This window comes from Curcuma longa, chromosome 9, assembly GCF_044706935.1.
Source record: "Curcuma longa cultivar G26 ecotype Majalengka, Jawa Barat chromosome 9, ITB_CL_G26_1.1, whole genome shotgun sequence".
Lineage (NCBI taxonomy): Eukaryota > Viridiplantae > Streptophyta > Magnoliopsida > Zingiberales > Zingiberaceae > Curcuma > Curcuma longa.
Window position 1 is genome coordinate 8,740,992 of NC_133869.1, and position 68,291 is coordinate 8,809,282.

Consider the following 68,291-nt stretch of genomic DNA (forward strand, 5'->3'; position numbering starts at 1 on the left):
TAAATGTTTGTAGTTGAACTTTCTCGACACTCCTATAATAAGGAGAGGATAGGTTAGAAGTTGGCAGAAAGAGTTAAAAGTCAAAAGAAGGACGAAAACAATAGTGGAGGAAAGCAGCAGAGATTCAAGCCAAGGACAAGAACTTTTGAGTTTAATATATATTTCAGTTGTAGTTGCTTTTCTTTCAGCTATAGTTTCCCTAAAGAAAGAGTTCATAAGACGAACACAAATCTTATAAGAAGCAGTGCACAGGGTACTATACTCAATGAGAGTATAGGAAGAGAAAGTCATGGGTTTTCAAGATAATTTTAAAATGTTGATTGCGGATCTAAGCGATCGAAATTTCAAGTGCTTGGATTGGTTTCAGATAATTGGATGTCAGTAAAACAGGGCCGATGAAGTAGTGAGGTGGTAAAGTCCCAGTAATCAGGACAACTCAGCTTCCAGATATCCAAAGTGGTTCCAAGTGCTTCGATCTGGATAAAGCATTACGGAGTCAAGGTTCATTCGGAACTTCCATGTCAATATAGAGGCGTTCAGAAAGGAATGCAGACGCTCGAAAAAGGATGTAGATGTCCAGAAGTGCTGAGTCAACAACATCGATGGTGGATCAACGGACAACGTGAAGGGACATGAAAAAGCTTCCAGATGCCCGAATAGCTAAATAAAAGAATCTTAAAAAAAATCCCTTAAAATATTATTCTATAATTAAACAATGACCATCTAAACTTCAATTAAAAAATGATAAATCCTAGTTAATCTCATTGACTATCTCTGGGGTGATCAGTATGACTCCACAGAAATTTCCCACCAGCCACTAGGGTAAATCGAGAAGTGTACGCAGCGGTCAACCCAGACGCCTGACATCCTTTGATTGAGCTCCTCATTTGGAGGAAAATTTCTGTAAATACGTCGTAACTGGGAATCGAACCAAAGATGCATGGATCACAACCTGAATATCCTACCGCGACACCTCGCAATAAAAAAAAATGATAAATCCCAGTCAATCTCATGGACTTAATCTCTGGAGGTGGCCGAGTCCGGTCCCACGAAAATTTTTCACCGACCATCAGGGTAAATCGGACGACACCTCGCAATCAAAAAAATGATAATCCCAGTAGCCACATCTCTGGGGTGGCCGACCCGGTCCCACGGAAGTTTTCCACCGACCACCAAGGTAAATCGGGAAGCGCAAACGGCGGCCAATCCAGATGCCCAGCATCCTTTGATTGCGTTCCTCATTTGGAGGAAAATTCCTACAAATACGCCGTAGCTGGGATCAAATCGCGGGTCCCGGAGTTACAATCCGGATGCCCACCGTTGCACTATTGCCCCGGGGACCCATCTCGCAATCAAGAACCTAGTTATCACGCCGCATGCTTCGATCGATTAAAATTTTTTTTACTGATCTCCGGAATTTATCGATTAAAAAAATTAAATACTTATTAAAATTAATAATAATAATAATAATAAATCTTCTGGGAATAATTCAAAATGTCAGAAGGCAGTAGAAGTAATTTAATTAAATACGGGGGGCGAGGCAACGGCTTAAGCTTTCAAGTCTGGGCCTGGGACTACGTAGCACGCGTCCCGATGTCAATGCCTTTGCCTTTATCCTCTCCCTCCCTCCAATTAAAACCCAGGAGGAAGATGAGGAGGAAAGCTAAAGCTGGATACCAGCACCAGCTGTGGCAGCAGCTGCTCTCCAAACCCCAAGCACAAAAAGCAGCCACCTTCTTCCTCTAGTCGCAGTCTCTAGCATTGTGAACAACAGGGAAATGAGGGAGGAGAGATCGCCTCATCGTTCAGCTCGCGCTCGCGCCGCTCTCTTTCTGTTTTTCCTCTCTTGTTTCTGTTGCTGTATCGTCGATTCAGGGACTTTGGATGGGGACCTGAGCGCGCTGCTGGAGTTCAAGCTCGCCTGCGACGCCGCCGGAAGCCTCGGGAGTTGGAACCGCTCCGACCCCTCGCCCTGCGCGTCGTGGCGGGGCGTCGCCTGCGCCGGTGGCCGTGTCACGCGCCTTGTGCTCGAGGGCCTGGGCTTCGCTTGCTACGGCGGGCTTCCGGCGGTAGCTCGGCTCGACCAGCTCCGCGTTCTCAGTCTCAAGTCGAACCGCCTCGCCGGCGCCATCCCTGATCTGTCCTCTCTGTCGGCTCTCAAGCTTGTGTTCCTTTCTCACAACCAGCTCTCCGGCCAGATCCCGCCGTCGGTTGGTTCGCTCGGTCGACTTTACCGTCTCGACCTCAGCTCCAACAACCTCACTGGCCCAGTGCCGGCGGCGCTCAACCGGCTTAGCCGACTGCTCACGCTACGGCTCGACGGGAACCTGCTTTCTGGTCCCATCTCCGGCCTCGTGCTTCCTAGCCTCCAAGACCTCAACGTATCCTCGAACATGCTTTCCGGCGCCATTCCGCCGTCGTTTGCAGCATTCCCCTCCTCGGCTTTCACAGGAAACCCTGCCCTCTGCGGCGGGCCTCTTCCTACCTGCCGTGACGTGGTGAGCGACCCTAGCCGCCCCTCAGCGGGAGCCGCGCCTCCTGTTCCTCCTGCGGCCGCCGTCGTGGCGTCATCCCCTTCTGCAAAGCCCGAGGTTTCATCACCTCACGGCGCCGCTGCAGGCGGCGAACGCGGCGGGATGAACAGAGTGGTAGTGGTGGCCATCGTCGTCGGCGACTTTGCGGTGCTCATCCTTGTCTCCGGCCTGCTGTTCTGCTACTTCTGGCGCAAGTTCGCCGGGAAGAACCCGTCCCGCCTACACGAAGGAGAAAAGATAGTCTACTCCTCCAGTCCCTACGCCGTTCAAGGAGCCGCCGTGGCGGGCGCCGCCGGGAGCGGATTCGAGAGGGGCAAGATGGTCTTCTTCGAAGGAACGAAGCGGTTCGAGCTGGAGGACCTCCTCCGAGCGTCGGCGGAGATGTTGGGGAAGGGTGGCTGTGGGACAGTGTACCGAGCAATGCTCGACGACGGTACTGTCGTCGCCGTCAAGCGCCTCCGCGAAGTCCCACTCGGCGGAAAGCGGGATTTTGAGAGCCATATGGAGGCCCTTGGTCGCCTGCGCCACCCCAACATCGTCCCCCTCAAAGCCTACTACTACGCCCGCGACGAGAAGCTGCTCGTCTACGACTACATGCCCAATGGCAGCCTCTTCTTTCTCCTCCACGGTCCGCCATTAATCGCACGTCGTCGTCTTCAAAATCCAGTTTTTTTCCTTCCACCAACAAATCTTTTGGATTCCTTTTCAACAGGAAACAGAGGCCCAGGGAGGACGGCGTTGGATTGGACGACAAGGATGCGCATCGCGGTTGCGTCGGCGCGGGGCTTAGCGTTCATCCACCAGGTAAGCCGCTCGCCGAAGCAGACGCACGGCAACATCAAGTCCACAAACATACTCCTTGATAAAGAGGGCAACGCGCGGCTCGCCGACTCCGGCCTAGCCCTCCTAGGCCCCGGCGGCACAGGCTCCGGGCGCGCCGGAGGCGGCTACCGTGCCCCGGAGGCGCCGTGCGACGGGCGACGACCATGGTCGTCGCAGCGGGCGGACGTGTACGCCTTCGGGGTGGTTCTGCTGGAACTGCTGACGGGAAAGCCAGTGCTGGACGGAGCGGCGACGGCCGACCTGCCGCGCTGGGTACAGTCGGTGGTGCGGGAGGAATGGACCGCGGAGGTGTTCGACCTGGAGCTGATGCGCTACAAAGGGATCGAGGAAGAGATGGTGGCGTTGCTCCAGATCGCCATGAGCTGCACGGCCATCGCACCTGACCAGCGGCCTAAGATTGCCAACGTGGTCAAGATGATCGAGGACATATGCAGCGGCGGCGGAAACGGCGGCGGAAACGGCGGCGGAGCCGCTGACCTCTCGCCCTCACACGACTCGTTCGACTCGGTCTCCGACTCGCCTTCGGGTTCCGACGCCGCATAGCATCGTAAGCCGTCGGATTGCTCGGGTACCTACCTGTCGTCGTCGTCGTCATGCATATGCATGCAGTGTGTTGAGTAAAGATGAGGAGGTTTAGGGTTAAGCAGCAGCAGAAGCGACATGACTGATCATATTTTATCTGTAATGAGACAACATTGGATGCCATTTTGATGCATTGCTTTCTGCATCTCTTCTCCTGTTCGGTGGGCGGTGGTCTCCATCCGCCATGGGAAAGCTGAAAAGAAAAAGGTAGAAGGAGACAGAGATGCATTGGGAAGCGGGCGAGGTTTGTCCGCATGCGACACCCAGCAGTGTGTATCAATGCAGAATTTCAGTTATAGGAAAAGTTAAAGCGTTTTTATCAAATGTGTTACAGTCGGAACAGAACTGATATTCTGCGCCATCCTATGCACAACACAGCCAACTCCTGTCGCTTTCAGCCGTCCTCGCCGTGTTATTTGATCACCGCCAGCTCATCGGATCGGACCTGATCGATGCGCCATTTGCCGCACGCATCGGCTGACATCAGATTCCGATCGAATTGTGGCCGGAATCTTAACGCAATTGGGTTGGAATGCGACCGGCAGTGGCACGCACCGTTTCCGACCAAATCACGGTCGGATTCCGGCCAAATCAAGGCCAGAGACCGATCGGGAAGGATCGGTGTGCGATGGTGGTCCTTTCTCGGCCGATCTCCCATCACGATTTGGCCAGAATCCGATTGTGATTTGATTGGAATCCAATCGCGATTTGGTTGAAAACGGCACGTGCCATTGCCGACCGCGTTCTGGTCAAATTGCACCGGATTCCAACCACAATCTGATCGAAAATCTGCCGCCGACTGACGAGTGGCGCGTCGATCGGGCCCGATCCGACGGTCGACAGTGGCCGGGCGGCGAGGCGAGGGCGGCCGGAAGTGGCAGGGGTCGGGGAGGCAGAACACTGTGCATTCCCACATTTAGACGGTCAGATCTGGCTCGTGATCGCGTGATGAACAGGGAATCGCGAGTCGCGCACGGCACACACGAGGGAGTCACGGAATATCAAAATCGACAGTAAGAAAGTACTTAAGAAAATAAATAAGAGAATTATAATTTAAAAAATTAAAATAAGTGAATTTTGAACATCCGAATTATAATAAAAAAGATATATTTTATTTCTAAATTTAGAAAATGATATGTTTGCTTTTGTGAATTTTTTTAAATGATCCTTCATGTTACTTACTTTCCCTAGATTGAATGCTTTGATTGACTTTATGTTCTATTATTTTATCCTCTATCAATTGATCACTATTTTATGAATGACTACCATCTTTAATTTGACTTGCTTTGATGTGCATGGGTGCTAAATTTACTTAACGTGCGGAACATTCAAGGATTAATTAGCTATTAAGATCTAGATATATTGTAAATAAAAATAATAATTTTTAATTTGCTAATGGTTGACTTACTTAATTAGCTTCCACTATATGTCAATAGATCTTTTGTATATTCTATGTCATTTAACTATTGCAACTTTAGTGTTTTAAAATGAGTTGCACAAATCTCTAAAAATATTTTTAAGTGCAAGTTTGAGTCTTCTGAGGGTGCTCATCTATATTGGTTCTGTTGGACCATATGTATCAATGCGAGCTTCAACTTTGGCATCTATTGTAGATCGTGTGATGCTCGACCTCAATCCTCTAGCGCTCGGAGCGATGTAGTCCTTCAACGGCTTATTATCGATCATGGTTGAAATTGCTTGTGCTTGTTCCATCTCTAGTTGCCTTTGTAGGACTCGTCTTTTATAGAAAATCCTATCAATCTTAGAATCAAAAGGAAAAAAATTCTCCTGATTTGTTTGACATGAGCATACAATGAAAGTTATCCTCCTGAAAAAGAAAATATCAGAAAAGACAGAAAAGGAGAAAAGGAGAAACAAAAAAAATAACAATTAAGAAAAGAATAAAAAGTAAGAGAAGAAAGAAATCAACTTAATCAAATTATGATTGAACCAATATTAATCTTGACATGATCCCGATAACGACATTAAAAATTTGATGTACAAAAATCTCAAGTGTTGTAATCAAGTAATCAAAAAATCGATCCCAAATGGACTGTAAAATTGAGTACTAGTTAGAATGACAAAACAAGTTATCCAAACAATCAAAAATTATGAGAGTTGAAAAAGAAAGAAAATGAATCAAAAAAATACGAGGAGTCTTAGAGAGAAAATCGATGTTGAAAAGTGACTCTAGAATTTTGATTTGGTCCCGATGAGTATTGAAATCCTAAATACTACTTACTTTCTTACATTAATGTTTATAAGCATGTAGATGATCTATTCTAAGATACTAATATAGACTTTTGGAATTATACCGACATGTCTACCTAAACATGATGCCTACTTTCAAGACGATTTTACTAGAGCGACTACTTTCTCGAGACTCTTGTCATGATATCTCACGGTCCTATAGGTGTCATCCCCTACTTCATGATGTTAAATCAAGATTGACCTATTAAGCTCTGTAATAGCCGATAATGCTCTCGTGAAGTTTTGGATTACTTTCGTGAACAACTCCTCACGTCTCGATTTTTATGGGTCAGAAATTTGGCCTCACTTTTCGATCCTTCCCCACATCCCATGAGATATGAAGATACAAAGTTAGTGTCAAAATCATGTATACGCAATAAAGCCAGATCATAGATAAATACATCATATAACAATAAAGATAAATAAGTATAAAAGATGAATACTAACAATATATCAGGCTACTCCCTTATCCTAAAATCTAGAATATTACCCTATGGAGATGGAGTTACAATCGCAAGACATAAAAGAAGACATCCTACAACTCGAATCAAAGAGAAAAAGAGAAGAGAAAGCTTAGTTGTGTTGTCGGTGCTTCGAAAGAATCTCCAAGCTCTAAGGAGGACGGAAAGGTTGACGACTCATTAGAACGGCTCTCTTAAGATTTTCTATCATGGAGAAACACTTCCCCTCTCAATCATGAGGCTTCTAAGACTTTTTATAGCCCTCAATTATCATAGTTTGTATTAATGAGATTAGGAAAGAAGAGAAGGTTGCAAGATGTTATTTCACATGGCTCTAATTTCACTTTATCAATTTTTTTTAGGACAAAAGGTAGAGAATAGAAGCTTTGAGTGAACTAAACTAGAGTACTTTATATTATAGAGGTTAGAGAGAAGAGATAATGACCACACTAGAAGTAAGATTCTACTTCTCTACTTTGTGACTCTTGAATAATAAATAATTTTAATAAAAATTGACTAAATGGAGGACAAAAGGAAAAAAAATGTTACTTCATAATGAATTTACTCGACCTAAACTCAATTACAAAAATTACAGTAATCAACCCTACAACCATGGTTAATGACCACCAATTTCTGACATCATTTCTCAGGAAAAATACAGTGTTAAGTGTTATATAGTGCATACAATTGATAACTATGTAACATACTGCTGGATTAGAAGTTGAGTTTAAAACACTTGTAAAGAGGCATAGACAGAGATACTCATGTAGAATAGCAGTGAGGTTTACAATCTAGTTGAGCATGGCAGTTTATGGTCTTGATAAGGGTGAAAACATAATATTAAAGAAGAGAAGGAAGAACAATGTTAACATTGTTTATCTTGTATTGCTTGTGCAATTTTGAAGCAGTAGCTTATTGTATTTATGGGACCAAGGAGAAATTTATTGTTATTAAAGATAAGACTTCTATTTTAAATTGATTTTAATAAAAAATTATTCATCAGGTAAACATACTAATGTGTACAAAACAATTAAGTCCTCTCTAATAATATGCTTGTTTCTCTTGTTTAAAACCCATCAAACTTGACTTTACCATGCATGGTTTTGTTTATTTTTCTTTGTTATAATTTTACTGACTCCAGCTCTTCCCAGTCTATCATATGCCCTAAAAATGAGATTATTATCACCTTTTTTGGTAGTGTTCTTAGATATTAAGAAAAGATATCCAGTGAAACATGAAACTATTCTGTAATTAGAACCATAATTCTTTGTCACTAAGATATTCTTGGTCACACATAATAATAAAAGCATTATCATTCATGTATATTTACTGATGAAAATTACCATGATTGTTAACAAAATTAAGTACAAAATCCAAACTGAGAAAAGATGATGATAAATTTAGTTACCAAAACCTTAAAGTTTCAGTGACAATTTGTAATATGTTCCAAAAGACAAATGAACTATAACTGATTGTCTCAAATACAATAATTTGAATCGAGACTAAACCAATAGACTTGAATAAGTTGTGATCAGTTAATATTAACTAAAATGGCGCAATAGCATAATCTTGACTAATTTTTTTAGTAATACTTGAAAATTGTACTCTAAATTTCCAACTGAAAGCTGTCATCGCCATTTCATACTTTTTAGCATGTGGATTAACAGATAACCAAAGGGAATGGCACCTTATTTCCTGAAGCATGAAAGATTATTAAACGCACATGAAATTCTCACAAGCCAAACATGGATAATTATGCGCAACTCAAAGATGAAACTCTTGGAAGCGTGATAACATTCTTAGAAAATAGCTACCTGCAGTGATACAGCACCCATGACAAGAAGATAAATAATCAAGAAGGTTTACAGTTCGTCTCTGCAAAATTTACATAGCAGCTAATAAATTTAAATTTTCAAACATTGATGTGTTAGGGGAAAGTGAAGAATCAATGATACAAAACATTAATGGAGATCAAAACCAATACAATCATAAACAGATCAGTGGTAGAACAAGTAAATAAGCCATTAAAACAAAGCAATTTTATTGTTCAAGAGAAATAAACAGGGCAAAAGAAAAATAAAATGTTAGTAGTCTTACACAGGCTAGGTTGGCTGCTATTTATTAATTGAGATAAAAAGCAACTGATAGGACCAAGAACTAGCATCAATCAAATGAAAACATGAAGATAGACACATATTTCTCCCACAGATTCCGTGGATGCTATCTGTCAAACACAGTGGTTAGTGATATAGTATTGTAATAAACATCAACCATGGCGACATCTTTCTGCCAAGTGTTTGAAGGTATTTGGTCATTTTGTTTATATTTTAGCACTCATTTAAGCACCCATGAGCCCGTTACTAGTCCTGTGTACTTAGCAATATGCCAGCAAAGGAGCAACTCGAGAAGGCTCTTATTAGTAGAAGTTTTCTAAACTAAATTGAGCAAATAGTCTATGATTTCTATAATTGGGCATATTAAAAATCTAGTCAAGTCCGTAGGAAGAAGTTCATGTCAACAAATTCATAAATATGAAACTCACAGAAACTAATGGTAAATAACTGAAATAATTGAAAAGCACTATCACATTATCTTTGTAGTCAGATAAGAATAAAACCCACCATCAGACATTGTCCCAATGAAGAAAACCACCTTGGCCTATTGAATTGTTGAACTTGTACACAGAACCAGAAGCTACAAGGAAAAAAAAAAAAAAACAATCTTGTTAGAAGATCCATCTTTATCCAACTAAAGAAAATTAAGGTCTTTAAAGTAAAGACTAAGAAGAGGAACCAAGGGCCCCACTAACGAGGGAAATCCTAGAAATGCTTTAAGAAAATTTAAATGCATGTGTACCTTCATAACCTTGAATAACTGGATCTTCAGCAAGAAGGAGTGGTGTGTCAAGATCAATGAAACTGTAACATAGTAGGATTATGACCTTGAGAACATATAATAGAAGTGATGGCCAAATGATGGCTCTTTTTAATAAGTTAAAATAGGATAGTTGAATGAAAGTTTAGGCATGCCTGAAGCAACCAAGGCCAGCAGCGAGATGGCCAGCAAAACCCATGGCCAATCTTGTTTCAACCATTCCACCAATCATAAGAGCAATGCCTGCTTCTCTAGCAATATTGATTATCTCAAGTGCACCAATAACACCAAGCTTAGCAAGTTTGACATTGATTACATGTGCTAGATTTCCCTGTATAATTTTATTAGCATCATTGACACTCCTGCAACTTTCATCAGCAGCAACAGATACACCATATTTGTCCTTTGCAACATGGCTAACAAGACGGAGACCTTCCCAATCATCTCTATGAACAGGCTGCTCAAATAGAATGGGAATGACACCCATAGCTGAAAGAAAATAAAGATAGATCAACACAAGAGAAAAATAAAGATCAGAGCAAAGCATATTTTCTAGGCTCTAAATTTGACATTTTCGATTGCCATGTGACAAGTTAACAGGACATTATATATATATATAAAATCACCCAACAAATTCATAGATATGCACCATATTCTGCAGTAGAGACTTACCATGAAGCTTATCTAGAACTTCAATTGCTTGAGGAGCTTTATATCCTTCATTTGCATCCAAAATAAATGAACATTCAGGATGAACTGATCTTATTGCTGTTAGAACTTCAATGTCCGAATTCAAATCTTTCCCTACTTTTAGTTTCAATGTGCTGAACCCTTGCCTACAATACTTTGCAGCCAACTCAGCAGCTTCACTTGGAGATACGATTGGAATCTGAATATATATTAAAAAAAAATTTAGATATTTTAAAGAGAGTGACAGTGTAGTGACAACAATTTGCATTAGCAAGAGGGTTTAACTGTTATGTCTGTTGTAATAGAATTTGATGCTCCACCAAACAATCTCCAAAGAGGAATTCTGATACTGTTAGCAGCAGCATCAATCAATGCCATCTCAACTCCAGCTCTTACCTAAAATTCAGATGGAAAATTACAATAATTACTGTTTTAAAAAAACAATCAGATATGAAGTTTCAAAAGTAAAAGGCCAAACCCACAAGACACATCTACCAGGGTACATAGCACAATAAATATGGATGAAGAAAGAAAACCAAAATTCAGAAGGTGGTAAACAAAAGTTCATCATGCAACCCGTATGAATTGATAATTTACGAACTCCGTAAATAAACAATTAGCTGAAAGATGTGAAGTACCGTAGTCCACACCATTAGAAAACATGGCATAACAAGAGATATAATAAACTGCAGTATTCAAAATCTAATTAAGAAAGAATTAATGCATAGAAACTATAGCTCTTCGAAATATCAAAGAACAAAATGTCAAAAATGTTATCTAATTGAAGTGCTAGCAAATCCAATCTGTTTAAAGAAAATATTATCTTTCTAAGATGTAAAGAATTCAACAACCTTCTCCCAATATAAGAAAACCAACACAAGTTTCATAAGTGCACTTCAAAAGAAAGGATGGACGAAACTTAATTTGATCATAGGAGCCTCAAAGAATAGGAACAACAATGGAGAACTGAGGTTTTTCATTTCCACAACAATAAATAAAACATATATACCAATTCAGGACCCTTTTTATAAGCTTTAAAAGATATAAACAAAAGATTGAAATGATATAATGAACTAGTTCAACGAAACTCATTGGAGAGAGGAAAAAACATTCACATAGAAAATGATCATACAATGAACTTAAACCTTTTTGTGTGAAACTTAACTAGGAAAAATATACCAAATGAGTAAGTTCATTATAACAATCTAATTCCATAAGTGTTCATTCCAATTAAAAGAATCATTTAAAAAATAACCATTTCATTGAAAGGTTACAACCCTTTTCTATTAGAAAATATTTTATAAATAATTCCTTGTTGTTTGCTTGAGGGTTCAGTTTGACTATTTGTGCTATGCCATGTCATGCCCATCGCAACCCAATTTGTGCTGGAGCCAAAGTCTTGCCAACCATGCACATGTGTGTGGTTACCTTGATCTACTAAAGGAAAAAAACTTGGTTGTCGTCTAGCAAGTACTCCAATAGAAAAAAAAATTAGAAGCAACAAAATACAAAAGATAATGCTCCAACTAATAAAGAGAGGTATCAACGTCTTGTTGGAAAACTAATCAATCTATCACTTACCAGGTCTGATATTGCCTATAGTTTTAGCATAGTTAGTCAATTTATGTATGCCCCCACTGTGAGACATCAAATTGCAGTGGACCAAATTCTTCGGAATTTGCAAGGGACTCCAAGGAAAAGTATACTGCTCAAGAAAAATGATAATAGAACAGTTGAAGGATTTGCCGATGTTGATTGGGCCGATTCACTTGAAGATAGCAAGTCTACTACTGGATATTGCACTAAAGTTTGGGGAAATGTTGTTATATGGCGGAGCAAGAAACAAACAATTGTTTCAAGGAGTAGTGCAAAGGTAGAATATCAAACCATCGCACAAGGGATGTGTGAATTAATTTGGATTGAACGACTACTGTTTGACCTACATGTTCAATTTAAAGACAAAATGAAGTTGTATAGTGACAGTAAGCCAGCTATAGCAGTGGTTCGCAATCCTATTCAACATGTATCGACAGAAACTTTATAAAATCTAAGGTTGAACATGGGAAGATTCATCTTTACAATATGTCTTCAGAATTACAAGATGTTAACCTTCTTACTAAATCGTTGTAGAAGAAAATGTATCCAAGTTGGGAATGATTGATATTCATTCACCAACTTGAGGGCGAGTGTTGGAAAGAGATGATAAGGATCACTGAAATTAAGGAATAAAAATCATAATCCTTCAAATTAGTTAAGATGTAAATTAGTCCTAATTCTTTGGCTTAATTATAGGGATTTTTCCTAAGTTAGACACAGGATAAAGACCACAGAGTTGTATATATATTTGTATCATTTTTCAATGAAAGATACACAGATTTCTTCATAATATTTTTGATTTCATTAATTTCATGTAGGAACTCCAGAAACATACATGAACCTTAGAGAGTTCATTGGCTCTATGTGGCCAAATTGGCACGCTCAATGACTTAGAGTTCAAAAAAGATCAAACAAGGATGGTACAGGACATCTGAGGGATCATAGCGAGGAGCACTGAAGTGGTGTTGGAGCAGCTCTAGAGTGTTAACTAGGCCAACCAAGTTGGCAGCTCAATGGCTCGAGCTCTGTTGAGATCAAAGAAGGTTATATAAGGCAGACCAAGGGAACACAGGATGAGGAGCACCAAGACAGTGAAGACGACAATTGAGAGAAGAATATTTCTAAGGCAAAGATATGAAGAATGGAATGGAAAGGAGTCGTGGACTTGGATGCATCCGAAGGACATGGGGGCTAAAGGAAGATGACCTCGTGGCGAAGTCAAACTGCAACAATAAGACTCTAATGAGATGAGTTTTGAGTGACCTGTATGCATGGGGACGAGGGTAAAACTCAATATAAGTAGACTTTGCCTTAGATGTTCATAATCAAGGTTACCAATTGACTATTATTGGAGACCAATCGACTGGTCACTAAAAGCCCAATATCAAAGAGAGAGTTTAGGGTTTGACTAATATTGGAGAGAAAAACCCAATATCCCAAATAGTTTTGAGGTTTAGGGTTTAATAGTCAATCGAAATTTAACTGACTAGGGGATCGACTAAGGCAATCGACTTGGTCCATGGAGCCAGCGAACATAATGGTTCTATTCGTGGTTGAGTTGATTAAATAGAAAATTGATGGCATCAATCAACTAATGGCTTATTTGAAAGTAAAAAAGAGTCATTGTTGCGCAATAAAGGCCGGATCGTGAGACAATTGATGAAGGAGCAATCGACTGTTGGGGAACATATAATCTTGCAATAGGATTTTGAAAATTACAAAAGGAGGGCTTTGGGGTGGCTTTAATGTTGGTGAAATAGAGTTAGTTAAACCCTATTAGAAGCCTTGTAATCCCTGTGCTCTTCTCTTTTGTAATCCTTGTATTTCGTAATCCTTGTATTTCTTGAGCATTATAAGAGGTTTCTCCACCTCCAATAGTTGATTGAGAAGGAGAAAGTATAGTGGCTTTCTAGTAGTGATCGACTAATGGATCATAGACCATGGAGTAGGAGTTTGAGGGCTGTCAAACCACATTAAATAAACATGTTTATGATTATAGTAAATGTGATTGTTTATGCTATGTTTTTTACTGCATATGTTTTGCTTGTGACCTTGCTAGGAATAGCAAGAGTAGTCTAGAATCGCACTTGAAGATGTTCAATTGCTATTCATCCCCTTTAGCTCGGCCATCCGATCCCCAACAAATTGTACATATGGACAAACTATCCAAGTTATGCTAACCATCTACTATCTTAACAAACCTATCTCATTTGCCAATTTTTGTCTTTGAGTCACAAATAATTCTAGAAACAAGAACTACCCTCTTCTTAGGTGCTATAAGGACTTTTGATCTTTTATGACTCGTGATGCCATTATTGAAATATTGTTTGAAGTAAGACACTCTCCTTGCCTTCCAAGAAGCTAGGAATACAGAAAGGCAAAGAAAAATACCAAAGAAAAAGATCAAATAAAGACGCACAAGTTTTGTATCATCTAGGAAGATCGCCCACAAGTATATATGGCTGCACAGAGAGAGCCATCATGTCAACGCTGAACTCATACTACATTACCGCACGACCCCATGCGGCTTGGGAGAGCTTCATCCTCCTATGCTTCAGACCGTGAAGCGGTGATCAGACTAATTTTCCAACAATTTTAAATTAGGCGCTAGACAAGTAAAAAATAGGAATAGAAACGCTGAGAAAAACTGGTTCCTTAGAACATGTGATCCAACAAATAAAGAACGAATTCGTGGGAATGTGTCGATCCTGGGAACAGCTAAACGCGCTTTTGTACAGAGATTGTATAATTGGTGAAACAAGATGACGGTAAGTGGATCTGCATCATACTCTATCCAGATGATGTCAACTCCAATTTAGACTTCTCGCCTAAATGCGATTTTGACTAAGAAGCACAATATATTCATGTCTCAACGAATAAAAGAGAATTCGATCGTCAATTCCGACCAAAAATTAGCTTTGAACAGAACAGCCAGCGAAACAGATCGATCAAACAGCTAAAGAAGTTACTTTCCACACTCACCGAAGCGAAGTCGTGACCCGGAAGCAAGCAGCCGACCTCGGAGAGCACATCTCCGAGCGTCATTGGCAGGCTGTGAACGAGGGCGGAGCAAGTCGTGGCGGCAGCTGCTAGCGCATCGGACTGGTCCTTGGATGTGACCGAGGGTAGCACGGGGATCTCTCCCCATCCGACACTGCCATTGCGGAGCTCCACTCGGACGGCAACATTCGTAACGCGCTCGAGTCGGTAGGAGGCGATAGTGAAGGGGCGAGCGAGGGGGACGTCAAGGGCCCGACCCTCGGCGCTAGCGACATTGACAGTGAGGGTCTCCTTGAGGCTGTCAAAGCCGAACGACATGGGAGCGGCCGGCTGCTGCTTGGTCGGGGAAGGGCGGGTGGAGGTGGAGGTGTCGGCGCAGCAGAAGAAGAGGAGGTCCCGACGAGCTGGATGCCGACAGGGGAGGGACCTCCGGCTGCGCCAGAGCGGGCGAGTGGGGGGAAGAAGGTCGCAAGAGAGGGAGATCGGGGCGGAGGAGCGGAGAGCGGCAGAGCGGAGTGGATCCATGGCAACCACCCTTTCAGATCCCAAACTGTTGCTATTTCTTTCTTCAAAACGAAGGCATTACACTTGCAGAGAGAATTCTAAAAATAATATTACAATAATAAATTTAATATTTTTTAACACGTAAAATAATACACTTTTATTTTTGAAAAGAAAAAAAAACTTCCATATTCAAAGGGATAAGGAGCGGATCAATCTATCTAAAACACATCATATGACGGAACGGGACAAATCGGTCCACCAACGAGATAGGGAGCATTGAGGAGTGATGGTCAAGTTGGAGGCTTGATGGTCCAAAGAGATCGGAGAATGTTGCATGAGACGACTATCAAGAGACAACGAGATAGGGAGCATTGAGGAGTGATGAGGACAATAGGCAAAGAAGGCAAACTACATCAACAAAGCATGAAGGATGGCACATTATGAGCCAAGGGCTTGAGTGTATCCATGGGATAAGAAGCTTAACAGGAGATAACCTTAGAGAAAAGTCAAACTGACATGGTAAGACTCTAATGGTGAGTTGTAAGAGTTGAGTAACTTATACACATGAGATGAGGATAGAACTCAATTTAAGTAGACTCGATCATTAGAAATAGTTGTGAATTTAATCGACTAGCAGATCAATGATGAGTCAATTGATGAGGTAAATCAGTCTATTAGCAAACCCTAAACACTATTCAAGGTATGTGATTTAGGCTAACTTGTGATTTAGTTTAGCTGATTGATGTGGAATCTAGTTGACAGATAATTGAGTTAATTAGACAATCAACTCAGACCAAAGAGCTAGTGAATATAATATTTCTGTTGGAGAGAGTAGTCAATTGTGAAGTCAATGGATATTGGGTATAATAATTTTAAAATGATTTTGATTAAATTAAAATAATTTTAATCAAATTTAAATAATTGTAACTATTTTGATATAACAATAGTGTATGCATATTAATTTTAATTAAGTTGAAATAATTTTTATTTTATATTATAGCAACTACGACTACATGTGTTACATTGTGATAATGTGAGCAAACTTAATAATTTGAAATTTTGAAAAGTATAAAATAAAAATATAATGAGTCAAAACTTCATAATGTGGGCATCTTTGTAAGAGAGTGAAAATGGGTGGGCAAAATGAAAATTTACCCCTGGCATAATATAAACGCAGTATCCCTCACGGCACAGTCTCGATCAATCTGCTTGCCCCATCCGGTGATGGAAACGCCGGCGGTCACATCTGGAGGCGGAGGAGCAGGCTACGCAGACTCCGTCGACTCGTCACCTCGCTCCCGCGGCGGTGACTCATGGGACGACCCCCTTCTCTCGGCTGTGGCTGCCCCCGGTCGCCTCCGGCTGATGTGCAGCTACGGTGGCCGCATCTGCCCCCGCCCCACCGACAAATCCCTGTGCTACCTCGGCGGAGAGACCCGCATGGTCGTCGTAGATCGCCACTCGTCTCTCTCTGAACTCTCCGCCAAGCTCTCCAGGACCCTTCTTGGCGGCCGCCCCTTTACCCTCAAGTACCAGCTACCCAACGAAGACCTAGACTCCCTCATCTCCATCGCCACCGACGAAGACCTCGAGAATATGATAGAGGAGGAGTACGATCGCATTCTCTCCGCCGCATCCGTCAGTTCCGGCGGTGGCCCTACCCGCTCCTCCCGCCTACGCCTCTTCTTATTTCCGTCTATGCCGGATACATCGCCGACTTCCTCGATCGGTTCGTTGCTGGATGACTCCAAGTCGGAAACTTGGTTCGTGGATGCGCTCAATAGCGCCATGGGCGGGATGGGAATCGACGGGAACCCTCGGGGCCTGTCCTCCGACTCTGCCTCCGTTAACTGTCTCCTCGGGCTTGAGGACGATTCCTCCGCTCACTCACGCGGCGGCGGTACTGCCACCGCCCCCTCAGGGCCCGGTGTGGGCGCCCCTCAGTCGGAACGTTCCGAGGACTCATCGCGCAAGCTCGCTCGCCAAGGCCAGGACGTCCACTCGGTGCCGGACTCACCGATCCTCGACACGTCTTCCTCCTTTGGATCCGCCTCCTCCGCTCCGTCGCTCTCCAACCTCCCGCCTATCCGCGTCCGCCCTGACGACCGCCCCTCCGATCGGCGGATCGCTGGGCTCGATGAGCACCTCGCCCACATGAACCTGTCGTCCGCCGCCAAAGCCGGCAGGGACGGGCAAAGGATGGATGACCATTTCAAGGAGCCATCGGGCATGACTCAGCCCCAAGCCCCACCGCCGATCCCCCTCTCTGCTTCATCATCCAGCATCTACATCTCCCCCTCCGAAAACCCTAGCAAATCTTTCTCCTCCTCAGACGAGAAGTCCGATCATGGTGGCTTCCGGAAACCGGTGGTGCAGCCTCCAAATCCAGCCCAGATCGAAGCTTCCATGCCCGATTTAAGCTCTAGGTATTGATCTGTTTCTCAATTACAACTTAGAATGCAATTTTGTGAAGCTGTGTTCAAAAGAAGTTCTTTTCTCTTTCCTCAGAACGACATACTCAAATGCCATCTCTGATCCAAAACGAGAACTCCCAGTCCCATCGGATCCCAGCTATCTCATCTCGGGTGCTGCCACAGATGCTACCAGCTACCAATTGCAATTTCAAGAGCAACAGCTCCATTCTCTACTTCGTCAGCAGCAGCCGCCGCCGCCGCCGCAGCAGCAGCAACAACAACAATATATCCCTACAAATTCTTATTACATCCACGACCCTTCCACCGGTGGTGTAATCCCTGCCCCTCCTTACTTTCCTGTTGCAACCCAAACAATCCAGCAATCACCACAAGCTCACATTCCCATGTATTACTATCCCGTTCGGCCAAGTCCAGCATACAACTTAGGGGAATTGCAGCCCGCTCCAGGGAACCCCAATTCAGTACCTTCCATGGGCGCCGTGCCTGTTCAGCCTGATGTGCCTGCAACTTTGTATAGAACTGCAGTCCCCCCACCTTCTGCCACAGTGCCACCGCCGCCGTTGATCCACATCGGGGCCGACCAAGCCCACCCGTATGTAGCCGGAATGGGATATCATGTGGTGCAGCAGCACCATCTTTCCCAGTCCCCTGCAACAATAGCTAACTATGGATATCAGTTTGCTGGTACTGATAATACCCGTCCTCAAATGTACTACTCTCAGGCCACTCCATCAGTTACTTCTCCTGGCCAACCTGTGAATTCAGTGGCTCCGACCGATCCAAAGTTAACCAGAGCATCATGAACTGATCAAAAAGAAGAAGAAAAATGAAGAGATTTTGCTGGCTATGAGGTGAGTTATAGTAAACCCCTGTGCTTAGATAGTCTAGTTACTTCTATGTTCTATGTTCTGATGATGTTCCTACGCTATCTGAATAAGTGAAGGATTTAGAACAGGTCCTTGTTCTTGGGTCATCTATGTTTACAATAAACTGTATATCATCTTTGTTATTCTCATCTATCTATCAGGCATATATATAACTAGTTGAGTCCTTGTTTTATGATGATCTTGTTCATTGTTTGAGCTGTCGATTATCAGGCTGAGCACGTTGGGAAGATCCCGTTGTGCCATATTCTCCATTAGAAATGTGCTATGCCTACTCACAATCTACGTTAAAGGTGGGTCTCCTCGGGAAAAGAGGAGTCACCGCTGTCTCATGAAGGCTTTTGTTTGGCTTGTTTGAAACAAAACTAGGTGTCTGCTATCATCGTTTCCTTGAAGTTGAAGCTGACTTTGATTCATCCATGTGAAGCTCCATTAGCCAGGACTGTATATATATATATATATATACTCGAGAATGCGATCATGCGCGACACACTCGTGCATGACTCCCTGACCCATCGCCGCTGCCACCGCCCCCACTGCCCCATCCGACTACCGTTGGCCGCCAACTCGGCCTCGATCGATGCGCCGCTCGTCGACACTCTGTCCGGCGACAGATTCCGATCAAATAGTAGTCGAAATCTGACGAATTTGGTCGGAAACAGGGCACTGTCGACCGCGATCCTGTTTCCGACCAATTCGCGGCCATCGGACGATAGAGGACGGGCCGCTGTCGCACGACGGTCCTTCCTCAGTCAGTCTCCAACCGCAATTTGACCTTAATCCAGTCCAATATGATCAAATATGGTTATATTAGCCCTTGGTAGTTAATCAAGTATTTATGGGTTGATTCTTAATTATAATGTATTGTAGATTAATTTTTTTAATGGAAAGATAATCTAGAACGCTGACTGTGGAGCGACACGTCTTTTGTGCTTTCTGATTTACTTTGATGATCAATAAAAAAACTTTAATGGGATCGAATCGATCATCTACAGGATTAATCGATGAAGAGTTGATATCTAGATTATAAAAAAAATAGAAGAATAAATAAGATGTTCGAATTTGAATTCCAATAGGGACGAATATTTTGAAATCGACTTTTAAAATATATAAATATAGAGAAATACAATTCAAACACAATTCAAACATAAATAATTGTCTTTTAGGTTTCAACTCATGGGCCCCTGCTCTAGTCTACTAACGCATGGCCAGAATACCATTCTATTCGATTGGTACAGATGAATTGGAGCCATAAGTCAACTTATGGGCCCCATGATAAATAAATATCTCACACATAGTCCTACCTCACAAACATCTAAATAAAATAAATGTAATGCAAACCCTAAGTAGCTTATTATAACATCAATACAATCAATCTACACCGTAAAACAAATTCAATAGTATAAAATCACAATCCACTATAGTAAAAAGGTAAAATTCGTCGTTCTAGCAATCTTACATGATCGATCCTACAATGATCTGAATGTGGCTACTCTAAATCAATGAATACAATGATACCATCGATTTCAAAGAGCACTTATGTTATTTTAAAAATGTGATTTTTCTCCATCAGTACTCCGAGGGAGTCAAGTGTTGCATTTTTTTTTACCACTCTCATTGGGTCGTCTCAACAATGGTTTAACACCTTACGATCCGACTCCATTCAATCATTTAACTACTTGGCATTGTTGTTCATGTGCCACTTCTCTCAATTTTTCTCCATCAGTACTCCGAGGGAGTCAAATGTTGAGTCTTTTTTTACCATTCTCATTGGGCCTTCTCAACAATGGTTCAACACCTTACGATCCGACTCCATCCAATCATTCCACTACTTGGCATTATTGTTCATGTGCCACTTCTCTACAAGTGTTACCCTTGTATTTTTTTTTTTTGTTGAGTCTCTTCAATTTGAAATAAAAACAGTTACTTTAAAGTGTTATCCGCCTGCTCTTTTGAGTCTCTTCGATTTGAAATAAAAACAGTACATCCTTACTGCTAAGCTACTAACGAATTTTGATAGAATAAAAAAGAACTACAATAAAACTTTTATGCTATTCACTACAATACTTGGAAGGGACGATTATGCTATTCACCTCTTAAGATCGATACGGTAACGGATCAGGCTCGGAAGCCAATCTTTGCCAAAATTCGGCTCAATCTTAGGAGTCCATATCTCTGAGGACTCGGACTCGGATCGTGACGGGATTTGACTCAGTCCCCGATTAGATGGAAATTTCGAGGGGATCGAGGTCTGAAGGGATTCGGTTCGAGTTTGCTTATGAGGCACCCAAGGGTTGCAGCCACAGCTAGAGGATTGAGTCAAGCTAGCCATCGAGTCGATTGTCCCCAAAGCCGATGAAGTCTCTTCTCGGTCCAACCGTTACTCGACACACTGCAACTTGATTTGATTCTCGGGACTTGCTCCTTACGACCATAACAGTAGAGGACAAATTTGTTGAAGTTAACAAGAGTCAAATCTTGACGAAGTCGAATTAATCTTCTTTTCGTAGTTGTCAATTGTAATTTTTTGATTTACTCCTTCACAAATGACCATGTGATCGATTATATGAGATTACTAGGATGATAGATTCTATCTTTTATTGAAGGAGGATTTAATGAACTAAATTAAGTATTCAGTGAGACTTTATAAGGAGAGATATTTTAGATATTAAAATATGGAATGAGATGATATTTTGTTATTTTATAAAAAAAATGAGAATATAATGCTTCTTTGAATTTTTTCCTTAAAATTATTTGAAAGAGTAAAAAATTATATAAAATAAAAAATATAATAATAATTTTTAATTAAGCTGAGGCCAGTAGGGCAATAGCGAGGAGCGACTATGTATAAATATGACCGAAGCCCTGCGAAAGGGGCCGCGACCATCGAAGCTGGAACCAAAATGGCTAGCAGCGCCACCGAGAAGACGGCGGACGATCTCCGTAAGGAGATTCAAGAACTCCATCGACGACAGAGGGAGGTGCGTAGGAGCCCTTCTCTCCTCTCTCTCCTATCGATCCTTCTTGACGACACCCGTCACTTCGTTTTTCTCCTAAACCCTAACTCCTTTTCGCTGCCAGATCACGGAGCGGCTCCGAGATCCAAGAGGCATCCGCCGTGGTGGCCTGGCTCAAGGAAGCGCAGCAGGACCCCGCAACCGCGGTGTAGTTCGACCTGTATGATAACCTAACCATTCCACATCCATATATCTTGTTTCATTTTGGTCGACTTCTCCGTTTTGATATGTGTTGCATTGGTTTCAGGCGGTTGATGTGGAGGAGCAGCCACCGCCTAAGAGACGCCTGTCTTCTGCCATCGTGAAAGTAATCATTTTTCTGATCAATTTACATATGCTCTGTTCATTTTCAGTGTTTTTTTGCAAGACTTGAATTTTTTTTGGGTTTGCATGGAGTTGGAGGATGGAGAGATCAAAGAAGATGCAGGCGCAGCAGAGGGTGGCAACACAGAAGATCCTCTTACCAGGGGTGGTATTGCTGCCAACATGGATAGGAATGATCAGAAGATGTCTTATCCACAGAGCAATGTTGGTGGGTTTAGAAGGGATGGTGGTTCTAGGATGCGGAGGATGGTGGGCTTTTTCAACCTGAACTTTCATTATCTTATCTGTTTCTAATTGTGTTTGGTAAATATGCTAGGATATTGATATGGCACTACCTGAGCCAACACCAAGAGAGCCCAAATTAATTCAGGATGCTAGCTTGATAAAGAGGAATAAAAGAATGCTGGGTCAGCTATTAGGGACGCTGGAGGTAATTCTTTTAGTTAGATACACTTTAATTTATGGTTTCTTCATCCTTTACATTGTGCTTATTTATGAAAAATAAAACTATAAAAAAGAGAATGATGCCTTTATCAATGAGTTTTTTCAATTACAATTAAGTATCCAAATGGATGGGCGACCTTATGATTCACCTTATCTGTATGCTGCATAATATATGTTCTTTAAACTAATTTTCTTAAATAAAAAATGTATGCCAGCTCACATGTATATCACTTGAAGTAGCAGTTAGTGAGTTGACCAAGTGGTTGAACTCGAGTTCAATACTTCGTTGTTACATAGGAACACTAAAAGGTTATAACAAAGTGAGGAAGTGTGCAAGCTCACATGTATATTGCATGAAGTAGGAGTTAGTGAGTTGACAAAGTGGTTTAACTTGAGTTCAATACTTCATTGTTACAAAGGAACACTAAAAGGTAATAACAAAATGAGGAAGCATGAATACAAGTTAATGAAGCCAACAAAGCTCCTAAAGGAGTGCAGAAAATGTTGAAAGATCTTGACATTTTGTGCAATATGCTGTGTTTTGTAAGAAAGCAAGGAGAAACAAGTTCTTTGGTAGTCCTGTTTTTGTGGAGGTTTGCTGTGGAAGATTGCTTGGGATGGAGCTAACATGTTCCATGCTAGGCTTGCAATGCAGTAAAAATCTAGTTGATTTAGGGGTGGGAAGAATGAACAGAAGAGAGCCTGGAAGTAGGTGATATTTAGGGAGGTTTTTCAAGGTCACAATGCAGTACCGACAAAACAAGAGATGTAGGTGCATACCGGACATGAAAATAATGTAGAAGCATTGCATAGAATCCAAGTTACCATAGTCTAGCTCATGTGCATCATTTTAGTTTGAATGTCTGCCAAGAGAATATCTTAACCTTCAGCGTTGAAGTGGATTAGGTCTCTGTGGATGGGATCACCACCACCACCATCGACGAGGGTTCGATAAGTGGTTGTCACTGAAGCAGTTGTTATCTGAATGTGATGAATTCTGTGATTGAAGAACGTAGGTTGCTAGTTTTTGGAGTAAGAGGAAACATTATCTCATGACTGGATTGTAGAAATGCAGACCTCTTCCTGGGATAGAGAAAAATTTTCAGCAGAGAAAAACATTCAAGTTGCAGCTGGCAGAAAAGTTCAGGAAACAAAATTCCTTTAAGCAGCAGCCAGCAGTTCTGCTAAGTGGTTGTTTGCTTGACGAGTGCTATATTGACAGAAGTCTATGACTGTCTAGACCTTCTTCCTTGTGTATTGCATCAGGCTAGATTATGCAGCCCCATGCCTCTCAAAAAGAGGTTGGCATGTATGTCAGTAGTTGGAATGTGGTTTCTGACATACCAACTTTTCTAACATAAGGAGTGTAATTATCTATCCCTACCCAAATTAGCTATGCATTCACTGATCAAGATGCATGAAAAAAAAACTTAAATGATGCATATATCTATAAGCTTGATTAACTATACAACATAAATAGTGCTGTTACTATCAAATTTGATTATCATTGTTCATTCCTAATCTGATGACACTGCTTTTTTTGCTTCATACATTAAATTGCACAAAATCATATATTAAACTTTGTATATTCTCAATGCAGAAATTTCGTGAAGAGGATGAGAAATTATCATCAACAGAAGCATATATGCGTAGATCAGACTTATTGAAAAGGGTTTGTAACCTTAGCTTCAACCTTTGCTTATTCAATCTGTTTTTCTTTTGTGATCTGTGTTGATAAGGTTTGTGTGCACAGTTCTATACATTATAGAAGGAATCTTTTAAATGGAAAAATCAGTATACTTTGGCTACTAAAGAAGTAATATCCATTGCTAATGAGAACCTTGAAGATTCATGGTAGCTATAGGTCTTGTTGTTAGAAACAAATTTTCATCATCATCAGTATAGAAAGCTTTACTTGCCATGTCAACATGTTATAACCAAGCCTCTTAATGAAAGCAATTGAAGGTGTACCGAATGTTAATCTATAGTCATTTTTCTATTTTAATATAATTGATAAAATATTACTGCATTTACTCTACATGTGATGAGCATGGTTTTATAAAGCCACCCTCTTTAGCCACATAAGAGGTTGTGTAGGATGATCTTGAAAGGGACCACTTAGTGACCACATATGACTATCACCCTATTTCCTAGCTTATAATTTGTAGATAAGCCTTGTAAGTTATAAATACTTTAATACTTAAAAATATACTTTTTTAATATTTTAATACTAATCACATGCCTTCACTAATGCCCATATGCACTATGCATTGAGTTCACTACATAGTGTCTACATATGCATTTTAAAATCTTAGTGATAAGTATTCCTGAGAGTCAATATTTGAAGTACTCTGGTTGTCGTCCTGTTGGTTTGGATTATTTATCTAATTTAGATGCTATTTTGCATTTTATGTTAAAATTTTAACTATTAATTATCATTAAGAAAATTTAATATAGTACTTCTCAAGTGTTTGCCTTTTCTTTTTTGTGAAATTAGTATTTATCCTTCCAATTTTGTTTAACCTTGGATTCACTTGACCTATTTGACTTTCCTATGCTTAGGACATGTTTCTCATAGGTGAATGAGCTAGGCTTGAACATACACAATCATCTAAAATATTCTTGAGCCAAGCCTTTATTGAGCTCCACATTGAGCTTTTAAGTAAATTTTACCGTGTTTACACACTGTGTTTTATAAACAAGCATAAGGGTAGTCCGGTGCACAAAGCTCCCTCCAATGCGGGGTCTCGAGAATGGTTTATTGTACGTAACCTTACCTTGTATTTGCAAGAGGTTGTTTCCGTGACTCGAACCCGTGACCTTTAGATCACATGATAACAACTTTACTGTTGCGCCAAGACTCTCCATCTATGATTATAGGATGTAGCAACTTAACTGTATGCATCTCATGTTTTATAAACAAGCATAAACAAATAATTTAAGGTTTTGAAGTTTGTTTATACTAAGTGAATAATATGCATAACAAACTAGTCAAAACATCTATGCAATATGACCTTATAGCTTAATAAAAAATAAAAATTTCCCAACGCATAAAAAAATATTGGTGCAATCGTGCCTCAAATGGCTCAGTGCAACCTTGGATTTTGATATTTAGGCAAAGGTTCAAGTTAGGCCTTGCCTTGTAGAGATGTAGGAACACACATGGAGTTTGGAACAGTTCTGGAGCATGACTTAACATTGTCAAATTGACAACTCACTGGGTTGAGGTATGAAAAAATTGAAGATGGTTGTATGAGGCAACCAAGTGACTACGGAACAAGGAGCATTGAGGATGATAGCTAGAGAAGGCAAACTACATAGCCGAAGCGTGAAGGATGGCACGTGGAGGAGCTGATGACTCGGATGCATCCAAGGGACAAGAATCGTGACGGGAAACCATCTTAAGGTGAAGTCAAGCTGTGATGGTAAGACCTCATGGTGACCTGTGAGAGTTGAGTGATTTGTCGGCGAGGGTAGAACTCAATATAGGCGAGACTCGATTATTGAGATGATCATGGTTAGGAATCTAGTCGATTGAAATTTGAATTTAGTTGTGGTGAGTTGACTGATGGAAATTTTCAATTGATTTGATAAATTTAAAACCCCAAAGCAAGTTCGAGGTTTGTGGTTTTGTTCAGTCAGTTGATGGTTAAGTTGATTAGGTAGTAGACTCAGGTTGCGGAGTGAGCAAACGTAATATTTTTGTTCGAGGTTTATGGTGTAGTCCATTGTGGTTTGTTCTAGTCGATTGATGGTTGAGTTGTCTAGGCAATGGACATAGGTCGAGGAACCAGGGAACAGATGATGGAGTAAACAAAGAGAATGTGGCTATTGTCTAGGTAGTCAATTGATGGTAGCTAGGTGGAGGCATGATGGTCGACAAAATAAAGTTGGTTATTAGAAGTTTCTTGTTCTTTCCTAAGCCTTCATCTTGTAATTAGTTTTGTAAGAGGTTTCTTCACCTTCAGTAGTTGACCAAGAAGGAGAAAGGATAGTGGTTTTCTGGGAGTAACCCATGGATAGATCATAGGCCGTGAAGTAGGATTCTTAAGGGTTGTCGGACTACGTAAACCCAAGTGATAGCGATTGGGATGTGCCTTTCTTGTGTTTATGTTTATTTCTATTACTAATTATTTGTAACTTTGCTAATTGTTTTGTGGCATGAAGTCCTAGAAGGTCATGAAGGCTAAGCAAGGAAGTCACAAAGGCATGGTGGGCTTTTTGGCACGATGGTAAGTTCTTGTGAGGAGAGTCAAGTGCACAACATGGGGACAAGTGGGAATAGACTTAGAAGTGGACTCAACCTTAAAAGTGGCTGGAGTGAAAGAAATGAATTATACAAGTGGCTGCAGCCCCAGTGAAATGAATTATCGATTGTTGACCCAGTTGACTCATGGACGAACAAATATAAACAAAATGTTTTTATTGGTTGCTAGTCAATTAAATAGTCAACTGATACATTGACCATTTATCAGTTGACTCGTCACCAAACAAAAATGAATAGAATGCTTCTGTTTAGGTATTATTTGAGTGCTAGTTGTTAGTCAATTGTAGCTAAGGCAATCGATTGAATTGCATAAATCAGTCAATTGATGCTATAACAAGGAATTTGTAAGGAGTCATTGATCTAATAAGATCAAGTTGTAACGTTTGGATTTGCAATAGACATTGTTCACTAGTTGACTGATGGATATGGGTAGTCGATTGATCAGTGTGTGAACAAACAGAACAATTGTGAAAATAGAAGAGTCTAAAAATACAAGACCTTAGGGATTGACCAAAGAGATGAAAAGTTTTTAGGTTTTTCATTCCAAACTCTCTAAATCACTTCCTGTGTTCTAAAATTCCCTTTCTTCTTCCTCACATCAAATTGCTATTCTTTTGCACCTTTAGTGTTGATAAGAAGGAGAAAGTTAGTGGAAACTTCAAAGGGTGATTTGTCGAACCATATTAAATACTTTGTCTTGGTTTGCTTATATTGTGTTTTGTTTGTTTACTGATTTTACATGTCTTCTATTGCACAAACTAATATTGTAGAAATAAACAAGGCAATGAACGAAAGTGAAAGTACTCGTACTTTTAGGATCAACAAAATTGGAACCAATAGGAAAATTAAAATGAAAAAAAGAAGCTATTACATCTTTGGGATTACATAGAAATTCAAATATCTCAAGGACTAATATGAATATCAACCAAATTATTGATACTACATTATATGCAAGTAAATAACTTTTTTATTTTTATAATATTAATATATGTTTATAATCATATTATTATTCAATTATCCACGTTATTGGGTTAAGTTGGACCCTTAATTACATCCAAATTAGATTTTTGAATAAAAGTAAATTTTTATGCCATTGTGGATTGAGAGAGATTACTAAGCTCTCTATCGATTAACAATAACCTAAACGGCAATGAGTGAGAGAGATGACTGAGAAGCATGTCTAATGAGGTAGATTTTGAAGTTTGTGGTGGCTCAAGCTGCTGCAAGGCTGAGAAATTCAAGGTGGTACTGAAGCAAGCCACAAAAATTTCTTGTCATCCCTGTGAGTTCTATAGAATTCAAGTTGGGATCAGTGAGAATCAGCTAGATTGAGTTTGTACTCCAAATCCAACTCGATCAATTTTCAACTGATTTTGTTCATTTTAACTTAGTTTATGAAATTCAACTGATCCATTTTCTAATGTAGTGTAACTAACTTCTTGCTCATTTATTCACATCTGCTATGTTCTTATGATTTCTGATTTCTTGAGAAGAATTATATTGATCCAAGTCAGTTGATTTATTATTGGTATTTACCATTTTGACAAGCATGGTAAATTCCTTTATGTAAGACATGATTGTTCCATTCATGTAGTTAAGAAATTGCATTCATATATTATTACAATCTAAGATTGTAAGATTTTGGTGGAGTTCTGGCCCATTCTGAAATTTTACTTGCATACCTGTTTGTGAGCAATTATTGTTATATATTAAACAATAGAAGTTCTTGAGGGATTCAACGTGAAATATATAGTGCAGCCAGGGAAATCTTTCCATTACCTTACTTCCTTCCTGGTTTCTTTCCCTTGTAGCAAATATTTTTGTGTTGGCATAAAGTTTTTTTTTTCTTGTGAATCTTTTCAATCATCCTTTCTTTATGGTACTCATGTAAATTTGCATCACTTTCATTTATCCATACAGTGATTTCCATGCATTTTAAATAGTTCTAACTCAAGCAGGCAGAAGAAAAGGCTCGAGAAGAAAGTGAAAAATTAAGGCAACAAGAGCGAGAGCAAATTGCTGAGAAACGGAAACGTGATCTGGTATATCATGTTTTAACATGCAGTGTAACCTGGAATGCATTTGGAAGTAACTAATATTTTTCCTCTGGTGGCTATGATAGACTCTTCGAGCTCGTGTTGCTGCTAAGGCACAAGAGAAGAAGTGGGAGTTGATGTTTCTGTCCTGGTCTGAACATCATAAGAAGCTTTCCAACTTTTTAAGGTTCAGATGTTTACCAACTTTTCTTTTGAAATATCCTTCTGTTCCCTTTGCTTCATCAGCTCTACATGAATTTCTTGATTATTGCCTCTTCTCTGTAGGAAGCTTTGCTTCTGACAAATTTAAACTTTGCTTGTCAGCAAGTTGATTCACTTTTTTCTTCCCGCTAACTTATTGTTTTGATCAAATACTTCATTTTTTGTAGGTTATTTTTATTTCTGGCCCAAGTGTCCATATAGACAATTTATTTCAGACAGATAAGTTTCTGTTTGTATGCATAGTTTTTGCATTTGATGCGACAGGAAGCTTCTCTATTGATGCATTATTAAGATTCTCAAACTTGCTTTAATTTGTTAACTATTTTCCTTTTTTCTATCAGAACCAAGGCAGAACCACCTATATACTATATGCCAGCCAAACCTCTTGTTGATGATTCTGCAGCAGTTGAACAGCAAAGAGAACAGGCATGATTAATCCAACTCTCACTGTTTCCCTTATCTTCCCCTGGCTCTCTTAAGTTGGCATGTGTTGCATTCTGCATTAAGATTAATATCGTATACTTTCTTTAACCGTTGGCCCAAAAACCTTGTCTTGGAGAAGAAATTGCATTAAATTTGTAACATTTGCTGCATAGTTTATTCAAGAAACTGCAACATAAATTGTGATAATTAATACTTTTGGTTAACAAAATCCTGATGAGCTGCCATGATGAATTGCATCTACTGTTAATTTGATTGCTTGGTACAACAGCCAAATTTTGATGGTGTTTAATGAATAACCATCATTGTGCTTGTATTTGGTTGGTTGGTATAGATTGATTGATAACCACGTTTTTAGGGCAGGCCTAGTTCCAACTGCTCTTGAAGATCAACTTGGTACATTCTTTGACAAAAAAATTGCCTTACGATAAAAAGCTAAAATCTCTCGCATCTTTTTTTAGGCTTTTATTAAATGGAAGACTGCAAGAAGGGCTGAGCTTTCAGACTACCAAAAGCAGATCGAGGAGCAATTTCTATCAAACGTGGAGAAGCAACTTGAAAGGTGGCAGAATGCTAGGAATAACAGGAGAGCTGACAGCCTGGTGAATCTACAGGAAACAATGGACAAGGAGCTGGAAACGCATCAACTGGAGCATGGTCCAAAGACACGGAGGATCCCTGGAGGCAACGACGACGAAGAGGACGTGGAGGATATAGCTGCCGAAGATGAGTTAATGGACGAGGTTCTCGGGGCTCATGATCAGGAAAGGATTGATGCGGATCCAGCAAAGATTTCTGACGTTGGTAATGGCAATTGAAGTCAGGCAGTAAGGGAATTAATAAATTAGTGATTTGGTACGTATTGATAGCCATGAGAATCTCTACTCAAACCGTCTCTACGTTATTTACTTGTCTTTTCGTTTCCATGTTCTTTCAATCTGGGTTTGTGTTCATGCCTTGTTTGGAACAGTAATTGTTGTGGCCTTGAAGATCTGGAGCTTGTTTAGATTGGCAAAATTGAGTATCTTCACTGTACTTAGGTTAATTCATTCACCCAACACTTAGAGATTCCGTTGATATTTCGTAATTGGTTGATTTATCAATGCCTGAGCAGGATTATAAATTCTTTAGTCAAGTATTGCTTTCTGCTAATCTATACCACATCGAAGATGGTAGAAACAAACATTGATTGCAGTCGTTGCTGCTGCTCCAACTTTTATATTCTTTGTTCTTCTCTGCTGTTTCAAGGTTTTCTTTGGTGTCTTTATGATCACCCTATGAAACTGTTCCAGTGGTTACCATTTTTGTGTCTTAGGTCTTCCTGAAAACAAGATTTTGTAATGTCATGGTCACGACGGGGAGGGTATTGTTTTGGTTTTGTCGAGATTTGATCCTTGTCGAGAAGCTGCAATTGATCACGAGGAAGGAGAATATTATCTCGGCTTCGTTGAGATTTATCCTTGCTTTTTTTCTATACTAATGAGTGTGATGATGAGCATCTCAACCTTTGAAAATTGACACATTAATGGGAGTTTCATGCAAGGAACATATGAGGAATGTTCAAGAAGCATGAACATGATATTCAATTCAATCATATGAGATGTCAAATAAACTAATGCAATGGATGCATTTCAGATTTGGTTAGACAAATACATAGGATGTGAACCAAAGCTAGGTCTTTAGGTCAAGGGTGGTCATTTGAACCATTTAATTCATTTTGAGATTTGTGTCAAACTTAGGGTTAGTAAGAATTTTTAGAGAAAATCTATTTTTCTCAAGTAGGTTGGGTTAGTCAAACCTTATTGCAAAATATGAGAATTTTTGTAGGTTTGTGGGAATTTTAGTGTAGTTTTGAAATTAAGTGACAATTTCAAAAATCAAAGTCGACTATTTTAGAAACTAGTTGACTAGGAAAAAGTAAAATTTGACAAAGATCATAAAATGTTGATCGTCTCTGTGAGCAATCGATTGGGGATGATTTTTAGTCATCTAGGACTATGCTGAAAAGTTAAATTGGGGTTTCAGCTTTGATAATGAAAATGATTTTTCGAATTGGTCAAAGATTGGTATTTATGTATATAATCCAATGGGGATTTGAAAACAAGTTGAGGGTCATGTATATAACCTTGTTAAGATGTTCCAATCTACAATATTGATAAGAGCAATTTGAGATGTCACCATCGCTTATGCGATTTGCAGATTATCTAGAATATTGATTGATAAAATTTAATGAGTACTTGAAATTTTTCAAGCTACCGTTACAGTTGCTTACACCGAACGACCAACACCTCCTCTATCCTGCTCTAATCCAATAATAGAGAATTGATAAAGTCATTGCTTAGAGTAAGGTTTTGTTAGTTTCAACTTTATGTTCAAGAGGGGGATGTGTCGTTGGGAGTAACTGCCTCTTGAAGACTGTTGATGACATAAAATATATTATTCGTCGGAGAAGAAGTTAGACCAAAGCTACATTTGTTAGGTTTTCTTTAATCACCCTTTCGACATACAATAACCTAAAAAGGTCAGCGGATATGAAACTTGAATGGAGCCACGATTTTAACCTATGCTCCCTTACTCGTTTTCTTTGACAAGAAGTTGCACTGTTTGACGGAAATATTAGGTACCGATTCTAACTTTGTCAGTTTTTCTCCATTCGACTTTTTCATGCAGCAAAAAATCACCCTTCATTGAAAAATAAACTGCACTATTCATCGATTGTCACCTTTGATTTGGACGAAGGTTGTTTTCTGTGAGAAATATTTTGGAATGCGGTTCGGAATGATCTTTGCTTCGAACATACATGACATTATCGTGCCAATGGGATTAAGGGTAAAATGATAAATGAACCCACGATAGGGTACACGATTTAGACAATATCCACCTATGCGATTTGAGAAAAATACATAACCACTTACGCAGTTTGAGAAATTACTGTTAAATTAAAGTTAATGAAAAATATTTTTAAAACTATGGGAGCTGAATTAAAATTACATGGGCAAAAAGTAAAAGCATGCCTTTTATTTTTGTTATCGTGAGAAGGATATCTCAGTTTTAAAAATAATTTAAACCACCATTTATCCATTTTTTTAAAGCTATATTTGTTCACCGTTATAGTAGATTTATAATATAAAGTAAAATTATTTATACTTATTAAAATTATTCCAACTTATCAAATTGTCTTTATTATTATTATATTATTTTTATTTAAAATTATTATAACATATAGCAATCTTATTTAAAATTATTATCCTTTGTCGTTTTCTTACCCAAAATATCTTCGTTTTGCCGCTTTTCCTCTCTCTCTCTCTCTCTCTCTCCTCGCAATGGCCTTCTTCCTGCAGCGGCGCAACTTCGATCATCACCGGCGGCGGCGGCAACAGGAACAGCAACAACAGCAGCAGAATCCGCAGCAATCCATTCCATTCAGGTTTTGAACTTTTCTCCTCTCCTCAATTTTGTGTTTCTTTTCTCCTCTCTTTCAGTGGACGAACCCAAAATTCCGTAATTTCCAAACCCCTTCTCCGGCAAAAGCAGAAACTTTGTGCCGATTGATGGCCAAATATCGCCCCTGATCTCCTTGCCCAATGCTGCGAGTTTCCCCGACCCTCCTCGCCCTTCCGGTAATCTGCTACCTTCGCTCTTTTTAGGGTTTCCTTCCCGATTGCTTCTCTTATTAATTTTTGATTAATCGCAGTCGTTAACGTTATGGGCCTTGCACCTGGCGCTACGGTGGCGGCGGACGGATGGGAACCGAGGACGAAGCGGCTTAAGGAGCAGGATTCGCTAGATAACTCGCAGATAGCGTCCATCGATTTCCTGCAGACGGGACCGGTGTCCACAGGGCTGGGACTCTCACTGGACGACCGGAGAGTGGCAGTCTCGTCTGGGGAGTCGCCGCAGCTGCTCCTCCCGATTGTCGATGAGGGCATCAATCGCGAGTTGCAAGGGATGGAGGCTGAAATGGACAGCTTTATCAAGATTGAGGTATTGACTGTTTACTGTAGCGTTTGCTATAGGTTAAATTCTGCTTCTTAGTTTATACTTATTGTTGCTCCATTTTCTCCATGACAGCATTTCTTGATTTCTTTGTTTTGTTATATTCCAATTATGAAGTTAGAGTGTGAAGTTAATGTGATGCATTCAATATGGCTTCATCTTTTGCATTATATTCTTTCAACTCAAGTGCAAAAATGATATGACCGCCTTTTGTAGCACGCCGAGTTTGTGAATTATTTGGTTGTTTTTGCCTAGATCAGTTGTGTGCTGAACAATTGTTTGTTTTTCTTACTGATTGCCATTTAAAAATCACCAAAGAAATTTGCTTCTCGTGAGGGATTCATCTATTATCGATGTTCTACATCTGTGTTCTCTCATATGATAACAGAGCAATGTGTTTAGTTCACTAATTATATAAGTAAGTGTAAAAAGTCTCTCATCATGTTGACCATTTGTTACAAACTGATAAGAGCTTGAGTTTCATACACTGATAACAGAACATTCATGATTTTTTTTTTAATCTTGGCAATGGTGTGCCATTTTGAATGGACCATTGTCACCTGAGATATAAGTTCGTAGTGTATAATTCTTCTTGCATGTTATTGATTTGTTTTTAAAAGCCCTTCCCTTTTGAAATAATGAACCATCATTGCTTGCTGATTGCTGGTAAATTTGCTTGTGCCTCAACAACATCTTAGTAGGACAGGTTGTTACTTCGAACATCCCACTCTCCTGATGAGCAGAGAGTTGATGTTGCAAACTACATGTGATTCTTCATAAAAGTAATTCTTTCTCTCTTGGAGTTGGTTTTCTCGAATGATATCTGTTCGCTTAGGTGCTCATGTTCATCACTGTAGGTTGTTAGTCAGGTTGAAGTGTATACATTAATGATTATGCATATCCTTATGTACGATGCTGCATATTGAGTGTTTGTAGTATCATGCACTAACAAGAGTTGCTCCCAAACTTCTAGGCTGATCGTCTAAGACAATCAATATTAGAGAAGGTTCAATCGAAACAGTTACAAGCTCTTGCATTGGTTGAGGATAAGATCCGCAAAAAGATAAGTGAGAAAGATTCAGAACTGGAGAACATGAACAAGAAGAACATGGATCTTGAAGAACAGATGAAACAATTGTCAGTAGAAGTAGGTGCCTGGCAGCAACGTGCAAAGTACAATGAGAACTTGATCAACTCGCTGAACTATAATCTCGAGCAACTTAATGCTCAGAACAGGGACAACGAAGAAGGTTGTGGCGACAGTGAAGTTGACGACACAGTCTCTTGCTGCAATAGTGATGTCAATTTGCAGCTCGTGTTAAAACAAAACAGGAACTTGAAGGAGACTGCTTGTAAGGTTTGCGGAGTCAAGAAGGCTTGCATGCTTTTATTGCCTTGTCGGCATCTTTGCTTGTGCAAGGAGTGCGAGAGCAAGTTCAACTTCTGCCCGCTATGCCAGTCCTCAAAGTTCATCGGCATGGAAGTCTATCTATAGTGAAATTTGTCGCCTATGGTGGCCTACTTGCTCTGTGTCTAATATGTTGGACTACTCTTATTGACGACTTGATATATGCTAGAAGCTATCAATTGCTGTTGCATGCCATGCTGTAATGGGTATTGTATTTGAAATCTGTAAAAGCCTCCACATGATGTGAATCCAATCTTCCACAGAAGTTTAGAAAGTCTATGAGTGACTTGATAGCAAACTCAGTTCAATGCATTTTATGGTTTAGGGTTTTAGGATTTGATGATACTCCAAAGAGTTTCAAGATTTATGCTTGTCTCATGGTATGTTCACTTTTAGGGTATTTGATTTGAAGCTCATGGAGTCATATATTAATTTTGTGTTACGATTGTCAAATATATATGTGATGATTATTAATGAACTGTGTCAAGTGTACAAGTGCTAGATACTTCAGTAAAAAAAGGTAGAATCCACCACTTCAACGGTGTCACACGGTTGGCTCCATTATATTTGTTAGGAGGTAAATTGAGAAGCTGCAGTTGACCATGATGAGGAAGGGTATTGTTTGGCTTCGTCGAAATTTGATCCTTATTTACTTTAGTAAATGTGTTCTGTCGTAACTAACTCAACTATACTTCGGAGGTTTGAAGTGCCAGATACTTCATGTTATTTTAGATAGTATAAGATTTTTCAAAATATTTAAAATAGTTTTTTATCTGTTAACTACTATCTATCTAGTGTGGGAGAATGCTTTACAATCACTACGAACATTAAAAAAATAGTGCTATTTATGTCTATGAGATATAAAAAATATTAATTATATGCATCTTTAAATATATTGATTGTGTTTGAATACATTGTATCTCTCTAAATTTTATTGGAATTAGAGATAAGATTTCATAAAATATTTGAAGTCAGTTGATTCAATCATTGAGAATGATGATTTTACATAACAAGATGATAAGTCTTATTAGAAGATTTATAATAAAAAATTATTTTAAATTCTGCATTAAAATAGCATTAATTTATTTACATGATACAAATGCAACTTAAATAAAAAAAATACAATAATAAAAAATAAAAATCTTACCTTAATGCAAATTGTTATAGTATTAGGGTGGTGATAATTTTATTTCTGAGATATAGCTGAGTTGGTTACGACGGGACAGACTTGTTGAAGTAGACAAGGGTTGAATCTTGACAAAGTTAAGGCAATGTCCTCCCCTATAGTGGTCAATTGTATTTTTTTGATTTATCTTTTCATAGATGATCGTGGGACTGTTAGGACGACAGATTTCATCTTCTGGTGAAGAAGAGTGGTGGTAAGTTTATGGCTGAGATTTGAGAATTGAGATATCTAAACCCAACTCAACCCAGTCTAGCCCAGCCCAACTTTGCCGTATCGGGCCTGTAGCCGGCCCATTTAATGTTGCTAGGCCGAATCTTGGATATTCCCAAGCATCCAGCAAGAGTCGGCCCATTTGCTTTCCTTTTCCAGTAATCGCCGTCCTCGTAAAAGCTGCTCCGTTACATCGCCGTGGTTGTGGAAGCACGCAGGGAGATGAGGGGAACGGGCATGGATCACGCGGAGGCGGCGCTACCCTCTGCCTCCCCTCCCTCCTCCTCCTTCTCCTCCTTCGCCTCTCACTTCAGGTGAACTTGCGAAGCCCTACTCTCCCATTCTCCTCTCGGAAATCACTGATCTTGATTCTGTTGCGTGCATCGCCTACTGCAGCCCTGGGCATCATTTCTACGTCGCGGTCGATCGGCTTCAGTTCAAGATGGTACGCTTCCGGAACCCCGCATTTCAGAAAGGTCAAAGGTGTGTTACTCTTAGTGGGGCTCAATTGGACCTAGCTTGAATTGTGGATGGCAGGAGACGCTGTTGGATCTTCTAGGGGTCGCAGGGCGCTGCCAGTCCCTCCCCATCGTGATCTGCTGCAGTTCACGCGACGAGCTGGATGCAGTCTGCGCTGCCGTATCCAATCTCTCCTTCATCTCCCTTACCCCATTGGTACGTGATCTTTCACCTTAAGATAAGTTGGGCGGGCGTTAAATGACAGATTTTTGTTTTGCAGAAGGCTGGCTTATCCTTCCTTGGACTTTCTTGGTTATTTAAATTGAAGTAGGAACAATTTTTTCATACTTACAGAAACAAATTCTTGTTAGAAATACTGGCATCAGAAAGCCCATCAGAGAAACCTAAAGCGATTGTTAATGTTGTAGCTAAGGAATTGGGATCCATTCATAAGCTATAGTCAACTGGGCTCCATACCGATGAACCGTCCATTTGTCAACTCATGCCTCACAGTTTAACATGATGCATTCCATTTTGTTTTCATAATTATGATCCCTGCAAGATGAGACAACAAATAACAATATGATTTTTTTCTTATATTTCTTATATCTATAGCTCTAAGTTTCTTCATTTCAGTTCTTTATAAACTAGTGGGTAAAGATAGTCCTCTTGCATATTTATTTATATGTGAGATGGGAGTTAACAGATACATGCTAATTGCTACTATTAGGTGTTGGTCACTTGCTGAACAATTTTCTTGTTTTCTTCAGCAATTGCTAATTAAATAAGAAAATTATCCCTATATACAAGATCACTATGGTATTACTTGCTCTCCTGATGGGAATTAATTGTATCAATGGAGTCCTAAGAGCTAATTCTGTTACTTTTTGAAACTATACTGTTTGGTTAGATGTAATACTTTTCATTTCGCTATCGCCATAAATTGACTAGTAAGAAATAATATTGCCTTTGCAGTATAGTGATTTGGCTGACAATGAGCGTGCATTGATACTGGAAAAGTTCCGCCACTCCAGTGCTGGATGGAATCAAAACAGTGGCCTTTTCCCAGGGGATGGTCTGGAATCTAGTAGTGAAACCAAAAAGTCATGTATGATAGTTGTAACAGATGCATGTCTGCCTCTAGTTGGCGCGGGAGAGGCACCTCTTTCTGCTCGTGTCGTAATTAATTATGAGCTGCCAACAAAGAAGGTGAATTTTCATGCTTATATGCTAATCTCTTCAGCATTTTAGAATGAGAAAATGACTTAGATTCTGAAAGAATTATAGGAATTAAGGACCTTAGATTCTTAGCATCTGACAGTGTAACTGAATTGTGTGTTTTGAATAAAGTGAGACATAAATCTAGAGAAAGCACGTTCATCCTATTCACTTATTAGCCAGCTCACAGTAATCTAGAACATTTTCTGAACATGTCTAACCATGAAACCAACTTCTTGGCAGTATCAACTCATAGCAATGCAGAATGTATAATGTATCTTTGAGTAAATGCTGGAAGCAACCCCATTTTATCAGTTTAAGCATTGAACTCTGACAATATCCGAGAATCATTTTTGATCTGTAGTTGTATCATACAATTATTTGCAGGAAGTGTACTTGAGGCGAATGTCAACCTGTTTGGCTGCAGGTACTCATTTTCTTCCACTTTTCATTCACCAACTCACTCTTTGAATTCATAGCACTGATCTAATATGAGCCGGTTCAGATGGTATCGTCATCAACATGGTTGTTGGAGGCGAGGTGGTGACACTCAGAGGACTTGAAGAAAGCAGTGGCCTCATTGTTGCAGAGATGCCCATAAATGTGAGTTTAGCCTTTGGCCAACTTTTTTCGTGGCATCCATTTGGTTAACATTGAGTTTTTCATTCTGCAGATATCTGAGATTCTATGATATTATTCCTTGCTCTACCTTTTGGAAGCCATTCAGTTTCACTATACATCAAAATTTTTCCTGTTTGTGGCCGTCACGAAAGATTCAACAGAGATTATTTCAACTGACATGGTTAGCTAATTAATCTTTGACTTTGAGAAGAAAATTTGCTTTTGATATCATCCATGATCTTGGCTGCTATTCTAGGAAATGACTCTTCAAATTTGGAGAAATGTATGTGCAGTGGCTTTTGATATTATTTTAATAGGGTAAGTTTTTCTATTGGAAAATTAGAGTGCAATATTTTCTCATGACAAAAGTTTGAGAACTAGATTACCATTGACAATAGTTTTGAGCCTCCAATTAATGAACTCTGAGAATCCCAACCTTGCAAGTTGTGGAGCAACCAAGCTAAAAAACAAGGACAAACAAATGCAAGAGTTGTGATCCATCAACTAAGGTCGATCGATTCCTTCTCAAGCGCAAAGGAATTATGGGACAAACTAATTAAGCTTCATGAAGGTTTGTTAGGCTCTTACATAGCCAAGTGAGAGGTTTTAATATATCAATTGCATGAATTCAAGATCACCTAGATGTATACCCGATTTGAGAAGATCACTAACACTCCATGGAACAAGTGAAAGACATAAAACTCTTTCATAGTTTATGCTAGGATTCAAGTATCTCATATGGTATTGAGAAACCAACTTGCAATTTATGATAGAGCAAACATAGGATAAGATTGTAACAAAAGGAATTGTCATATATATTAAAAGTAGAAAAACTTAGGTCCTTAAGCGTTTGTCGATCAACCAAGTTGGACCTAACTTATATTGCATTTCAAAAATTATGATATCATGACAACAAGTCTACAATGCGGCAACAAATTTGAAATTCTTTTTCCTAGTTGATTGACACATTAGAGTTGTTGTATGGTTATTTCATTGCTTAATTATGATTCCTTAAAGTTTTTCTATGAATATCTAATAGTTTTTAGAAAAACACTAGTAGTGTTCTTTGTGAATAGTCCACTAACAAAATGAGCAGTCGAATGATAAAAAAATTGAGTCGATTGTTCATGGTATAGAAAGATGAAATTTATTTTATCTTGACATATCTTAGGTTTCTGTCTTAATATTGTGCTCACAAATATGACATATAGATGTTCACAATCTCCAAATTGCATGAATAAACTTGCACACCTTATATAGATGTTCAAATATAAACACATAACTTAAATCATATTGCCAAAACATCAAAATACTATAGCTAACCAAACAACAAAGAGAGGAACAAATATCCAACAATCACCCTTCTTTTTATGTAAATTGGTGAAAAAAAAACAAATAAAATCCCTATATAGAAATTCAAAACACAACACCAGCCTCATGTTGTATCTTGATGAAATACTTGTGTGCATGGGTCCATACTCTAGAATATGACATTTTCCTAACATACGAATTCAAGGACCGGATAAGGTGAAGTTTTGTGTTACTCCATTGGCAATGAAAAGAAAATGTTAGGAAGATTTGAGAGGACAGCTTATCCAAATTCTTCTAGCTTGGCTTCTCAGAATTGGTGTACATCTAACACAAACTACATTATATCCTTTGTGTTGATCATCTTGTTTTATCGGAGGATGTTGTTCTCAATTGCATACAAGATGCTCAAGTTACTGCATCTATCATGCTCCGAGATTCTATTATGCCTTTGAATGAGCTAGCTAGATTTCTACCTTCTAGAGCACTCCATTGTTAATCTACATATTGGGTTGATTTATCAATGTTTTTTAGTAGTCGATACCAATAAATATACTATGACAAGTGAAGTGATGTTAGAGATGATTCGACATCACCAAGGGATGCCAAACTTAAACTATGAATTTTTTCACCTAGATTTGTGAACTTGAGACCTATACAACATCCATTAGAGACTAGATAACTCATAGAGATGGGAGAATATTTTCTTCTTAGATAGAGCTTCCTGCTAGAACCAATAAATTATTTCAAACAGGGCTACTGTACTGCATCTATAGTATAGAAACACAACAGTTGGAAGTCCTCATTCCCTTCTACATTTATTTTGAGTCATGTCTAATCTTTTTCAATCTCAATACATGTCAGGAAGACCACTGTGGCCAAACAAGTGCCCATGGGTTCCATCATTCAACACAACTAATAGTTTGTTAAAGTAGAATTTCACAATCATTAATAGTGATATATCAACCCTCTTAAAGTAGATTCAGCCTACAACCATGCATCTAGAGCTGCTGCTAAACCCTAAACTATCAAAAGAAAACAAATTCATCTTGGATATTTTCATCATCAAGAAATCCTTACCTGTCAAAATTTTCCAGCCCTCATAAATTAACTCTTTGTTATGTAGGGAGCTTAAATTTAGAGGCTGATAGATATGTGCATTAGCTTTCAACCATACACCTACAGTTAAGGTTGTAAATGAACTAAACAGTCGTGAGTAAGCTTAGTATTTGATTTGACAAGAGCTTGTTTATATTTGTTCAATATATACAAAGTCAATTAAATGAATAAGTTTAAACACATATGTGTTTAGTTCATTAATATTCATGAATAAAAATTAAACTGTTCTTGAATAATATCTAAGAATAAAATTTGTGAATCATCATTATCCATAAAGTTCTTATCAAACTTGCAAATAAATAAAAACCTCTTAAAACGAACAAACAAGCTTGTAATATCAACCTCACTAATCAAATAAACAAACTTAAAAATGTAAAAGTTTTAACTATTCAAATAAACTCGAATTCAGAACCCGTTAACATCTAAATGAATCAAGTTCAAGTTAAACTCGAATCAAGCTCAAGCATGTAAAAAAACAAGTCAAATTTGAATAACCGTTTTTATATAGCTTAGTTCATTTTAGGCTCTCCTTTTTTTTTAACAAGCTTGAACAACACAAAACTTAATAGAGCTCTATCCACAGAATATAATGAGGGGAAGCTAAACCTATGAAACAGTTGCTCTACCTGTAATATTTACATTAGCAAGTAGTCCTCAATCTGAAAGTGCCAGATTTGTAGATTAAATACGAGGAATAGCATGAAGTCCAATTCCATTATCAAATTGAGCAAACTTTATTAATCCTTTCGGCACAAAATCTGTGCCGATGGGGCATGATCACGTCGAGAAGCTGTGATCTGGCGGGTTCACAAATTTGCAATTAGGGCAAGACAAGGCCGGCTTGCTCATCATCACCAGCATGTGGCAGCGGGCGCAGACGCCCGCCACCATCTCCTCGGTGTCGGAGTCAGCGCCGGCGTCGGCGTCTAGCGAGGTCCACAACAAGGAGGGACCTTTGATGTCGCGGTGGGAATTTGGGCGCTTCTCCAGTGGCAGCGCCCGGGGGGACCTTCTGGGCGGCGAGTGGCTGCTGGAGAGGTTGAGCTCGAGGTCGAGGCTCAACGGGGCGGTGGCCGGCGGGTCTAAGATCAGCCGGGGGTCCATCGCCGTCCGCCGCTGCGTCCTTGTGTTGTAGAAGTGGATTTCGCCGGACTGGTATTTTCCTCCGCAAATTATCATAAAAGGACAGTATCTTAATTTAATTGCACCCACGATACTACATATGCTTCTCTTTTTTAAATATATGGAATTAACCAAAAAAAGAGGAACGCATATAGATATTTGTATTTTGAAAATATACAAAATGACCACTGAAGATTTAATTATCCCATACTAAGGCTTTTGCATCACGCCTCCAAGTTTGATTATTTACAAGTTAGTCACAATGTTTGCCAAGTTATTTTCTTTTGCTCGTAATAATCCATCCTTATAACCTTGTTTATTCTTCTTCTTCTTCTTCCAAAACTGAATTATGTATTAACTGTTTACCTTTATGTCGAGGCACCGTTGCCAATCCAAAGGCAAGGGAACATCGAGAGTGAGCTCGATCTCCTCTTTCTCCACCTTCATCTCCTTGGCGAAGAAGCCTTCACTCTCTTCACCATCTCCCCCCATCTTCCTCTTCTTAGTGTAGAAGAAGTTCTTTTGCAAGGACACCATGGCGGATGGAGCTTAAGCCAATTACTCTCAAACACTACTCTCTCCTTCTACCGCTAGTGGCCGGGGAGCTTGAGCTTTAACTTATATAGGATTGGATTCTAGTAAGCAAGAGTCTAATGCAACATACCATAGTAGAATATCATCGGATGGCCCACAAATTTTACACCTCTCCTATATATGCACACATACATGTTTGTTTGTTTGTTTGTTTGTTGTTATTGCTATTTTCCTTTGTTGTTTGCTTAATGTCACACACAATCTAATCTTCATTTGCATGATCTACTTGTCACAAATTAAGCTACTAATTAATTAAGCTAACATACATGTTTGTTTGTTGTTATTGCTATTTTCCTTTGTTGTTTGCTTAATGTCACACACAATCTAATCTTCATTTGCATGATCTAATTGCTTGTCACAAATTAAGCTACTAATTAATTAAGCACACATACATGTTTGTTTGTTTGTTTGTTGTTATTGCTATTTTCCTTTGTTGTTTGCTTAATGTCACACACAATCTAATCTTCATTTGCATGATCTACTTGCTTGTCACAGATTAAGCTACTAATTAATCAAGCTAACTCCCCAACATAATGAAGTGAAATAGTAATGGCATTGTAATGGTTGGTGTGCATTGTAGAGGCTATAAATGAGTGGTTGTAATGCTTAAGAAGAAGATGAAGGCATGCAGTTGTAGTAGTAAATGCAGCAGAGCTTTCATTAACTCCAACCTCCCCTGTTCTGGTCTGCTTCACCAAATTTAAAGCACCCATTTTAACACCTTAATTTAAAACTATTAGGGTGACACCTCAAATAAATTCCCTGCTGATCTTTTCTTTCATATGCTGCTTCTATTCGATTTGAATTGATTTAATTATATTCGATGATATTTGTTTTACGTAATAAATTCTACACCTTAAATCTCTCTGTTAATTTAGAACTCCTCTCCCAAGTAGGTTACGTTGTAATAGTGTATGGAGAGCTTTTTTTTTTACTTGTAGTAATATCATTGGAGCTCAACTGTCAATATGTTTGAGTGATCTAAAAAATGGTCATCCGAACTACCAACGAGTCTTAAATATCTTAAATGATTCCTTTATGTTCTTAGATGACCACTTTTGACACTAGTCAACAATAGAGTCATGTGATCCACCCCTACATGCTGACTGATACAGTTGATTTTTACATGTGGTGTTGTTACAATAGGTCACGGGATTGATCCTCAGCGTGTGCGAAATGCCTCGTTGGTTCACTAATCCACCCCTATGCAGAAGGCCACTGTGTTGGGCGAAACCTCCCCCTCCCTTCTAGATTGTGGGATAGTCCTAGAGGAACCTGGGGACGAGGGTCATTAACTTTTGCTGCAACAATTTGGGACATGTGAGCCCCAAAACTTCTTCAGCTATAGGTGGACTTGTACAAAAAGGAGGGAGTAGTGCATGTACAACATCGCATTGGAATGAATATATCGTAGTAGGGCTGTTGGAAACTAAGTTAATTGTGGCGACACTGTAGAAGATGATACCTATAAGCAAGCTTTCCACACAACCTGAATTCTACTATAGTATAGGAGGGCAGCAAGTACTGAACCAAATTGCAGCAATTGGGAGCAACAATTTGTCAATAATGGCATGGCAGGATGATAAGTTAGGTGGCCGACTACTTACCGGCTATGCTATGATAGGACTTCACAGTTGAGTCCATGAGACTGATTGGGATTGAGTCCATGAGATTGATTGAGATTTATCATTTTTTTTTATGATAGGACTTCACAGTCCTCGGGGTAATGGTGCAACGGTAGGACATCCGGATTGTGACCTAAGGATCTGTGGTTCGATCCCCAACTACAGCGTATTTGTAAGAATTTTCTTTCAAATGGAGAACGCAATCAAAGGATGTTGGGCATCTGGATTGGCCGCCGTATGCGCTTCTCGATTTACCTTGGTGGTCGGTAGGAAACTTCTATGGGACCGGGTCAATCACCCACAGGAATTGAGTCCATGAGACTGATTGGGATTTATTTATAATAGGACTTCACAGTTGAAGTGTCTTATCCCAAATGGTAAACATAGAGACATGTGTTGCTTGAGGTTTCGGGTTCGAATTCTCTTAGCAACATGTATTTGTTGACTGAGGTGCTGTGTGATTCAAATCTTAGCAATATGTATTTGTTGGTTGAGGTGCTATTGAGGCAGTATGCTCTTATCAACATAGTGGTACCGTGCCTCCATTAAATCTTTTAAGGGATTTTCTGATATGGAGACGTTTCGACGGTGGGGCCGCATTACAGTTTGGTTGAAATGTCTTATGCCAAGTGATAAGTCTTGAATGGATAATGTGGCAGAGGATAGAGATCAAAATGTCGATGAGTCAAGAGGCTTGGTCAAGATGGGATTCGTCGTGTTGATGCGGCAGAAGATAGGCCTCGTGCAGCTGATGTGACGATCAGATAATGCAATGAAGTGAACTAGGTGAGGTTCAGGCGACCTAAAACCCCATTCAGGCGATCGGAAGAGCAAAGTCAGCTGTTGAATTGGGATGGTTTGTTGACATGGCAAGTTCGATCGATCGGTAAAAGGGTTCGATCGACCAATAGATCAAATCTAGATCCGATTATCGATGCAACCGAACTAAGGGATCAATTGACCAAAAAATCTATTTAAAAGAAAGCTCCATCAGAGGCTTCAAAACATCAATTCCTAAACCCTCAAGCCCTAGTCTTGTGCAAAAGCAACGTCTATGTGCCATTGTTGGTATCCTTTGTGCTTTAATTTCTTTTGTGCTTTCATTTCTAAAAAGGGTGATAAATTGTTACCTTACCTTTACACTTGTAAGAGACTTTCTCCGCCTTTGAACAAATTTTCAAAAGGAGAAATTTAATTGATTGCCCACTCGTAAGCAATCCACGATCACGTATCTTAAAGTAGCAGCCGATGGTTGTTAGAAGCTAACTTCTGTGCAAAAGGTATGTTGTAATATTCAATTCTTCCCCCTATATGTCTCTCAGACCCTTGCCCTCTTCTTCCCCCATGTCTCTCAGACCATACTCTTGTCATCATCTCTATCCTCACTGATTAGCAACGGATCAACAAGCCATTTAAATTTTACAATACGTGGACCTCCTTCCAAGGTTGTGGATGACTCTAGTGGAGGGAGGGGACACCAGAATATGGCCTGAGCTATCTAGTAGATTCAAACCAAGGTTGAAACTCTTAAACCAATAATAGCATTACCATCTTAGAAAAAGGGCTAAACAAAAATTGGAGGAAATGCAAAGGTTGGCACTTGCCTCAAGTGTCATGGCTGCTGAATATTCCAACACCCTTCATAAAGCTACTCTGCTAGTAGAAGCAGAGGTCCTATTCTATTATTAGTTAGTGTGACAAATGCAAGTATCTAAAGAACAACAATCACAACACCAACTTCTTTCAAGATCTTGATCTTGTAAAAAGAAACAACAAACACAACACACACTATAGTAGGATTATCGAGCTGAGAAATAAGGGGCAAGGCAACACCACTAGCCTTCAGAAAGTGGCATCTGATTTCGTTTAGCATTTCCAACAGCTATTGGTCACTTCAGCATTAGATAGTGAGTTATTCTTCCATGGTCTAGTGGTCTCACAAGAGCAAGGGCAAGTAAAGTCTCGAGTTGAGGTCTCACGAGTTTAGTCTTGAATATGAGCTCATGACAAGTGAAGTCCCAACTGAAGGTCTAGAAAGTGAAGCACCTAGAGGAGAGTTCCTAGAAATTGAAGTCTGACAAGTGAAATCCCAAGATAAGCTATTAGCAATGAAGTGTCGATTAATCCTAAATAAATATGACATTATAGGAGCATTGCAATGACTCTGATGATCCTCAAGTAAAGAGGTTGACATTGAAGAAGGAAGGCCATGTTCATAAGTACGAGCCACCATTAACTCCCCTTCTTCAATTGTCTTCAATGCTGGTTCTTTGCTCTCACAGCTACAGAGCCATCAATCTTGCCACCAGTTGCAGTTAAATGCATCTCCTACCTCTTGTGCTCTTTAGGCATGCCATTAAAAGATTTAACCGTCGCACCGCGATAAGGTATCAGAGAATTAATGTAGCATATAAATGCAGGAATAGACTGGAGCTTCATGAAGAGACTAATTAGCACGAAAAGGATCTGTAGAGTTCATCCCCTGTTGATCACACTGAGCTGGAGATTATGGCATTCTTAGAATACTTCTACCACCAAATCTTACAAGTCATGTGTCAAAGGTATTAATGAACAGTTTAAGTCGCTTGTGCATTTAAGAAGATAGTTATTGCTGTCAACAAATCTGGTGGGAATTAAAACTTGAACTAGTTGGCAGTAACAACAGTTGATAGTTAATAAAAATTCACGAGTACCAAAATGATGAAAAAATAAAACTGTTTGATAACATGGACATGGACATGGACATGGACATGGACAGGACTTACGCACGCTTCGGAGGCACATACGGGATATTGTTATCAGAACAAATACCCTGCATGAATGATAAAATATCAGACCAGAGTTGAAAGTAATGATATTTCCAAACATGCAACAAGATATGTAGGGGTTCTTACAAATAACATAGAGTACCTGGTATTCTTCGGGAAGTTCTTCAGAGACGGCGAGTGTGTAACATCCAGGAATAAACTTCCCTGCCAAGTTTATAAGGTTATAAGTTGGTTCATGAATGAGAAAAGCTTTCATGGTTTTGTTTGCCAGAAGCTTATGCAGTCATTGACCATGTCAAAACATAGTAATTGTATAAGAATCTGTTGAAAAAGATGACATCCAGCCTAAAAATTGTACCGTAGCAATTAGTCCCTTGGAGAAAGAAAGGGATGAAATAAGTTCGAAAAAAGAAGATGATAGTGAGAATTTTGTATTACATATGGATTTCCTTTCAATGAAGTCCTCATTGAACAAGTAAATATGATTCCTTTTCAATTTTGATATGGAGCATATATGTAACTTTAAACTGCTCTGAGATCCCTATTGAGGTTAAGTAATTTGGAGACTTAACAATGAATCTATAATCTAATTTCTTTTCTATTTATTTATATGTAAATCAATATGTTGACAGAGTAAGACAGAAGGAATATAAAAATCAAGATTAAAATATTAGTAGAGTAAGTCAGAATCAATTATTTTTCTCCAAATAAAAAAGCACACAGTCAGATTGATAGTTTGGATGACAAACAAGTGGGCATCAACATAGAACAAAATCACCCTTTTTACTACCATTATTATGATACCAGCAAAGTGACCAATGCATATCTTGGTCTATCAATATCTTATCCAGTGGAAACAATCAAGGTCACCAACATTTTAAAATAATAGATGCATTATAATCACTAGCTCTATTGTGAGAGATGAAAGGATAGCCACATTTCAAGCTCCCAGATTCACAATATCATCGCCAGTCACTAATGAATCACAAATAGAAAAATAAAATAAAATCACAAAGAACTAGAACAAAAAGAACCACGAGATTTTGGCCATTTGTACGTGTATAATATTTATCCAGCCATTTCCTAAGCATAAGACGAATGCCTTTAGAGGTATCACACCACCACATATCATTCAACAACGGGTGGTGAAACATGATGTTTCAATATAATCAATGTTAGGAGACATCAGAAGGATGAAAATAAAGGATTTAAGGAAAAATTTCAAATAGAACTAAGAACAAACCTAATACCGTGATTTTTCAGTAGATTCATTTATTGGATCATTTACCATTTGACAGAATAAGACAATTTTATTATCCTTCCAAAGTTACCTGAACAGTTTGCCAAAGTTTTCAAGTACCATGATTTTAGTTTTTTTTTTTCAGATTATGGTTACCTCAATATTTTTGGCACTAACATAATACCTCAGAGACTTAACATAGCTTAATAAATTTCAAAGCTTGCTCAAACTAGAAATAAATGGATGTGTAAAACTTACAAATTGTTTACTTGTATTGGAGATCAAAGCTACAGACGCATATCAGTATGTTGGATAAACAATAAATGCTAGGATGGGTGTAATGTGGAAAAAAAAACCAGCAGAGCATCAGCGTCACCAATTATGATCACCAATTATCCTTTGAATAGTACGTTACGATTGCTCATCAACATAATTTTAATGCATTGCAATATGATTGCTAAGAGAATTTAATTACAAACCTGACAGATACCAGGTCTGCAATTTCATGATAACAAAAGAATAAATGAGTGGAAACCTGACTGTTGAAAATGAGTTCAATATAGTATTAAAAGTTTGCATCAGGAAACTACTTATAAAAGCATAAACATATTTATGAAATTAACTTGGGCACAAGTTCTCCTTAATGTAACAGTGACACTTGAAACTCACCTATTCTTAACCATCTAGCAGCCCAACTTCTACTTGGATCCATCATTGATATAATCCTGCAGTGATATGAACCATTTATTACCCTTGCTAGTTAAAATTAACACAAGATCAAACATCAGTTTAGCTTACACAACAAGATCAATTCAAATAAACACGTAAACAGAACTACATGAAATCCATGAAGAAATACAACAAAATCCATTGCAATTATACATAAATGAAGGATTTAACACATCAGTGTAGTTAAAAAACGTGGTTTATCCTAGTCAACTTTTTAACAGGAAAACCTCAAGATACAAGATCAAAAATACAAAGTGGCAAAATAGCCATGTATGTAGAGATCTTAATAACTCATTTTGACAATTGTCATTAAAGTTATTACCAAAGCCAACATAGTGCCTTAAGCTTGCAAAGAAAATTCATGATTCTTTCTTTCAAGATTTTTCACAGAAATCAAACTTTTAGACAATCTAAGACCAGAACTAGATTGTAGGATCATTTTAAACTTGAAAAGACTCAGTATGAATGACCATATTTATTTAGAAGTATATTCAATCCATTTTCCTAATTTACCTTCTTTATTCTACTGGTTTTCCCCATTCTAGTACTCATCTCTATGAATGTCAATTTGTAAGACCACACTATCCCAGGCCAGCAAGTAACATTATTGACAACCAGAATTAGATCATCATTATAGTTGAACTTCCTGCTAAGAAATAGTACTAACTAAAATCAGAGGTGGGTCATCCAGTTGAGCATGATAGATTTGCTAAGTAATTTAATAAAGCTAAAGAAAGAGGCGGAGATCAACATAGGTCAATACAACATGCCAACATCATAAAGAAGGTGAAAACACGGTTTCATTCAGGACAAAAAAAAAACTGCACCATGTTTACAGCATCAAAGAAAGAAGAGTCTTTTACTAGTATCTAGTTTAAAATTTTTAAGGAGAATAGAAAACAAAACTGATACCCTAAGAATTATTTTTAAACAAAAAATGATAACAAATAATTATGAGAAAAAGGGATGGTGGCATATAAAAACCTAGCTTCAAACAAACATGTGTAGGAGTCATGAATTAGCACGAGTATTCTTCAGTGCATAAACTAGCATTTTATATTTCATTTGAAAATTTTAGAGGATGAAGATATTGAAGGATGACGTGTGAACTTTAATGCATAGACTAATTCAAAGATTTCCTATACACACTCTCAGTCTACCATTTTATAAGTGAATGGAAGAGCACAAGTCATGAAATATAGATGCCAGATAGGTTGTGAGAATGTGTCATTAATTCTCATATATTCTAATTAAATTACTCAAAGGGTAGGTTATCAATGACTTGAAACTGATCCATATAAACCATATATACCAAATGCATTGTCCAGGACCATACTGACATATAAGCAATTTTGTTTTACTCATGAACAATGTCATTATGTTTAATTAGAGTGCCTACTATATATAAATGCATTGGATGTGAAGTTCTTATTGATACAGGTTTCATATTTGATGGATATATTACTAAACAAGAAGATACTAATCATAATATCGTTAATAGGATAAATAATAGATGGTTAAGACAAAAAGGACTTTTGAAGTGAGTGATTGCAATGCTCTCCTTAGACTAAAACAAAATTACTATAAGATTATGGTACGGCCTTCTAGAAATATGTAAAAAAAAAAAGATAAATAAATGAAGATAAAGGACATTCAAATGTTAAGATCGATATGTAAGTCAAGAGTAAATAGGTATAGTTCCAATGATAAAATACAAGAAAATTAGTTGAGATGATATGAACACATTCAAAGATGACCAATAAATTGTTTAGTTTAAAGAGTTGAATAGAATGTAGTAGGTCAAAGCTTTTACACTCTTGCATAAAGCATAATGGAGTGAAATTTTCATATATTTGACTCCAAATAATTAGGGAAAACACGATCTGCTGATGACGATTATATATGCATATAGTATTAGTGGATTAAATATTTGCAGGATAAAACAATATGCAAGAATGATAGGAAAGCATATGACTCACCCCGTGAAGTTGGGAGTCGTACAGTTGACAACGTTGTCATGCTCCTTCTCCATCTCCAAAAAGGGGCAATTCTCACAGCCGGATTCCCTGAACTGAATCAAAGTGAATGAATCAACTTCAGTACAATAGAAGCCAAAAGATATAAAAACATTGGTTAGGCAAGCATAAAGGGTTTGAGCACGAGAAGGAACCCTAAATAATACCTGGTCGTAGGTCTTGACGAGGCGGCAACGGAGGCAGGCTCTGAGCTCCTGGCCGAAGCTGGTCGGAATCTGGGCGAAGCTGGGTGGCCTATCGTCCTCCTCCTCTCGGAAGTAATCGCTTCGCTTCCCGCTCCCCATGGCCGCCGCCTCCGCCCTCACGCCAGGGCCGACTCCAAGAGTTCTTAATCGTACGGGAAAAAATTCGTTTCAGCCCCCAGAACTTTCGAAATGACCTCTACATATTTAAAATCACGATTTGCTCTTTAGTTTTTATTATCTAAAATAATTTATTAAAATCAAACTAATTAAATTTTTTTTAGATTTGATTGATTTCTATTATTAAAAAACTAAACTAATAAAAATAATAATTAATTCGATCGAATTAATTAATTTTTTTAAAAAATTAAAATTATATATTAACATTTTTTAATAAAAACTTAAATAATTGAATTAAAAATTAAAAAAATATTAATATTATTTTAAAATTAGTATTTAATAAAAATTGATTTAATTGATTTTTAACATTATAATTGAAATCATCAAAATAATCAATATTTAAAAAAATAAACTTCAAAATAGATATAAAAAATAGCTGAAAGGGGATAAATCTATTTTTAAAAAATTGCACTGAACGTAGACCTTGTCATTTCTTTTCCCCAACTGGGCAACCCATTTGGACTCGGCAATCAAGCGATTCTTTTTCTAACTTGGACTGTCAGGCATCTCGACCGTCTCGAGAAGTACTCGACTTCTCCTCTCAAGCACTTACACTCAGGCAACAGACAAGAATCGAGCACATGGAATCCCAACTGGGCATATTGCTTCCTAAACTCGGCGCTCAAGCAGTGGCGACCCACGCAAGAATACTCAGCAACTCTGTCAAGTCGATACTTGACAGCTCGGCTCCGCAGTCGCCTTCCCGACTCAGTAGTCAGGCAGCTCAACTAATGACAATCCACTCGGGCTCGGGCAATACCGCTCAGTAGTTCGGCGAACAGCTACAAGATCAGCTCGAACACTCTATAACACTATCAACGAAGCAAATCGGCCTAACCCAAGCTAACAGCTTGAGGTTATTAGTTCAAATCATCTTGCAGATAAGTTTAAAATTATATTTATAATTTCAATTCAGTAAATTCCTCTCTATCTCCGACAAATATTGTCTAACATACATACGATATAGCAAAATAGTATCCAAACTTTGAATCATTTGATCATTATATGATAATATTTTATATAATCATCAACACCTATCATGTTCATATAAAAAAAAAACTCTCTAAACTATCTGAAAAGGGACAATAATCTAAAGTCATTAGGTGGCATGATGAGATATTGCAATTTAAAATTAAACTTAAAATGAACGGACGGATTTATGTTTGAAACACACAACTTACAATATATGCCATAAATTAAATCATGCCCAAAGTTTCAAGCCAAGAATTAACATCATAATAATCATCATCATCATCATGGTGTATTGTCTAAATTAAATTGCCCAAAGAAATCATCACTCTTGAGCCTATCACCAAAGTCCAAAATGAGCTAGGAAGCCACAGCATAACAATAACAATAATAATAATAACAGACTGAAAACATGTATGATCAAACGAGTGTGATGTTGCTCCCACCACCTGGGGGTTTACGGACTCCTCCAAGATAATCTCGAGATGGAGCAGCACCCTCCCCCTTGCCAAAAATGTCATTCCCAGTCATCTCTCTCAGCTTCGCCTCGCTCACTATTCTCTCTCCGCCATTGCCAGCTCTCATGAACTCTGCTACTTTCTCAGCCTGAATTTTCTAAAGAAGAGAGATTCAGCAACACTACTGTCATGTCGAACTAAAGAAGAAGAAGAAGAAGAAGAATGGCATCAGTGGATCTCACTGGCGGAAACTCTGGAGGTGGCGGCGGGGCAAAGATGTCATGCCCACTGAGTTCCCTGGACTTTGCATCCGACACTCGTTTCTTCGACCTCGGTTCTGCAGATTCACTCAGCAGACTTCCATTCAGCTCTCTCTGCTTGGCCATCCCAGTGAGCGACACCGACTTGTTCTTGGAGAAAACAGTACTACTGTCGTCATTCGCAGCCGACAAGATGTCACTGCCAGCCATTAATGACCTGAAGAAACAACAATATTATGAAGGTTAATTGAAGCAAGAGAACACTAGCTAGTGGTTATAGAGGTGCTTAGTTCATGGCCGCCATGCATTGTAGGGGACTAATTAATCTAAACCAGTAGGTTCTCTTCTGTTGGGAATATATCTAGCTAAACCCTATTTAGTCCGAGATTAGGTGGTTGGTTCATTGAATTTAGCAACAATATCTTTGACTCAACTAATATTAGTTGAAAAGTTTGTATGTACATGCAAACCCAAGTCAAGAGTTTAGGTAAAGAACTTTGGTATTATCCAATGTAATGTAATTAAAAGAAGAATAAGTAGTATATAGTTCAACAATTATCAAGAAGATTAATTGAAATGCAATTTTCTTCTGTAAAAGGTAAGGTTTAAGTTCACATGGTCGGCCGGCCATATATGAGGAGGTAAATCGAGAAATTGCAATTGACCACGACTAGAGCTGTCAAACGTGACCAACTGCAGTTTTTCGATTTACCTTCTCACAAATGGTCGTGGGGCCGACTGTGGCGAGTCGCGGGTAAGGTGGCGGATTCTAACTTTTGCAGAATAGAATTTACCACCTAAGTGGCTTCCCACACGGTCGACCCTACGACTATCGGAAGAGGTAAATCGAGAAGCTGTAACTGACAACGATCAAGGAGGATATTGTGATTCAATTCAAGAAGATTTGTATCGTCCAAAATAATTATAGTCAAAGTTGACTATTCTTAGTAGCTATTCGAAATATGGATAAAATATCCTACTACATTCTTATACAAAACATATTCTTCTCTAACAAACAAAGTGATATCAAAGCATGATTATTAGAGATCTATCGGGGAGCTTTCTACATTTTCAAAGATGACATCATCCTTTAGATACAAAATCCAAGTCCATATTCAACCATTCCAGCCGTCTTCGGTAGATCGATCGAAGCTTATAAAAATAGGCTCGATCAAAGGCTTCGACATCAAGTTCTCATACGCCTTCCACTCTCATCTCGTACAAAAGCTTTTACACTGCGACGTTGTTCGATCCGCCGACAACGAATTACACTTTGATCTTACTTTACTCTTAGTCGATATCTTTTCACTTTTGTAGTTATTATATCTCTTCATGCTTTAAATTCTAAAGAGCGATAAGCTTGTTACCGCATCTTATTTTTGTAAAGAGATGAATCTCTTTCTCCGAATAGTTGTTCATAGAGAGAAATTATTATTGAATTGTTCAACCAAAGCAATCAACAATCATGGATCTTAGACTAGCAACCTGAGAAACTGTGAATCAAGTAAAATCAAATAACTTATTATCTTTTTGTTTACATTTCTGTTGCTTACTCTTGAAAAGAAATTAAAAATGAGTTTTAAACAGGAAAATGACGCACGCTATTAACCCCCCCTCTAGTTCTTCTCTCGATTTTACAATTGATATCAGAACAGGGCACTTTAAATTAGTGCAATCACCATTTGAGCAAATTTTTTTGTTCATTTTTAATTTTTTTCACACTACTAATTCAAGATTGAATCTTGGTACATTTCTTTAAAGTTTTTTTTTGCAAGAACTGTAAATGTTCCGTAAAGAAATGAGGTCATCGATCCAAGTAACAACAACAATAATGAGCGAGCGTCAATTCACCTGCCCCTTCCTCTACCCACACTCACGGCCCCAACACAAATAAGAGGGAGATTTTGGTAGCATTCTTAATTCTTGAGTAATTGAATGTGAAGTAAAGCAAGTAACAATAAATGAAAACAAGCCTAAAGAAGAGCTCCCATCTTATAATTATTCTTATTATAATTCAATCAAGTGTTGTGCACTTGAGCTAGTAATAAGAGTCTTCGTGTGGGGTCAAAATAATTTTATAAATATTATATAAATTATTTTGTACTAAATATAATTTTAGAATTTATTTATTTATAAGCTTGGAATGTCAAAAGGTAGGCATGCTAGAGCACCAATTAATTCTAAGACCAACAAGGTATTTTCTCTTCTGTAAAAGATGGAATCTGTCACCCTAACGGCCCCACACGGTCGGCACCATTTGTGAGGAGGTAAATTGAGAAACTACAATTGTCACGATGGAGGAGGGTATTGCTCGACTTCGTCGAGATTCAAATTCTTGTCCTTTTTTGTAAGTCTGTTCTGTCATAATCAACTCAACTATGTCCCAAAGACCAACAAGATATTTTCTAAAAAGATAGCTTAGATGGTTTTCAGACAAGGCATCAAAAGGCACCACCGTCCCACTTCTAGTGGCACAAGGAGACTAGATGTGACTTGGCTTCTTCATACGTTGACATCTTCAGATAGACACTACAATGAATATATTAATATTAAAAGCCATTTATGCTCTATAATGGATGCTCAACTAAATTTGTCAGAGTTGACTACAACTCATCATCAAAAGGCATCTGGAAAAAAAATAATACTTAATTTAAATTTTATATATTTTAAAATACACATTTTTTTTGAATCATCAAAGGGAAGAAAAGTCCCATTTTAATTTTTTTATTAAAAGAGTATATTACCTTACCAGTAACTCATATATAATTACTAAAATGTTCTCCAGTATCATTATCATTATTATATTCTATCTAAATCTTCAATCTAAATTTTGAATCAATCTTGTAGCAACTACGATTTCATAATTGTTACAACATGAATATTAAATGAACAAATCGAACTTGTGTTATAGTAGCTACAAAACCGTAGCTGCTATACAATGTGAATGATAGATAAATAGGATTGAATCTGTATTGCAGTAACTATGAAATCATAGTTGCTATAACGTGGATATTTTTAAACATATTAAGTATACAATACGTCGATCAATTCAGGATTTAATTATTTAAATGGAAGATAATAATGAAAATAATATTGAAGGGTAGTTGGATAATTATACATAGGTTATTGGTAGGGTGATAGTTGTTATAACACACTTATCTGTTTAGGATTTAGACAGGAGATAATAATAAAAATAGATCAAATTTAGGTTATAAAAGCTATAAAATTGTAGCCGCTATAATGTAAATGATAGATAAATAGGGCTAAGTTCATATTTTAGTATCTACGAAATTATAACTACTACAACATTAAGCTTAGTTATTATAACGTGTCGATTAGTTCAGGAGTTAAGCGGAAGATTCAGACGACGGGAGATAATAATGAAAATAATATTGAATAGTAGTTGGATAATTGTACATGGGTTGTTGGTGGGATGATAGTTTCTATAACACACCAATATACTCAGAATTTAAACGGAAGATAATAATGAAAATAATATTGGAGAACAGTCGGATAATTATAACTTTTATCCTTTTAAAAATATATTTAGCATTAAAAAAAATAACATCCAATAATAAAGTTTTATTATGGTTACTATTTGCAGTGACTGATGTGCAGTTAGATGTGAGATGTAGAATTAAAGAAAAGTAGGTAGGTTCTAAGCCAGCAACCTCTTCTTCTCCCTTTTCATCTTCACTACTTTTCCAAAAGCCAAAGCCACCCACTGGAGGAGTGCATATGCTCCCTGCACACTCGGTGGCTCTGCCTCGTTATGAACCTGCCTGCAATCCTGCCAGTGGGGAGGACTGTCCCCATTCGTTGAACCTGGCCCGGCCCCCCGGCCCTAAGATAGACAGCCGATTAATTTGACTTGACCAACCAAGTCAGCATGATCGATCACTTTGAAACAATGAAATAGATTGTGATGGAGAGCTCGTGATTCAACAAGGTTGAGTGATGGTGATGATGACTTGGTATAGTCAAGGTGGTGAGATATGTAGAGATTAGAAAAAGTTGCAAGAGATTACTAAAGGACCGCAGTACGAGAAATACTAAAGTGGTGTTGAAGTAACTCGTGGGACATGACTTGGTGTGGCCAAGTTAGTAACATGATAGCTTGAGGTCCATTAGAGTTTGAAGAATGATAGGATAAGGAGGATTTGGGCATGGCGTTGACGACAGCTAAAGGAGGCGCACTACATAGGTCAAGTGTGAAGAATGGCACGTGGAGCAAACTATGGTCTTGGTTTATCTGAGAGATGAGTAATCTAACGAGAGATGGTCATGGTGGTGAATCAAGTTAAGTTGCTGACGATAAGCTCTGGTGGTGAGTTGTGAGAGTTGAGAGACTTGTATTCTTGATTAAGGATGGTCTTCAACTTAGTTAAAAATTCATCGTTAGGATAATCATAATTGAGTTCTAAGCAACTAAAATTGAATCTGGTCGACTGGAGGATTGAGTCACTAATGTTAAGATCTAGTTGGTTGATGTTATGATATGAAAGTTGCTAGGAGCCACTGATCAAATTAAGTTTCAATGCAATGGCGGGTGACCTAAGGGCTATAGTGATTTAATTGACTAATGGTAGAATCCAATTGATTTAAATAGCGGTTGATAAACTCAAGTTGAAACTATCAAAAGAACTTCAGCATAAGACGAAATCTGCCACCCTAGCAGTCCCACAACCATATGTGAGGAGGTAAATTGAGAAGCTGCAGTTGACCACTACGGGGAGGGTATTATCTCGGCTTCAACGAGATTTGACCTTTGTCAACTTCAGTAAGTTTGTTCTATACTAAACAATTCAACCATGTCCCATGACTGATCAATCACACCCAAATGAAGACAAGTTAAAGTCAATTAAAACCTTAATATGAGATGAGTTTAATTTATAATCAAATGTTGGCATTTCGCGTTTACAATATCGTGCATTTAATTTAATTTAATTTATTTACTTTATATTTTTCATAAAATTCTGACACTTGTCGTTAGCCTAATGAAGCAACAATAGCCAAAAAGGAAGTCAAATGATTGGTAGCTATGGCTCGCGGACCCACATACAGCGGCCTTGAGCTTTAATGGATGTTGTATGTAGACGCACCCGCAGGCCAAATTCATTCACTCGAGTGGATCCACTATTCCGCATAGTATAACCGTATGGATACATTCACCAATCTAATCGCTTTTGCTTATATTATCACATCTTTTATCAATTTTTTAAATTTTACCCGTTTAGTTTAAAATTTTCTTCTTTAAAATATCATTCTAAGATTTTCATTAATGCAAAATGTATCTTTATGAAATCCATCATCAACCGTCTCATACGATCGATTCCACGATTATCTATGAAGAAAAAATCGAGAAGCTACAGTTGATCACGATGGAAGAAAACATTGTCTTAGTTTCATCGAGATTCGACCCTTATCCACTTTAGTAAATTTGTTTCATCGTAACCAACTCAACTATACCTCAAAGACAATGCAAAATGTATCCTAATATTTTAATCATATTGTCATAAAACATCGGATAATAATTTTAAAAGGTAAAATTGATATTTTAGTCTTGAAAGAGAGAACATCTCTCTTTTGATAGCAAAATAGAAATACAACAGCCACTTTAGCATTAATAAAACTTCAATGGTATTATTAAAAAAAATTAATAAACTTTTCAATTAAAATATTAATTTTATCCCCCCTTTTGAAATATTCCTAGCCATGTGCATTAATGGTTGAACGATGCTCATCCATTATATGAAATAAAATTATAGTATTTAAAGTTCCACTATGATCCAATGGTAAAAAATAACACGGACTTGAAAATTAAAATTTCACTCAAAACATATTATATCAAATATATTATATTTAAAGAATTTAAATAATATTTGGTCGAAATCCGGCCGCGATTTGACCGGAATTCGGCCGCGATTTGGTCGAGAACGCCGCGTGCCACTGTCGGCGTGTTTCCAGCCAAACTATATCGGATTTCGGTCACAATCCGGCCGGAATCTGACACCGGCCAATGTGCCGACGAGTGGCGCGTCGATCGGGCCCGATCCGACGGTCGACGGTGGTCGGACGGTGAGGCGGTAGCGGCAGAAACAGCGGTGGGTCAGGCGCAGAGAGCACTATGCATTCCCACATTTGGACGGCCAGATCTGCACGATCACCCGTGATTGACGATGATCAATCTGGTTAGCACGATTACACACAGGAGTGGCGCGTAGAATATCAATTCTGATATTATTAAGTACATAAAAGTACTTTTATTCCTACGGCTATGATATAACGGTAATTAATACATTCATCTGTGAATGTGCATAATTTTAGACGTGCGAGAATGTCCTATTTATGCATCCAACTGATCGGCATTCCTCCTCGACCAAGTTGCACCTCCTTCTTCCCCATTGTTCGATTCGCCTTCTCCTCCATGGATTCCTGCAACGCTTCTTCCCTGTCCGCCACAATCCTCCCCTGAACAAGCAAAGCCTGTTTTACGAGTTCGCCCAAACACTTCATGAGGTCCGACGACCCTGCTGCCGTCGCTCCTGCGGCCGGCCATGGCTTCCGAGCGCCGACACTTGCTCTGCTGCTGAACGCTCCGCGGCCACCGTCGGTCTGGAAGGAGCTATCAGGGTCGCTAAGGGGCGCCTTTCTTCCCGAGGGAAACAGCACGCCTCCTTCCTTCTCCAAATGGATCCTCTCCCTTCTCCACGGCCTCTTTCCCGTCCTCGACTGGGGCAGGAGCTACGACCTCAGCTCCTTTAAGAGCGACCTCATGGCCGGACTAACTCTCGCCAGCCTTGGAATTCCACAAGTAATTAATCGAAAACATCGATCATCATCTTTTACTTCATTCCCTTTGGTTTAATTTCTACCATCGCAGAGCATTGGATATGCTAATCTCGCTAAACTCGACCCTGAATATGGCCTTTGTGAGTTTCCTAATCGATCGCCTTGCTCGTAAACTGTTATCGATTGTTTTCGAGAGCTGATGAAGTTGCACTGATGGTGACGATCGATAAATCGATCGATCGATCGACAGACACAAGCTTTGTGCCACCTTTGATCTACGCTGTGATGGGGACTTCCAGAGACATAGCGATCGGCCCCGTCGCCGTCATTTCTCTGCTGCTCTCGTCCATGGCTCAGAAAGCAGTGGATCCTGCAGCTGACCCTGCTGGCTACAGGAAGCTGCTCCTCACCTCCACCTTCTTCGCCGGCGTCTTCCAGGCGTCGTTCGGATTCTTCAGGTCAGTGATCAGTACTGCATGCGTGCCTAGCTAGCTGATCCATTGATGATCTTGGAATCTTGGTTCCAGACTAGGTTTCATGGTGGACTTCCTTTCGCATGCCGCGATCGTGGGGTTCATGGGGGCGGCAGCCATTGTTATAGGCATGCAGCAGCTGAAAGGCCTCCTGGGGCTCAAGCACTTCACCAACAGCACCGATGTCGTCTCCGTGATCAGGACTCTTTGGCTCGCACTCCATCATCACTCTGTAAGTACTGGTGAGAAAACCAGCTGATCGATCGATGGCCATCTCCATTACTCATTTAACTTGAAAGAAATCGCCATGACTGACAGTGGCTCCCTGCTAACTTCCTGATCGGAAGCTCATTCCTCATATTCATCCTCACAGTCAGATTCATAGTAAGCAGTTCCAACTTCTTACTTCTTTAGCTTGCTTCGATTTCAAAAAGCATCCTCGATCGTTAATAGGGTGCGAAGAGGAAGAGATTCTTTTGGCTGGCTGCCATCGGTCCCCTGCTCTCCGTCATTCTATCGACAGTGATGGTGTACTTGACGAGAGCTGACAGGCACGGTGTCAAGATCATTCAAGGAGTTAAGAAGGGGATGAACCCGAGCTCTATCGAGCAGATCGAGCTGAGCGGGGCTCGCGTAGGCGATGCGGCGAAGATCGGGCTCGTCTGCGCGATCATCGCGCTCACGGTTAGCTAGCCTTCGCCAGTTGCCTCGTCTGTTTCCAGGTGCGCGCGGCAGGTGTTTGAATGAATGTCAATGAGTGCTTTACTGTTCCAGGAGGCTGTCGCTGTTGGGAGGTCGTTTGCGGCGGTGAAAGGCTACCAGCTGGACGGCAACAAGGAAATGGTGGCGATGGGGTTCATGAACATCGCCGGCTCCTGCTCTTCGTGCTACGTCGCAACAGGTGGCTAGCTGAGCTGCTTCTCCATCGTCCTCGACTCTTTAATTTGCGTGTTTACTAGTTTTCGATCGCAGGGTCGTTCTCGAGGACGGCGGTGAACGCGAGCGCGGGATGCAAGACGACGGTCTCCAACGTGGTGATGGCGACCGCCGTGCTGGTGTCGTTGGAGCTGCTGACGAGGCTGCTGTACTACACGCCGGTGGCGGTGCTCGCCTCCATCATCCTCTCCGCCCTCCCCGGGCTCGTCGACGTCAAGGAGGCCTGCAACATCTGGAGAGTGGACAAGATGGATTTCCTGGCCTGCATCGGTGCTTTTCTCGGCGTCTTGTTTGGATCCGTCGAGATCGGCCTTCTGGCAGCAGTGAGTTAATTGATCCATTCCATTTTAGCCAGATTTGCTATGCTGCGCGACTCCTCGTCCGCGACGCGTCCAGCGACACCCGTGATCCACCGCCGCTCTTGCCACGCCGTCCGACCACCGCCGGCCACCGCCTCGGCCACGATCGATGCACCACTTGCCAGCGCTTCGGCTGGCGCGGATTTCGGCCGGATAGTGGCCAGAATCCGACGAATTTGGTCGGAAACAGCCGCCCTCCACTGCACGACCACTGTAGACAACGATCGGGCCGAATTCCGACCGAATCGGAATCCGGCCCAATCACCGTCCACAGTGGCCACACCGTTTTCGGCTGAATTCCTACCAGACTATCCGGCCGGAATCCGACGCCGGAGGCGAGCGGCGCATCGATCGCGCCCAAGGCAGCGGCCGACGATGGCCGGACAGCGCGGCGAGAGCGGCAGTGGATCGCGGGTGTCGCGCACGGGTCGCGGATTCCTCGTCGCGCAGCGTAGCATTACTCTCATTTTAGCTATCTATATCCATTAATTCTCCATAAACTTGAATTGATGTCTCAGGTGATCATCTCCTTCGCCAAGATAACCATCGGGGCACTCCGGCCGAGCATCGAAATGCTCGGGAGAGTTCAAGGCACAGATGTGTTTCTCAGCAAGAGACAGTATCCTTCAGCCATTGAAACACCAAACTTGCTCATCATCCGCATCGACTCTCCATTCTTTTGCTTCATGAATGCCAACCTGATCAGAGAAAGGTAAGCCCCATATCCATCTACCTGATCAACATGGCATATTAAACTTAACCATTGGCATTTAGGATCATAAATTGGAAGACGGAACGAGGGGAGATCAAAGCGGTGGTGATCGACATGTCAAGTAGGTAGATCATCGAGTTCGATCAACTGTTTCATCTTCATCACGTTATGATCAAACTGTAAAACCATTTGGATGCAGAGGTCATGAGCATCGACACCTCTGGCCTCGCAGCTATCAAAGAGATACTCAAGAAACTTCCTTCTAGTAATGTTCAGGTGATTCAAATCAGTCAGGACAATCAATCAAGAAACTCCTCTTCTCTGTTAATGTATTTGATACGCAGGTAGGCGTGGTTAATCCTGGATGGCAAGTGATTAACAAGATGAAGTTGGCCGGCATGGTGGACGAGAATGCAGGGTCATGGCTGTTTCTCAGCGTGGGCGAAGCTGTTGAAGCATGTAATGGTGCCATGAACGATGTGAAGGAAGGTGCTTTCACTGTTTGAAGTGCGTGCGTATGACCATGTTGCTGTGTGTTTGTGGTATGTGCTATTATCCGTGCTTATGTTAATCAATAAGGTCATTAGCGTTTCTAATGTTTGGGTTAATGTGTGGCTGTTATGCAAGGTAATATAATGACGTGTGATAAAACCCTAATGATAATACTAATATTTTGCTGGAAGGATCCCAATTGTTTTTCTTTCAAAAAAGTTGCTTGTCACAATAGACTTCCGTTACAAATTTATGAAAGGAATCTACACCGTTCAATTTTAAAGTTAAGATTAAATCCAAACCATAGATTGAATGGGTAATTACGATGACCTGGATTTAATCTTCTATTTTAAAATCGAACGGTCCAGATTCCCGTCATAAATTTATGACGGAAATCTGTTGCGACAAGGATCCCAATTGTTTTTCTTTCTTGTTTTTTGAGTTTGAGAGGGAAGAAGGAGAGTCATCCTTTCAAAAAGAATTGCTTCTTTTTGGTGATTATTATTCATAATTCTTGAAAGAAAATAAATAAGAGATGTGTTATATCAAGAAACTTAAAATAAGACCCAAAAAAACAAAAGAAAGAATAAATGTAAAGAATAAAGATTATAGTAAAAGGATTGCAAAACAGATGTATGTGCACTCCAAAATGTTAAGCAAAAGTGAACCACTCTATAAGTGAGCTCTTATTCACTTCTTTTGGTCTTCCTTGAACGTACCAAGTGAGCTCCTATCATCACTAGAGACTTTTCTAGAAATAATAGAAGACACTTTTGGATCCCCTCTATAAGTAATTCCTATCTCAAAATAATAGTAAATAAGTACAATGAGAGCAATCAAACACTTGATACTTGAGAAAGATGGAGGATTATTAGAAATACTTGTTCTTATGCCAAAAGAACCACTAAAATAGCTTCTAAACAAAGCTCCAATTGTCATATTATGGTGCATGGATAGATCCTAAAAAAGTCGTGGATCAACCAAAACTTGATTTTGGATCATTAGGATCTCAATAGATATTTTTTGCTGCATCTAAATAACCTTAGGTCTCTTAACTTTCAAATAAAAGTTTTAGACCACCTAAAATCACTTGGATTTGGTTGAGGTCATCTAAATTTTAAGTCGCTTAAGCATTTCTAATAGCAAGTAACATCTATGAATAATAATCATAACAAGAAAAGAAAAAAATGCCAACCAATTAACACGCCCTAAATTCATCTAGAATGGTAAAGAAGGTTAAGACTCACTGGATTCAAAACTAAACTCTTAGGGATCCATTTTGTATGAAAGCATTTGTAATAGCAAGAACATCCATGTCTAATAATGATAACAAGAAAGAAAAATCATTTTAAAAAAAATTAAACCTCTGACTTTTTATTATCATGCAAAGACTCTTAAACCAAAAAGTGAATTATTCAAAGACTTTTTCAAATCTGCAGCCACTTGATTTTTCATATCCTTACTTTTTATCTCTAGTTCTTTAACCCTATCATCCTATTGTCATTTAAAAAAACATATGAAACCACAGGAGCAAAGAGGAATTCACCTTTATAAAGATGATTTTGCATTTGAAAAGTCCCAGAACTTAGAACAATCTGCCCATGTCATCACAGATACAGCTACAAAATCCAAACGGGGAATAGGGGGCTTTTTTGATAAGCCTTTATTACTACTAGCTATGAGATTTCAGATACTGACGTTATTTCTGCAATCCTCTCCCTCTGCCACTAACATTATATTCCTGCAGCCCGAAAAGATGGATCAGGGGGCATTCATTATGGCATTATTCAACAAAACAATCATCAAATCTGGAAGGGGAAAAAAATCAACAATGGATGGGGTTAATGCATAGGAGAGATTACAGTTTAAAATGTGATGGGGATTGTTATCTTGCCCATTTTACAACACTAAGAGCAAGGTAAAATAGGGAAATTTCCAGTTTGTCACCGAAGATTTTACATTACTTATCTGTCCTGTGCAATTTGTTCATCGCTATATTCCCTTAAATTTCAAAGGGAATGCAATATCTATAGTGCACGATGGTGCAAGCAACTCAAAATCAGACATGTGATTTGAAAGTGAAAGAACTGAAAACTATGGAGACTGAGCTGAGATATTTTTCAAACTCTAGGGGCAAACTGTAAAATAGAACCAATAAGTCAAGGTCTAGAGAGAGAGAAAAAAAATTGGTCCAATGGCCTACTCACCTTGATCACAGCTCATCTCTTACAGAGTCAGTTGATTCGGTTTCAACTTTTACAGAGTCAGTTGAGTCAGAACGGCTAGTTGTATCCTTGTTTGATTTCACAAAGTTGATGATGTCCTCAGCTGTTCTATCCCCTTCATACTGTGAAAGCTTGCCGCTTGCTGAAGAAAAGTAGAGTGTAGGGTAACCCTGAACATCAAATTCGCTGGGAACGTCGTTCACGGTAGCATCCTAGATTTCATGAGCGAAACATAAAGACAAGAGTTTAAAAAGTTACTTAACATGGTATATAATATGTGAGGAAAAAACAACTACAACTAACAGTGTTTCTCACATAAATAAGTTGCTTAACATGGTGGCTATCTCTGGGCAGCAAATGCAAAGATATGTTCATTATAAAAAATAGCCTAAACTTGCCAAAATTAACCAAGTTTCGTCAAGTTACCTATTTAGGCTAGTGTCATCAATTATGGGAGAAAAATAGAAAATCAATCAGCACAAGATTGAGCTTAGATGGTAATGGTATACACTAAACAGAAATAAGATACCATTTGGTAGACTATATCGAACACAATATGGATCGTAGGGCCTGGCAAACTCCTTTGAGGTATTTTAAATCGTAAATACTGACAATGTCTCTAACGTAGCTATACATTCGACCCAAGGATTTTTCTTCATACTAGAAATGATTGACCATTAATGTATCTCCAACAGAAAGAACAGACCCTCCATCTTTTATGGGTCTTGCTTCACAGTGATCTTGAATGCAAAAGCCTATTTTGGACTCAGAACCTAGACGGGAGTTTATAACAAGAATCTTTTGACCCAGTAAGTCATCCAACTTTACAAACTTGGATATCTAGTGATTTTGCACATTTATTTCTCTACTACAGTAAGATCTTACATGATTTATTTAAGATAAAAGCTAGGACTGTATTTTGCATAACTTGGAGTATGCCAAACCATACAATGAAACTACATATCAGAATATCATCACAAGAAAGAGAATCATGAATGAGTGTACAGTTTTGTCATGTATTACTTCAAAAAGAGCAATGAAGAAAGCAACAGCTTATCAAAACTATCTTTGTAACACCTATGGGCATTCACAAAAGCATAATAAAAGAAAAAGTTACCATCTTTGCAATGACAACTTCGGCATCATTTTCAAATGAGATGGCTACTTCATCCAAAATAGGCGCTAGTTTCTTGCAGTGCCCACACCATGGTGCATAAAATTCAAGCAAAACTGGACAAATTGCAACAAACACAAAGGATTCAGTATAGCATTTCAATACTGTTAAGTAAACAACTAGTTTACAAGTTGGTAAAAATACTTATGATTGAGAATTTTAGGGCTATATAACAACACATTTTAGCCAGCTTTATTGTGTAATGGGATTTTATGATCAGTCAAATTTTCAATTTCCTATAGATGAACTAAACATTCCAGAGAGTCAAACATGACAACAAATAATGGCATACACATTTTATAAGGACAAATACATCCAAGCCAAATTTCACTAATTTCTTATATTATCAAGGAAGTCTCACTGTAACCTTAATTGACTTGCATTTTGTAAGGAAAATGCAAGTCAAGACCTACAGTTCTATGTTCTTGAAGTAGTCTATATAACAAATGAATTTGCAATATAGATTAGAGAAATTCACAAGATTGGTCAGACAAGCTAAATAAAAAAAGATGATTTGAGTATGAACAAACCATTCTTTCGAGAGTTTAAAACAACTTCATGCAGATTATCAGCCACGACAATTTTAACAGGCTCACTGTTAACTTCTGGTATCGGCTCAGATTTTCTATAAGGCTTTAAGTTACCATCCTGCATTCATACAAATCAATATCAACAAATGGATCATCAAACTAATTCAAATAGTCTAGTGACTAAATGTACGTTCAGGTGAAGTTCATTTCACTTGACAAAATGGGAAATAAATGAGACAAGAATGAGAACCAAAACTCATTGGAACTGAAATAGAATTAACACAACTCCCCAATCCTTCTCATCAAATCAGATGTCATTGTTTATTGACCAAGAGAATGACAATTAAAATGAGTGGTGATCATTTGAATTATTTGGTCAGTGAATGTCTCGTGGAAATTGAAAACCCACCAAATTGCATTTCCCAACTACTTGGGATAGGGTTTATAATCTTACACTACCATTTAGCATTATGTAAAGCTGAACTGTTAGTAACATTAATCAAGTGAGTTATGTGCTGTTTCTGTTCAACCTCATGGTGCATCCTTTAAATGTTAAGGCACACCAAAAGCCATATGGTCAATAACACCAAAGGATAATATCATGGGCCATTTCTGTTAGACCTCCTAGTCCATCCTTTAAATGTCAAGGTGCTGGAATAATGAAAGGAATTCACCCCATTATTGACTGGCAACCTAATTTGACAATAAAAACAATTAAGATTCATGCTCATAAATCTTTCAACATAATTTTACACTGGCTGTTAATGCCCACAACACTACACCTTTTCCTTTCATGCTTCAGGCTTCCATTATAGCAATTAGAATCTCATTCTGTGCAGCCCAAAACAAGCACTCCCAACTCTGGAACATCGGAGAAGTCACTGATTTAGCATGGCGGGGTTTAAAGCACTATCAGACAATTATTTTAATGAACATAATGATGCCTCTTCAATTTAAATTAAGGATGATAATGGTACATATCATGTCAGTGGATAATTTTTCTAACCACTCCTGAGAATGAGAAGGGTTAAGGTGGGTTATAGTTAAAAATCCCCTTCTCCAGTCTCCACCCACACCTGGTAGGGCATGATTATTAAAAACTAATAATAATAAATTTTTAAAATATTAAAAAATAATATCATTAGATGAAACCCCCTAAAAGTGCTTGTCCAACTCAAGTTTGATAGAGAGCAAGCAGGGGAAAACCAGGTGGTGAGGGTGGGGTGGGACAGAAAACAAATTCTCTGCTAACCTATGCTTCCACTGCTTGAGGGTATGTAGCTTATTATCCCACCTATCATCCCCTCCTCATTCACGTTATGACACACCCCGCCAAGGTCAGGATGGTGAGAGTTCCCATTATGGCAGATCAAACTGCCATGTTAAAATTAAATTCCAAAAACATTACTCTTAAACCATCTAAATTAAGAGCTGTAAAGTCTCGCATTGTGTTGATTAATGACCCTATGACACAAAAACAAGTTGGCTTCTAGTATGGTACCATCA

At 39.1% G+C, this 68,291-nt stretch overlaps 11 protein-coding genes across 15 annotated transcripts in view; 6 read left to right on the forward strand and 5 right to left on the reverse strand.

The window, feature by feature from the left end:
* The first annotated feature begins 1,778 nt into the window (after nt 1–1,778).
* LOC141834616 (putative leucine-rich repeat receptor-like protein kinase At1g68400) lies at nt 1,779–4,165 on the forward strand. Its single transcript, XM_074721934.1, has 2 exons — nt 1,779–3,162; nt 3,247–4,165. The coding sequence occupies exons 1-2, from the start codon at nt 1,779–1,781 to the stop codon at nt 3,918–3,920; spliced, it is 2,058 nt and encodes a 685-aa protein (XP_074578035.1). The 3' UTR covers nt 3,921–4,165.
* Nucleotides 4,166–9,293: 5,128 nt separating this feature from the next.
* LOC141834503 (L-Ala-D/L-amino acid epimerase) lies at nt 9,294–15,355 on the reverse strand. The gene is made up of 6 exons (XM_074721823.1): nt 14,813–15,355; nt 10,520–10,630; nt 10,217–10,433; nt 9,700–10,033; nt 9,527–9,588; nt 9,294–9,364 (listed from the first exon to the last, which is right to left on the reverse strand). The coding sequence occupies exons 1-6, from the start codon at nt 15,353–15,355 to the stop codon at nt 9,294–9,296; spliced, it is 1,338 nt and encodes a 445-aa protein (XP_074577924.1).
* A 1,183-nt stretch (nt 15,356–16,538) lies between these two features.
* On the forward strand, nt 16,539–18,828 carry LOC141834830 (uncharacterized). The gene is made up of 2 exons (XM_074722202.1): nt 16,539–17,760; nt 17,843–18,828. The coding sequence occupies exons 1-2, from the start codon at nt 16,559–16,561 to the stop codon at nt 18,570–18,572; spliced, it is 1,932 nt and encodes a 643-aa protein (XP_074578303.1). The 5' UTR covers nt 16,539–16,558; the 3' UTR covers nt 18,573–18,828.
* A 2,715-nt stretch (nt 18,829–21,543) lies between these two features.
* On the forward strand, nt 21,544–30,477 carry LOC141834792 (uncharacterized). 2 transcript variants are annotated; one of them, XM_074722161.1, is made up of 10 exons: nt 21,544–21,634; nt 21,735–21,830; nt 21,918–21,977; nt 22,067–22,243; nt 22,311–22,424; nt 24,039–24,110; nt 28,664–28,747; nt 28,828–28,928; nt 29,305–29,389; nt 29,866–30,477. In XM_074722161.1, the coding sequence occupies exons 1-10, from the start codon at nt 21,557–21,559 to the stop codon at nt 30,220–30,222; spliced, it is 1,224 nt and encodes a 407-aa protein (XP_074578262.1). In that variant the 5' UTR covers nt 21,544–21,556; the 3' UTR covers nt 30,223–30,477. The 2 variants fall into 2 exon arrangements, with proteins under 2 accessions (XP_074578262.1, XP_074578263.1); XM_074722162.1 differs by having other exon boundaries at nt 22,073–22,243.
* Nucleotides 30,478–32,682: 2,205 nt separating this feature from the next.
* On the forward strand, nt 32,683–35,082 carry LOC141834812 (putative BOI-related E3 ubiquitin-protein ligase 3). Its single transcript, XM_074722180.1, has 4 exons — nt 32,683–32,831; nt 32,939–33,024; nt 33,099–33,388; nt 34,374–35,082. The coding sequence occupies exons 1-4, from the start codon at nt 32,728–32,730 to the stop codon at nt 34,893–34,895; spliced, it is 1,002 nt and encodes a 333-aa protein (XP_074578281.1). The 5' UTR covers nt 32,683–32,727; the 3' UTR covers nt 34,896–35,082.
* Nucleotides 35,083–36,379: 1,297 nt separating this feature from the next.
* On the forward strand, nt 36,380–43,248 carry LOC141835275 (uncharacterized). 3 transcript variants are annotated; one of them, XR_012602365.1, is made up of 8 exons: nt 36,380–36,518; nt 36,601–36,649; nt 36,742–36,879; nt 37,639–37,872; nt 38,269–38,308; nt 38,387–38,484; nt 38,555–38,683; nt 43,141–43,248. XR_012602365.1 is itself a non-coding variant. In XM_074722710.1 (7 exons), the coding sequence occupies exons 1-7, from the start codon at nt 36,427–36,429 to the stop codon at nt 38,570–38,572; spliced, it is 669 nt and encodes a 222-aa protein (XP_074578811.1). In that variant the 5' UTR covers nt 36,380–36,426; the 3' UTR covers nt 38,573–38,833. The 3 variants fall into 3 exon arrangements, 1 of the variants encoding a protein (XP_074578811.1); XR_012602366.1 differs by lacking the exon at nt 43,141–43,248 and adding an exon at nt 38,759–38,833; XM_074722710.1 differs by lacking the exon at nt 43,141–43,248 and having other exon boundaries at nt 38,555–38,833.
* Nucleotides 41,625–42,588, reverse strand: LOC141834504 (uncharacterized). The gene is made up of 2 exons (XM_074721825.1): nt 42,418–42,588; nt 41,625–42,081 (listed from the first exon to the last, which is right to left on the reverse strand). The coding sequence occupies exons 1-2, from the start codon at nt 42,586–42,588 to the stop codon at nt 41,707–41,709; spliced, it is 546 nt and encodes a 181-aa protein (XP_074577926.1). The 3' UTR covers nt 41,625–41,706.
* Nucleotides 43,249–46,834: 3,586 nt separating the features above from the next.
* On the reverse strand, nt 46,835–51,392 carry LOC141835241 (transcription elongation factor SPT4 homolog 1-like). The gene is made up of 5 exons (XM_074722671.1): nt 51,190–51,392; nt 50,987–51,078; nt 48,948–49,003; nt 47,181–47,242; nt 46,835–47,082 (listed from the first exon to the last, which is right to left on the reverse strand). Exons 1-5 carry the CDS (start codon nt 51,325–51,327, stop codon nt 47,032–47,034), a joined length of 399 nt encoding a protein of 132 aa, XP_074578772.1. The 5' UTR covers nt 51,328–51,392; the 3' UTR covers nt 46,835–47,031.
* Nucleotides 51,393–52,708: 1,316 nt separating this feature from the next.
* Nucleotides 52,709–53,307, reverse strand: LOC141834323 (uncharacterized). 2 transcript variants are annotated; one of them, XM_074721699.1, is made up of 2 exons: nt 53,075–53,307; nt 52,709–52,980 (listed from the first exon to the last, which is right to left on the reverse strand). In XM_074721699.1, exons 1-2 carry the CDS (start codon nt 53,300–53,302, stop codon nt 52,795–52,797), a joined length of 414 nt encoding a protein of 137 aa, XP_074577800.1. In that variant the 5' UTR covers nt 53,303–53,307; the 3' UTR covers nt 52,709–52,794. The 2 variants fall into 2 exon arrangements, with proteins under 2 accessions (XP_074577800.1, XP_074577799.1); XM_074721698.1 differs by having other exon boundaries at nt 52,709–52,989.
* Nucleotides 53,308–59,529: 6,222 nt separating this feature from the next.
* Nucleotides 59,530–63,003, forward strand: LOC141834635 (sulfate transporter 2.1-like). Its single transcript, XM_074721963.1, has 12 exons — nt 59,530–59,906; nt 59,976–60,024; nt 60,135–60,342; nt 60,412–60,589; nt 60,676–60,741; nt 60,811–61,041; nt 61,132–61,258; nt 61,330–61,616; nt 62,171–62,364; nt 62,427–62,485; nt 62,564–62,640; nt 62,709–63,003. Exons 1-12 carry the CDS (start codon nt 59,607–59,609, stop codon nt 62,868–62,870), a joined length of 1,938 nt encoding a protein of 645 aa, XP_074578064.1. The 5' UTR covers nt 59,530–59,606; the 3' UTR covers nt 62,871–63,003.
* A 1,385-nt stretch (nt 63,004–64,388) lies between these two features.
* LOC141834879 (protein disulfide-isomerase-like) overlaps nt 64,389–68,291 on the reverse strand; it is a 6,838-nt gene continuing 2,935 nt past the window's right edge. The window contains 4 exon segments of the mRNA XM_074722267.1: nt 64,389–64,597; nt 65,064–65,293; nt 66,199–66,311; nt 66,786–66,903. Coding sequence (XP_074578368.1) covers nt 65,069–65,293; nt 66,199–66,311; nt 66,786–66,903 — 456 coding nt within the window. The 3' untranslated portion in view covers nt 64,389–64,597; nt 65,064–65,068.

Excerpts from the sequence above, each read along its gene's own strand:
- LOC141834616 (XM_074721934.1), top strand. The coding sequence starts at position 1,779 with ATGAGGGAGGAGAGATCGCCTCATCGTTCAGCTCGCGCTCGCGCCGCT. Across the intron at positions 3,163-3,246 it reads CCTCTTCTTTCTCCTCCACG|GAAACAGAGGCCCAGGGAGG; the intron begins GTCCGCCATTAA and ends CCTTTTCAACAG.
- LOC141834503 (XM_074721823.1), bottom strand. The coding sequence starts at position 15,355 with ATGGATCCACTCCGCTCTGCCGCTCTCCGCTCCTCCGCCCCGATCTCC. Across the intron at positions 10,434-10,519 it reads CTATTACAACAGACATAACA|ATTCCAATCGTATCTCCAAG; the intron begins GTTAAACCCTCT and ends ATATATATTCAG. Across the intron at positions 9,365-9,526 it reads AGTTATTCAAGGTTATGAAG|CTTCTGGTTCTGTGTACAAG; the intron begins GTACACATGCAT and ends TTTTCCTTGTAG.
- LOC141834830 (XM_074722202.1), top strand. The coding sequence starts at position 16,559 with ATGGAAACGCCGGCGGTCACATCTGGAGGCGGAGGAGCAGGCTACGCA. Across the intron at positions 17,761-17,842 it reads ATGCCCGATTTAAGCTCTAG|AACGACATACTCAAATGCCA; the intron begins GTATTGATCTGT and ends CTCTTTCCTCAG.
- LOC141834792 (XM_074722161.1), top strand. The coding sequence starts at position 21,557 with ATGGCTAGCAGCGCCACCGAGAAGACGGCGGACGATCTCCGTAAGGAG. Across the intron at positions 21,978-22,066 it reads TGTCTTCTGCCATCGTGAAA|TTGGAGGATGGAGAGATCAA; the intron begins GTAATCATTTTT and ends GTTTGCATGGAG. Across the intron at positions 29,390-29,865 it reads TTGAACAGCAAAGAGAACAG|GCTTTTATTAAATGGAAGAC; the intron begins GCATGATTAATC and ends ATCTTTTTTTAG.
- LOC141834812 (XM_074722180.1), top strand. The coding sequence starts at position 32,728 with ATGGCCTTCTTCCTGCAGCGGCGCAACTTCGATCATCACCGGCGGCGG. Across the intron at positions 32,832-32,938 it reads CAGCAATCCATTCCATTCAG|AAACTTTGTGCCGATTGATG; the intron begins GTTTTGAACTTT and ends CGGCAAAAGCAG. Across the intron at positions 33,025-33,098 it reads CGACCCTCCTCGCCCTTCCG|TCGTTAACGTTATGGGCCTT; the intron begins GTAATCTGCTAC and ends GATTAATCGCAG.
- LOC141835275 (XM_074722710.1), top strand. The coding sequence starts at position 36,427 with ATGAGGGGAACGGGCATGGATCACGCGGAGGCGGCGCTACCCTCTGCC. Across the intron at positions 36,880-37,638 it reads TCATCTCCCTTACCCCATTG|TATAGTGATTTGGCTGACAA; the intron begins GTACGTGATCTT and ends TTGCCTTTGCAG. Across the intron at positions 38,309-38,386 it reads GTCAACCTGTTTGGCTGCAG|ATGGTATCGTCATCAACATG; the intron begins GTACTCATTTTC and ends GAGCCGGTTCAG.
- LOC141834504 (XM_074721825.1), bottom strand. The coding sequence starts at position 42,588 with ATGGTGTCCTTGCAAAAGAACTTCTTCTACACTAAGAAGAGGAAGATG. Across the intron at positions 42,082-42,417 it reads AACGGTGCCTCGACATAAAG|TCCGGCGAAATCCACTTCTA; the intron begins GTAAACAGTTAA and ends GGAAAATACCAG.
- LOC141835241 (XM_074722671.1), bottom strand. The coding sequence starts at position 51,327 with ATGGGGAGCGGGAAGCGAAGCGATTACTTCCGAGAGGAGGAGGACGAT. Across the intron at positions 49,004-50,986 it reads ACGACTCCCAACTTCACGGG|GATTATATCAATGATGGATC; the intron begins GTGAGTCATATG and ends ATATCACTGCAG. Across the intron at positions 47,243-48,947 it reads TGCTAGATGGTTAAGAATAG|GGAAGTTTATTCCTGGATGT; the intron begins GTGAGTTTCAAG and ends TAAACTTGGCAG.
- LOC141834323 (XM_074721698.1), bottom strand. The coding sequence starts at position 53,302 with ATGGCTGGCAGTGACATCTTGTCGGCTGCGAATGACGACAGTAGTACT. Across the intron at positions 52,990-53,074 it reads CACCTCCAGAGTTTCCGCCA|AAAATTCAGGCTGAGAAAGT; the intron begins GTGAGATCCACT and ends TCTCTTCTTTAG.
- LOC141834635 (XM_074721963.1), top strand. The coding sequence starts at position 59,607 with ATGAGGTCCGACGACCCTGCTGCCGTCGCTCCTGCGGCCGGCCATGGC. Across the intron at positions 60,343-60,411 it reads GCGTCGTTCGGATTCTTCAG|ACTAGGTTTCATGGTGGACT; the intron begins GTCAGTGATCAG and ends TCTTGGTTCCAG. Across the intron at positions 61,042-61,131 it reads GCGCGATCATCGCGCTCACG|GAGGCTGTCGCTGTTGGGAG; the intron begins GTTAGCTAGCCT and ends TTACTGTTCCAG.